This window comes from Thunnus albacares, chromosome 12 (genome assembly GCF_914725855.1).
Source record: "Thunnus albacares chromosome 12, fThuAlb1.1, whole genome shotgun sequence".
In the NCBI taxonomy this organism is placed as follows: Eukaryota; Metazoa; Chordata; class Actinopteri; order Scombriformes; family Scombridae; genus Thunnus; species Thunnus albacares.
Window position 1 is genome coordinate 11,095,534 of NC_058117.1, and position 52,412 is coordinate 11,147,945.

The window sequence follows — 52,412 nt, forward strand, 5'->3', positions numbered from 1 at the left end:
GATCTTCAGTACTCTCTAGGGAAGATCCCTGGTAATTTGATGCCTCTTTTCTTGCCTTTCACACCTAAACACAAGAATAGGTAGTAGCGGAATGAATTAACTGTGCTCATTAGGAGACTGACATTGCTACCTTGTTACAGAAGGAAATAATGGAAGACTTACCTGCCTAATTAACTAAGCTGGGTATCTGTAGCTAACTGGAGTGTATTTGACCTGTTTTTCCACACGGTTTTGATCTATTAGTACATATTTGAAATCATATATGAAATGATAAAAACAATATTTAATTAAATCATGCTGTGCTCATGGGAGGAATAAGGTGCAGAGGAACTGAGCCCTGCGTTTCCACTGCTGCATGTCTTTGGGGTTGTGTAGCAACAACTGCAGGGTGACTGACTCTGCCACTCTTGCGGGATATCGGTCTGCTGCCAAGTCCCCCCTGATTTCAGTGTAATTAACCAGGCTGAGCCTTGTTTGTGCATGTGGACATGAATAGTAGCTTGTTATTTGAACATTAATGGCTGTGTGTGTGTGTATGTGTGTGTTGTGTACAGCCCATAGTTCACCTTGGAACAGCGCCTCAGCAGCTGTGTGTCCTCTGGAGCGATGTTTATGTTTATGTCAATACAACCTCCTGTAATCATGTTTTAGGACGTCCCTGCCTTGCTGTTTTTACAGGAAGAGACGTGTGATGTCTGTATCCGTCAAGACGCGTGCCAACCCACCTTTTAGTGTCATAGTTGGCTTTAAGCTGCTGCCATTTCCCCTTTTTCATGGCTCAGTGCTAGTGTGAAAAGTTTCAGATTAGAGGACATGCATGGCCAGAGTTTGTTGATGTGATGGGGAAAAAAGCATGAGAAATTACTTAAAATTAAAAGTTAATCTTCAACTGCCAAAAAAAGAAGAGAGTTATGGTCATAGCTGAAGATAGTCTTTAATGATTTGACCTTGGTGTCTCTCCTTGCTAGGACAAAAGTTCACCTGCAAAATGAAGGAACAGCAAACAGTATACAGAGAACATACCATGTTAAACCCATTTGCCATCCATTAAAAGTTGATTTATTCCAGTGCTACTACGTACATTATGCATCATGTGGCAGTGTACACAGAACAATGATTGGGTTACATTTCTTCACTTTTTGGGGTTTTTCACTCTGATATTGTTCAGTAGAAGTGCGTTCTGATGCCTGCTCTAGGAGGAAAGCCTACTTTTCAGGATAATAAAAAAGACTCTGGGATGCATTTATCACTTTGACTCATCTACCATCATCAGAATAACATCATGAATGTCCCTCACTTCACTACGAAAGACTGTATTCTTTTTCTAGTGGAGAAAATTGGGTCACCATTAAATATTGGAATTGTGTTTTGGCAGGACTTTGTTGGTGACAGGAGAAGAAGGAGTGAAGAAAACAAACCTTTACAACAGAGTAAAAAAAACCAACAGAACCTGGATCATACCTCCATCAGCAGATATTAAAAAAAGTGTGAAACAACTAAAATGTTTTCTTTTAATTTGCCAGAATTTCATACCCTTCATATCTTTTTTAGATTTTGCTTTTCTACTGCATACCTGCAACATGCTGTGCATTGCACCTTGCTACCTTTACCTCTTCGGTTCACCATTTGTCCCGTTTACTTGGTGACATCTACAATGAGGTCATATTTACAGGACACCCACTCTTGCTGTTCACAACCCCCGTGGGGCCAAAATCAGCCGTCTGTCAGTAAATGAGCTATCGCCCTCATCTTTCTCTTTTTTTTCTTAATCTACTCTCTTTGCTGCTGCCTGATGAAGGATGAAGTCCTTAACACCAGTGCCATCACCTCTCTCTGGGGAAGACACTCCAGCATCTGTGATCCTTCCTGGTGTAACTGAATATTACACACTGAGTGCAACATGGAACATGACCTGGGGGTTCCCCTGCTTCTTTCCTTTCGCTATGTTTTTTCATTCAAACCACTCAAAGGTCTTTGCTGCAGGCCATTTGGGAAGCTTCTTCGTGTGTTGGGGACTGATGTTCTTAATGATGACAGATGACAAACGATAGACTAAACCTCAGATGTAATGAAGAGGTGGAAACCTTAGATACGAGCAGGCAGGTGAGGTCGTAATCAAGCAGAGAGTCTACCATTAGCCGTCCTAACTCATTGGATGACACTGATTGAAACAGAGACTGTAATGACATGATAGATCCTTTCATACTTGATGGGTGGAGTGTAGCACTGTACGAGAAGTGGCGAGAGGTGGGGGCAGTAAAGAGTCATGCTTCATCAACTCAAATTGAAAGAAAAAAAGCTAATATTCATGCTTGATTAAGTTCCACTCGTAGCAAACTGAATATGTTCTTAAATGGAGTGCTCTCTGGCCAGTCCAGAGCCTGTGGGAGAATGTTTTCATTCACCATCTCACAGCATTGGACTTCAACCCGGTTTAGCCCGAAGCATTTCGGAAATAATTAAGATCCAGGAAATAATAATGATCCTATTTGTCTGTTAGCTTAAGGGGCCATAAAGATGATCTTTAGCACTAACATCCTTTTGGGACTCAGATTCTCTACCATTCAAACTACTTTAGGACAGCATGCTAGCCCGCTAACCCGCTGACTTCCTTATCTGCTCTTTATAAGTGCATTGGAAAAATAACTTTAAAGATCCTAAATATTTCTCTTTAAATCAAAAATTTACAAGTCATCACAACTCTAAGATGCATCATACCATGCCTTTGATATTTTAAAATTTCTAATTTTTCATCTATCATTGTGAATGTGTTTCAATGTCATTTAGAAAGACAAAACAGAGGCCTGTAATGTTAAAGTAAAAGTTCCACATTTTGGGAAATATGCTTATTCACTTTCTTGCAGAGAGTTATATGGGTAGATCTAAGTTGTGTATGGCAAATATGAAACTACAGCTAGCAGACAGTAGTTTAGCTCAGCATAAAGACCAGAAATGGCTAGCCTGGCTCTGTCCAAAAGTAACAAAATCCACCTACCAGCAACTCAAAAGCTCATTGATTTACATATTATGTCACATTTATTTATTCTGTACAAAAACCAAAGTGCAAACCAACACATTGTGGTTTTACAGGAGGGGGATTACAACTATTTCCTGGAGAGTTTGCATCACTGTGAGGTTGCCAGGCAACCAGTGGAGACTCCGGGAAGTAGTCGTTTTTACACCTGCACTTTTTTTTCGCTTCACAATGTATAACATGTTAATTTGTGAGTTTTAGAGGTTCTAGCACACAGCCAGGCTAGCTGTTTCCCACTGTATCCAGCCTTTATGCTAAGATAAGCTAACAAGCTGTTGGCGGTAGCTCTATATCCTTCTCATCTAAGTCTGCAAGAAAGTGAATATTTTCTCAAAATGTTGAGCTATTCCTTTACACTTGCCAAGGAACCAATTCACTGTTCTGTAACCATCAAAGTTTCTTCAGCACTTTTATTTGTATCCTTTAAGGATTCTTTTGTAATAGCGATTTTTCTTCACCTCATATTTTAAACAGGGAATGCATTACAGAATCACATTACTGCAACTCTCTAGGTTCCGCAACTCTAAACACCCTAAGTGTCCTAGTAAAAAGAAAAAAAAAAAGAATTTTAGCAAAAAAATAAACAAAAGAAACAGATAAAGAAAGGCAACAAACAAACAAAAGTGAACATAATAAAATCAAAATCATGTAAAATCATCAAGCCATCCAAGGAAGATAGAGTTCCATTGTCATTTTTGCACAGAACCATGCAAGGGGGCAGAGTTGGTTTCTCAGTTCGACCAGTGATGTTTGCCTGTGTGGCCGTATGTACCAGCAGACCTCAAGCCATGCCATTATCTGAAGACCACAGGAAGCTCTAATTAGTGGTGGTGAGAAAGGTAGACTACATATTTCATTGTTGTGTGTATGAGTGTGCAGCATTGAGCTAAAAGTGAACTCATTCTCCGAGACACACTCACAGAATACTCTCAGTCGGTCTCACTTTTGCTTACTTTCTGAACTTTCTTTTCTCACGGTGTTAGTATAAATAGAAAAAAAAGATTTTCAAAACATTTAGAGTTGCTGTGTAATGGAGGCAATGTTATGCATTACATTAAGACATTTTCTTTAAATTTTTGGAGAGGAATGTATCTGAAAAAGGAATGCAATGCTGTATTCAGACTGTTAACATCGTAAAAAAGCTCTGAAATTAGTAATTAAATAACCCTCTACTATTTATACATTCAGGCACTGAAAAATCACATGTCAATATGTAACTAAAAAAGATAGTCGCTCTCATTTTTCCCTTGGTAAGAACAAGGAAGCTGAAACCTTGAAGTTGGCAATTGTGTAAATGTTTCCTACCCAGTAGTAATGCCATATGCATCCCCTTTGCTCTTCTTTTGTGTGACAGTTTCCCCTCCCCCTTAAGTGCATTTCCAAACACTGACTTGGAGTCAGTGCTTTCATAGCCTCTCCTAAAGCTTTCTTCCTAACCAATGGGAAAGAATCCATGACACTAGTCTTTTGAAAGGGAAATCCAATGTTTTGTCTCACTCTCCTCACCGGACAAATAGATAGACGGACGGATGGGTGGACAGATGTCCTCCATGGCCTCAGAGGGCCAGCAGGTGAGCCGAGGCCCTCAGCTCCACAGGCCAACTTCTTCCCTCGTGGTTAAGGACTCTCTGGTGTGATAGCCAGCTCTCACCCCAGCGACCCTGAACTCAGTCATTTTTTTAACTATACAAGGGCTTTTACAAAAAAGCTAACTTGAACAGCCATACAATGGCTAAAACATAAACCATATCTCTACTTTATCTCGGTTTTTCAGTCATTTTTAAATTTTTTTGTCTTTTTCGTTTTTTGGATGCATTTGTGTTTTTTCTTGATTTAAGTCTTTGTTTGCCTTTCTTTGTTCTTTTGGAGTAGCTCTGATCCAGTCCTGTGCTGAGAGGCTCAGTCACAGAGGAATTGGTTTTTGGATTTGATGGGTGGGGAGGAAGGAGAGAGGGAATGGGTGGGAGGGAGAGAGTAAGGGCAAGGATCAGGTCAGGGGTCAAGATTTGGGTTCATTATTAGTCCAGACATGGACTTGCAGGGGTTATAGGGACGGTTTAGGATGGAACAGAATGAGGTGATGAGTTGGTTTGGGAAAGACAGGACTCGGAGGTGATTGCAAAGGGTTTGTCAAGGTTATCCGCTATCAGAGGAGGTGTGTGGCGCTGTGGAGGGTGAGCGCCGCCTGCGGGCGGTGGAAGTCCAGGATCGCTCAGAGCGTTCAGAGCGCTCCGAGGCTAGTGAGGCGGGCCGAAAGCGGTGAACAAAGCCGTCCAGAAAGTCCTGCTGCTGCTGGGTTATGGCTTGGGAGATGAGGCAGGGCAGCGCCTGCAGGCTGCCAGTCACCGAGTCCAGCTTGTCCTCCAATGTGCCGATGCGCTTGTCCAGCTCCTCACTGCGCTCCTGCAGCTCTGACACTAGGTCATACATCACATTCTGGGTCTAATGAAGGAGAGAAAGTAAATGTGTTTGGGGAGGTGAACAAACAAGATGACAGAGGAGGAGGGCAGGACAAAGGGAAAATTAAAGAAATAAAAAAGCTGCTTTATAACTAAATATCCACAAGTAGAGATACAAAGGCACAGGCAAGACAGATGTTTAGACATTAAACATTAAATTATGTTCACTGAACTCATATACAAGGATGAATAAAAAGAGGGCAAAAAGTTTAGAATCAACAAAATCATATGAAGAGATATTGCATCAGTTAGTGGTACATTTTTTATAAGTTTGTCCAAGGTTACATACAAATAACAACAACTGTCATTGTTTACAGTATGTATACTTCCCCAGGGTAAAAATAGCCTGTCATGTAATCATAAATTACATGATAAGACGAAAGCTGTGGTCTAAATCAGTCTTACACAGCCTGACGAGAAGAAAATGATGACAGGAAGCAGTATGAAGGCGAGTTGTATAGTTTCAGCAAGTCAGCATAGATCTTATCTTCCCACTGATTTAACAACCAGTTTCTCCAATCCATGTATAGCCAGAGAAGGTCTTTAATGCTTTATGCATTAGCTTGTTTTTATTGTTAAGGCACTTATTGTTCCGCAGTGGGGCCAGTGTTACTGTATGTGGTAATCTCACTGTGTCTGCATGAAATGCAATTTTATGTATTATGTGACATGCAATTTACTGGCCACCAGTGCAGCTCAGGTCACAGACTACTTTATACCTTTCTGTGTGTCTTTTCCAGATGTTTGTCCATCACAGAAATCAAATGTCTTAAGTATAAAACAGAAATCAAAAAGATTACTTCTCTGTAGGGCTCAAAAAGGAGACATTGAGCAGTTGAAGTACAGTAGGGTGTACACAGACGGATCTGATCATCGAGCAGAGTAAGGGTAAGTAAACACACATTAAAGGAGATGACCTTAGAACCTTTTAAATTACACACTGGAGTGCAAATGCCATCCACATCAAATGAGGCTGCAGTCATGCACCTCCCTTTGAACCCCCTCTCTGCTCTGCTCTGGTGGGTCAGCTGACGTCTATATACAGCAGGACAGAAGCTTCTGATGCATGACTGCATTCCTTCATTGCAGTCATTCATAGCATTTTTCAGCTTAGTGTTTTGGTTCAGTTTCAATGCTGGAAATAACATTGATGATGAGCAGCTAGTCACAAACTTTGTCTGTTTGAACTTTGTCATGTGTCATAACAACTTTATAAGGCGATAATATGTCAATGTTGTGTTTACATTTTATTACACTGTCCCCAAGTGGTAAGAAAAGTCTGTTAATAAAGGTTTAAGTCGTTAGCACTCCTTGTTTAATAATTATGTCTTCGAAGGTCACATATGTTGTTCTGTCATTACATTTATCCTAAAGCTTTCAAGACAATGCTAACATGAGAACACAATGGCTCCAAGGTTAAAGGTTCATATGACTCCTAACTGTAAAAGGCTATTGTCTGGTCCTTATTTTAACTACCTTCCCATAAATATGCCCTGTATCTTTTTTAAGGTTTTTTTTTTTGGAATTTTGCCTTTATTAGATAGGTCACAGTAGAGATGAAGGAAACCGTATGTGTTTAGCCTCAGACAGGAATCCATCAGCCTCCATCTTCTGGGACCTTCCTGATAAATGATTATCCAGTGAACTAAGAACTGTCAATCCAGCTCCAATGGCCTTGAGTTTAGATAAAGCATAAAAGAATACCGCAATAATCTGTGGCAAAAGCCCTGACTGACACTGACACTCACACCACAATCAGCATCAAACCCTCCAAACAATACAGTATATGACTTTTGGACAAAATGCTATTTAGATTTATATCATGTCACCTACTTCTTAATTTAAGTAATTGAACTTTAATTTAAAGGAATATGTCAATACTTAGGAAAACACTCATGCTTTCTTGCCAAGATTTAGATGATAAGTTCGATATCCCTCTCATGTCTTTATGGTAAATATGTAGCTACAGAGCTAGCTTGGCACAAAGACTGGAAACAGGGAGAAACAGCTAGCCTGGCTCTGTCCATAAATGATAAAATCCACCCACCAACAACTCTTAAGCTAACTAATTAATACATTACATCTTGTTGAATTCATACAAAAACCAAAGTCTAAAAATATCACATCGCAATGTTACAACAGGTATGTGCTGGTGGCTGCTGGTGGTGGCTTCATATTTAGCGTACAAACATGAGAGTGGTATCAATTTTCAGATCTAACGTTCAGCTAGAAAGTGAATAATCATAATTCCCAGATTTCCATCCCATTCCTTTAAAGGTGACATATTATGCACATTTCCAGGTCTATATTTTTAATCTGGAGCTTTACTGGTATATCTTTTAATAATTTACAGTTCAAAAAACTCCTTATTTATCTTATACTGGCTCTGTAAGCTGCCCCTCAGTTCAGCATCTGTCTGATGCAGGCTGTTTTGGCTCCTGTCTCTTTAAGGCCCCCCTACCGATGAGCCCACTCCGTTCTGATTGGCCAGCTCTTGGAAGCTGCCCCTCGGGAGACTTCCACTGGCTCCAGAGGTTACGTCAACAAAACATGAAACAAACTATAGTAGTAGGATTTCACTAGTTTTTTCATTCTTTATCCGAAATGTCAGCTATATATATAATATATAAGAGTGGATAACACAAACAACACTTGGAAAAACATTTGCAACCAAGGCTACAGAACAGACAACTGTTAATGGACATGAGCGATGAGCTGATGCCGTTGGCAAGGTAGAAAAAATGTTGCAAACGAAGCGTTCACAGCAGGCTGAAGCCTGGGCTTTTGACTTGCAGGGAGCATGTCTACACACTAACCTTGAGTTTTGGAACTTTGATGATGTGTAACATAGATAGCCAACGTCATAACAGTATATAAACAACAGAAAACCAGAAAAAGCATGATATGTCCCCTTTCAGTAATTGACTGTTCAGTGTAAAAAGATTTTGTATCCTTGAAAATACATCAGAAGGGAGACTTACCTTTGCCAGGTCCACCAAGGTGTTCGCCTGATCATTGAGTTTCCTCTGTTCCATCTTCACACTGCGCAGTCTGGGTGGAGGCACAAGGAGGTGGAAACAGGAAAAGGAGGGAAGGAGGAAGTGGACAAAGTAGAGAGGGGAGGAGGGAATAAAGAAGGAGAGGGGAGGAGGTTGTGTGCAGGAGTGGAGCGTAGAGAGACAGGTTGTTTGGGGTCATGAAGGGGCAGAAAGGGCCAATAGGGAAAAGAGAAGGAGGAGGAACAACACATTTTTTTATCAGGAGTGCTCTCTTGCCGATGACATTGAAAAGAGAGAGGACAGCCTGCATGCATTGTAAATATATACACTTTACATATCTATATGTATACATATATGGAGAAATATATATGTATACATATACAAGCATTCCTGGTCTTGGTCATTGCCATACCAACCAAAACATGCAAAATTACAGAAGCATACTACATTCATTTTGAAAGACTGTGTTTATCATGTTTTGTCATGGTCTTTTTCTTGCTATAACAAGATCTTTTTCTCATAATGCTACAATGCTTTAAGTAGTTATTTTTGCCTTAAATAAGTTCTTTTCACTGCAATGACAAATAGTCTTAATACTGAGAGATGATCTTGTTACAACACAAAAAGAATCGGTTTCCAAACAAGAGAAAAAAATCTCAATATAAGGCCAAAAAAAACGTACTCCTATTATGACAAAACATGAGGTTTTTTCCAGTAAGAATGCAATATGCTTCCATATAAGAAAGCTCCAAAAATCCATGTTTGAAATTAAAACATTCCCAACCCTTACCGCCCCAAAATAAGACATTAAAAACAGAAAAAGATGACATGACCTTTGTCAGTGCTACACGCAGCTCAGTGGTAGGACTTCATATATACACACTGGTCATTCAGTAAGCGTGCAGTGACTGTGAGTGACTTTGTGCACAATGAGATGTGGGTATTTCAGTGGATTTGTATGTGTGATTGTGCGTATGTACATGAGTTGATGTGTGTGTTTTTGCGGATGCCACATATAAAAGATGGAACCAGAAATAAACTGTCCAATGACACTGCTGAACATACGGCAACATAGACATTTCAAATAACTTGCGCAATGATAGACTGGACATGTTTTGTGATGCTTTCAACATTGTGCCTCCTTATCTCTGATCAAATACATTATGGCACTGTAAGAACTGTTAACGCTGATGTGAATAATGTGTCATTGTTGGCGGTGGCATCACACAGCCATCATCTGGATGTGCAAGGGGAAGAATTTCCCTGTTCGGCAAATTATGAGACAGGATGACATTCAAGGGCATTTATTCATGTGCAAATCAGTATATCAGAGCAGAGTGAGACTGCTTGCTTACGGCTCTATCTCTGTGGGAAACCGTTTCAGCTCATATGTGTGTGTTTGCTCGGCTTTGTTATCCCTTATGCCTGTCGAAGAATAGGGGCTAAAAGCTAAAAGCACTACTTATTAGTGTAATGCATCATGGGTACAATTTTATTCTACAAAAACCCCAACCTACGTGTTGTGTCGTGTCTTTTTGTACAATGTATTTGATGGTATGTGCTTTGTCATTTGATCTCATATAAGAAAGGAAAAAACCAAAGCAAAAATCAATATTAAAACAACAGCAAACATTTCAACCTCATTAGAACTACAGTACATTACAGTGTGTGTGTTTATGTCATCACAAAATCATCAGGAGTGTAGGATGAAGTCTGTTGATGCAGGTTAATATAGCCTCCAGAGCAGCTATATTAATCATGGGCAACATTATACAGTACATTGTAGATGATTATGAACCGCTGGCCAGGCCAACAAAGCTCCAAGCTCATTCTGTGCAAGATGCTTTTTCTTTCACACGTTCTCTCCAGACAACCCTCCACTATTGAAACCGGTGGCAAAATGTTGATGCTTATTTTTGTTTCATTCCATTCAAAAGGGGGATGGGAGGGAGAGGGAAGTAAATGGAACACTGAAGTAAAGTAAAAACGAAAAACAATTCAGCATCCAGCATTTTTTTCCCTTTTTTTTTTTTGGTAACAAACGCTTTTTTTCATGCATGTCAAACGCAGACATGGAGAAAGGAGGAGGAGGAAGGAGGAGGATGTTGAGGAAACAGTAGGAGGAGGATACATAGAAGACTCAACTTACTTCTGAGCTCTGCAGTGATAGAGCAAAACAAAGACAGAACACAGTACAGAGTTTTAACCCCACAACATTCACGAAACGAGTGAAACCATTACACTTCTCACTGTAAGCACAGGGTAAAAAGGGGGCTGGAGGGAGAAGGGTAGGGGTAAGGGAGGGGAATAGGAAGGACCATTACACTAGATTGCAGTCTGTGTGCTTGTGTATGTGTATGTATGCGTGTGAAAAGAGAGTTGACATGTGTGTGAGCATAACAATCACAGGAAATGGTACTCTAGGAGAGGACATTGTAGCAATCACTAGAGGTGACTCACAGCTAGGGCTATACATTCTTGCAGTTTAATGGAAATACAACTAATATTTAAATATTTTGTACCACAAATAAGATTAAAGACAATCACATGGATTGAACATCTTAATAACTATATTTCAACAACATTACTTTTTGGGCATGCTCAGTATTTCCCCTTGGTGGTTGGTGGTGAAGAACACTGTCATATTTCCTTTAAACATTTTATTAGCTTACATGTATCAAAGGCAGTGCAGGACTTACTGGTGAATGGCTTGGAGAAACTTGCGCTGGTGTTTCCGCACCTTGGCATGGTCTATCTTCTTGACCAACTTGGTGTGTTTGTAGATGAGCCATGTTTCCCTGAGTACATTGGCAGCTGTGTTCTTCACCTGTGAAACAAGGTTGAATGTGATGTTTCAGGAACTTCTCTAAGAGGTTGCACTGGTACATATTGAAATTCCAGAGTAAGGCATGCATTATTAATATAATTCTCTGAAATAAAAAGAAACAAAGGAGAAAGGTAAAAAAAAAAGTCACAAGTAAACTTTATTTCTATAGAAAAAAAAGGTTCCAAGAGTTATAAGGTGCTTCACAGGTGTATATGAATTATATGAATTATAACAAGAGTTTCAGTGAATAGTCAAACAAAGAGAAATTAAAACATAAACAAAATAAAGCCATTTAAGCCATTAATATGCAATAAGTGATAAAATGTCAGCCAATTCAGGTTTGTATAAGCTTTTTAAAATGTGGCACTGAGTTAATCTGACGCTGATAGAGAGATTGCAAGTTACCATGTTGACTATGTAAGGTAGTAAGATGAGTATCAATGTAGTAAAAATACACCCTGTAAACCAGTGGTTCCCAACCTAAGAGTCAGGACCCCTAAGTAATCACTAGATAAATCTGAGGAGTTGCAAGATGATTAACAGGATAAGAAAGAAGGGGGGGGGGGGGTGTTTTGTTTTTTGTTTTGTTTGTTTGTTTTACCTTTCTCAATTTCAATTCCAATTTCTCTTGACTTGTTTAATGGGAAGTTTTACCTCTGGATAGTTTTAGATAGGTACTAGGGGTGTGGCTGAATCTGAATCCGGTATTTGGAAATGCACAAATAGTGGGTTTTTACGAATAATTACTTTGTACAAATATTTTTAAAATTATTTGTTTTTGGGAAGAAGAAAAAAAGTCAAATACCAGCACACAGGTTGGTTACATCGCTACCTTAGTCTCTCTCCTCTGCTCTGCTGTGTTACATCTATCAACAGGTCTCACCGAGGGGAGTCACCCATCTGCTTCATGATGCACATTTCCTTATTTGGACATCACTCTTGGATATGGGGGTGTTCCCCAGAGATAAAGCTCAGCTACAGACACGCAAAAAGGGATTCTCCATAACCTATTGTTCTCCTTCCCCTTTCCCCAAAGTTAGGTTGTAAAAAATAAGCGGAAAATGAAAAGTGCAAAGCAATAATTACCTTTGAAGTTCTTCCCTACACCTTACACACTGTGCTGTCTCTGTGTTATGGGTGTATAAATAGCTACAGGTCTGTCTATGCAGTGGCGGGGAGCCGAGCTTTTATGTTCTGGGAGACTGGAGTTTGAGACCCAGTGTGGGGACCTCCTTCGCAAGATTTTTATTGATTTATTGATGAACATTTATTTTACACTTTAATATCCTAAAATTAAAACTGTAATAAAAATGTTGAATTTTACGCCTATTTCCACTTTTATTCAAATACAAATAATTTTGTTACCTCAACAAATACAGATACAAATACTGGGCTCTCTGCACATCCCTAACTTCTACTTTTTTAGGCATCTGTGTCAGGTGCTTGGACTGTGGCATACCTCCTTGTAGGTCTAGTTTTAGTGTAATTCTGTAGGCTTCTAAAACTGTTCAAATTTCTAAATCTGAAACTTAAATTTACAATCTGAAAAATGAAAAAAAAAAAAAACCTTTTTGGTCAAAGTGCTCACAACACATACTAATATGCAGCCTGTGATGAGGGGTCATAAATGGACAAAGTTTTGTTTGAAGGGGTTATAAGCCAAAAAAGTTTGGGCACTCTTGCTGTAAACAGCAGCAATATATGATGACAATTACTTGGAAAAACAGCACAAAACAGTGACTCACTCGTTTGCAGAGTTGTGTGTCCATCATGAAGTTGTGGACATGCTTCTCAGCCTTGGTCAGCTCCAGCTTCCTGGCAACCACTGCAACCACCAGCGCAGTGCAACCAGCTCCCTGTTGTTCAAAGACACAGTTAGGCCCAAAACACAGCAAACAAAATTTTTGAAGCTTTCAAGGGGCCATTTATTCACTTTCAAGTTCTATTCGACAGCTAACTGGCTTCTAAAATATCCTGTTACAGACTGTCACAGCCTTTTAATGTTTGTGGATCACAAATTGCTTTAAATATCACATATTAAGTGATCTATTTAAATTACACAAGTAAAAGGTGTACTTCTTTTTTCAGTAAATCAGTCAAAGTCAGAATGTAGCCGGCAGTGAATGTAGTCAAAGCCGAAGTTTTATAACTCTAATGAGAGTTATCCGGTGAGAATGTTATATTACACTGAGTGTGGAGAAGGGAAACCTACCATAATCCCTGTAAGCAGACACACGCCTTTCCCACAGTACGTGTGTGGTACCATGTCCCCGTAGCCAATGGAGAGGAAGGTAATAGAGATGAGCCACATGGCTCCCAGAAAGTTACTGGTGACTTCCTGTTTGTCATGATACCTAAAGTAACGAAGATAAGCAGAGGTGGGAGACACACAATGAGTAAAACTGAACGCAGTTTTTGGAAGGTGAGCATGCTGAGGAATGGCATGTGTGAATGCTGTGTGAATCAAACAGGGGTGGTGGGTGGAGGTGGTGAGGATTGAGGAGGAGGAAGAAATCATGGTGCAAGGTGTTACACCTGTTTTGTGAAAAGCCAGTTTGGCACACAGTCTAAAAATGCACCAAAGTCCATTCTGGGTATAAAAAAAAACAAAAAAAACAATGAAGGTAAAAATATATGTTCAATGGATTTGCAAAAGAGGCTATAATTCATTTGTATTGTGCTTTGCCTTTAGATCATTTCTCTCTGAGACAGTTTGATGGAGAAACATGTTTAAAGAGTAGGAAGCTTAAATTGATATGTATTCAGGAAAGAGCAAATAGGATCGGTTTTAAAAAATTGATGAAATGATTTCAAAGAGATAGCAAAACCACTGAACATGTGTTTCATGTTCAGTGTCTGTCAATATAAAAAATTAACCATTTGGTGATATGAAATGATATTAGAGGGTATTCAAAAAATGGGTCTGAGGCTAAATCACTTACTCTGGTTGCACATTAGCATAGAAATTACAATTTTTGAAAACATGTTTCAAATGACAAAGAGACAGGCCATGTTGCCGTAAGTGACTGGATAAAGAATACCGCAGGTCAGACTTGATTTGACAACCCAACAAATGTAATGTCAGTGCATCCAAAAATGCATATACTGCTGCATTAAATCAAACTAACAATTGGCTTATTGGTCACGGTTTACTGCAAATCTTCCTCCATAGAGTTTATGCTGCCCCCAAAAAAGGTTTGGTAATGCAAATCATCACTTCAAACATGTTGGTTGCTGAAAATAGCTGACAGCCATGCTTGAATTGTCAGTCCAAAGGCCCACAGTGCATATGCAAAGATATTTCTATAAAAAAAAAAAAAACACAGTGTACAAAGCTGGATTGATGATGACATTCCCATACCTTTTGCGGCAAGACAAAAGTCCATCACAGAGGCAAATCTGCCTTATCCACCCACCCTCATTCAACTCGCCTGATTATTCCCAATGAGCTGTCTAGGAGGAGATCAGATAAGATTTAATTTTGGAGTTAAAATCAAATATTCATTAAACACTTTGAGACAACATCTCGCTAACATCCTTCTGACAAGACATTGTAGATGGAGTCTAATTTCTTGGGATTTTGCAAAAGCTTTTCTAAAGGGGATTCTGACTGGGCCAATCATGAATTGCTAATGACTTCAAACTATCCAGCAGTGACCCAGCATGTGGACTCAAAATGGCCAGAACAATCACCTCTAATTAGCGCACACGTACAGTTGGGAACACCTGGGGCCAGACTATGAATTTCTTTAGTTGTTCTTTCCACCAGAGGTCAAAAACCTGAGTTGGGTTTGTAGAAATACCCACACTTCCCTCTCCTCCAAGACAGTCCATTGTTATCAGTCTTATAGATGAACTAATCATGCCTTCTGCAGTTCTTAAAACTCTCACTTTCAAGTGTCTATTCATGCTCAAAGTCAGGGGGAAAAATAACTATGAGCACTTTTTTCCCTTAGAATGACAAAAGAGTGTGCGATCTGTGGGATTCAAGCTTCTTAAATGACATGCAGAGAAGCAGTCTGTACAATACCATGCAGGAATAAAAAAGATGTCTGCATCCTGCATGCTTCAAAGCCAGTATATTGAGAGCAGGGGAGCGATGGGAAAACCTGGGGTCCATTTAGAAATGAAAACCACCTCTGACAAATGCTGCAGTATCACCAGGTGGAAGGGGATTGTACGTCTTCTCGGACTGCTTTCATTTGTAAACAATGGGGTAGGATTGGATGAGTAACAAAGGAAGAAGCTCATTGAATTTGACACCCCTGTCTCTTTTACCTGCATCCCAACACTTCACCAGCTGCCCTTTGATAGCTGCCAGGGGGTTTAACTTGATCAGCTGGCTAAATATTGTAATTACAAGTGACTAGTATGTTAATTTCATTCATCTTGTCATCAAGGCGTGCAGAGAGTGAGTCATGTCTTGAAGGCAGGGCAGAAATGTGCTGTACCTTTTAGCACAGTGAACAATTTATTACAGTGTAATACAGTGGCTGTCTCTCTGTTGTAAATATAACCCATAAATATGCTTGTCAAAAATGCAGAAAGCATCGTTTTTTAAACAATAAAATGGTTTTAGTGATTGTTTTATTATCTGTGTTCCTAGTGCTAGATGTGGCAATATCTTTCAACACATATATTTCAATGATTCGCTACTCAGAAAAAGAGCGGGAGACAGCAATACGGGACCAGAGACAGAGGCTGATGGGGGGCTAATCAATAGCATTTTGGGGCTCTCAATATACTGTGTCAAGTTTTGGAATAGCATGGAGAAGAGCTGGCACCACTTTCAACCTATTCCAGGACAAGAGGTATATAGTGTCTACAACAGACAGTTTTATCCCCCACTTTTAAATTCTCCCTGACAGACACTCTGCAGCGAAAGCATTATCCTACCATCACTTACTCAAATATTTCAGAGATGACATTATTTATCCAATATAGTATAAAATAATACAGTAATTTACATCCAAATGGGCTCTAACTCTTTGCTTCTGCAGTGGGTGAGGGTTAGAGGAGGGATTACGGCATGATTCACACAACATAAAACAAAAACGGTAAAATCTCCATGATTACATCTGTTAATTAAACTGCTCAAGAATTATATTCAGCAACATCAACTTCTGATGCGCAGTTCATTATAATACTTTTCTTATCAACAAAGCATCAACCGATCTAGTCAGCCCTGCCCATCACTGAGATGTAAAACTGACAGCATGTGCACTCATGAACGACTTCCATAGAGTTAAAAAAAAAAGGTTAATTTCCTCTGCCATTGTGTGTAGACGAACTCATGGTACATATGGTGAGTTCTGAGGAAATACAACAGCTATAGCTGACAGCACAACCTCCAAACAAACAGAATAATGATGGATCAAATGTGGAAAAAGCCACACACACACACCACCTGCCAACATACATACACACTCACATACAAATCAGCTGGATTATTTGAAATGTTTGTTAAAAAATGCTTCAATATTTTTTTCCAATTTAAGAAAATGTAGAAACGTCTATCCCACAATACTTAAAAAATACATGACTATACAATTTAATTATTTTCAATGCAAAGTTAGTTCTAGTTTTAGTCTAGTTTTTTTAAGGTCAGCAATTATTTCAAAAGCATGGGTGTCATTTTCTGGAATAACGCACTTACCATATATGAAATCTGTGAAACTGCCATGACACATATATTGCTGCTAAAGAAGAGAGCTGTTTGAGATATCAATAGCACATAAAAATTTCACTACTGTGTTTTGTGTCCATACAATTCACATCAGGAAGAAGAGGATAGAAAATAAATGTGTCTCTTTTAATAGAGATTCGTACATGCAAACCCTGAACTAAAATCTGTATTTCAAACTTCCTCCTGGATATACACATCCTTGCTTTCCTCTGCCGGTCAGCCACTACAGCAAAGCAAATGACCACATTCAAGAGCTGCGAGCGCTTCCCCTCATCTTCCTGCATTTTGGTTTCACATCAACAAAAACAAATTAAAAAGATTTTTCCAACAAGTGCAAGTCTTGTTGATATAAATGAATCTGAGCGCTGACTAAGATTACTTGGGGACAAATATGTTGGGATGCTCCTCGGGGAGTGTGTTAGTTGCAGTAAACACAAGCAGATTAAACTCAAAGTGTTGATGACCTAATTAAAAAACTGCAAACCTAACAGTGTTTTTATTTTTCTTTTCCAGCGCAGCCAATATGTAAAGCAAGCAAGCAAGCAAGCAGCAGACTGTAGCAATTTTATGATATGTGCATGATATGATATGCTTCCAAGATAAAACATAAATAAAAATCATTTATAATCAGTCCAGCTTATATTGTTATGTTTTAATTGCAGAGCAAATGAGATGATTATTTAGCATAATACAAGCATTGTAATATCTACATGTCTAAATTTTATTTAATGTAGTTAAAGTTATTTTTAAAATTGATATAGCATCTTTCAGGAACATGTACTGAGAAAGGAAATTGGAAAGTTTTAGCTTGTTTGGGAAAAAACACATTCATCCTACTGCAAACATCTGTATAAGAGCACACATTTGAATCACCCTACATTTTACATCTGTACTACTTTACTTCACTGGTTTCCCTGTCAACTGTAAAAACTGAACTGAAAGCTTGACTAAACTTACGAAAGGCTTTAACTGAACTGACAGTACAGTCTCATTTAATCTTTTTGTTCCGTTCATTTACAGTCCCCCTCCACTCTAAAATGTGTTTTTCTTCTCATTCCTTCAGTTGGTTTGTTTGAGCTTCACTGTGCAGAATGATGTATGTGCAGAGTTTGACACTAGAAAGCTGTTTTCACATTCATCTTCTTCTCTGTGCTCATTGAAAATGTGAGTTTAAGGGATGGGCATCCGAGCATGATTTGTGACTTCACAACTAGTTTGGAAGCTAATGTGGTCCAGTGTGCAACTTACACAAGTGTGATATTTAAACTTGAAGCCTCCAGTGCACAAACACTGAAAATTGACTTTTCTGTGAAGTAGGAGAAATCTTGTGTCCAGTAGTTAAACTTTTGGAATGAAAAATATTTGCATATTCATCGATTCTGGGTTTTTCAATGAGGGAGGAGGAGATCTTCAAATCTTAAGGATCTGAATGAGGTAATTTGACTCATTCAGATCCATATTAGACACATATTATTATTCCAAGCAGATTATTGATTATTGAATATGTGGAGGACATAAAGTACTGTGGTATGTGCAGTCATCTTCATCTCTTGGCATTGTGGCTGACTTTAACTCTGGTCAATTAATTGTTAAACACACCTGACCAGTTGAGGGGCTCAATGTCACACTGACCCCTCATCTGAAAATCAAACATGGAGGAATGGCGGTCTCACCAGGTGTGTTATGATTGTACAAGTTTACTGAACATAAAACATAAACCACAAGACATTTGTTGTGATTTGTTGTGTTGCAGAAACCAGACAACCATCAGCTCTGTATGTATCACTCCCTGTTACACCTACTGTTTATTTATTATGAGCAAAGCACCAATGGTAATATGACCACACTTTAATAATGAATTATACATTATGTCTTGCTGTCAACCAGCTCAGCTGTGAATCCAAAAGGGAAGACTTGGTTTTCTAGCTTTGTCAAAAAATTATCAAGTGTCTGCTACACTGGTATAACTGCTGAGATTACCTGCAAATCACTCTGCTAAGAATAATAAAGTAAAAGACATCCCATAAGCCCTTGTCACAGTCTTGTAGCACTCTACCCTTGCAAACTTTCATATTGAAGCTGAGCACTTCAGTCAGTGTTGTCACAAAGTCAGGCCCTTTCTGTGACCTGCTGTGCACGTCCTTCTTAATCTGCAATGCCACTAGACAGGAAGCCCTGTTCACGAAGCCCTTAATCTTAATGTTTCAGTGCTGGAGTGTGGTTATGTCTCTGGGGTCATCAGATAGCAAGTACCTTATTACAGATGTTCCACTGAATTAGGCTGGAGACACCAAAAAAGTGAGCTCTGGTATGCCGGTCTCTGTAGGGCCATTCTCACTAAAGACAGCTGTGAATAAACCTGTGTCCATGCTCTGAAAACAATGTTACAATGACCCCCATGTCATTTTGAAAAGGGTTTCTGCTTCCAGAAATAACATCCTTAAGGGAATTCTTCATATACCCAGTAGTGTTAGAGTTTACATTGCTGCAAACTCCAGCCGTCAAAACTTCAGGGGACACAGACAAGCTTTGAAACACCACTGCTCCACCTCTGCTGCCTACTCAGTACACTTAAGCATTTTCCTTCATGTTTCCAGTCATCCCAATGCATCCTTAACTACACAAAATAGTTAATCTGTTTTACTTCTTCCCACAACACCAAGTCTGTAGGTAGCACTTGCTCATTAGAACCTGTGAGACTGCTGACTGCCTCCTTAATCTCTGCCCACATTCACACACAAAATGTTCAAGTTTTAAGTCATTCTTATAAAATGGCAATTTAAGTTCTCCTTTGTTTGCTGCTGTGACACACTTGGACATCTTTAGGAGAGATTCATTTTAAGATTTTGTTAAATCTTTGTTGAAAAAATAACTTTCTTACTCACTTACTTACTTACTCAAAGGAACAAACATTACAGCATATACAGAAAATCACAAATTTTTCATAAATATAAGAAAAAGTTATTTAAAGTTTCAACTAGTGATCTGCACATGTTTAGTTTCATCCTGAGTTTGGCAGCCATTATCTGAAACAGATTACATGGGACAAATTAATACTTAATTTGCAAAATAGCATTTTAGAAAAAAGGTCTAGTCTACTTGTGTGGGCCTGGAAAAGAAAATCACCACACATTAACACAATATTATTTGTGTTAAATTGTGTTAACAGGTGTGCATCAGCTCACCCACACCTGCCTGCACATTCTGTGACATTTAATGGCGTGTGAGTTTACACATTTACACATTTACACAGCAGTATGGATGGATATATAGGCAACAGAAATTAGCATGAACAGAAGTTATTTTGTCTTCAAAAACTGTAAGTCTTTAGATTTTAGTGTGTTTTGTTAAATGCTGTCATTGTGAAAATCTTGGTGCTGTAAAAGGACAAGGGGGTCAACTCTGCAAAGGCATTTGTCATATTTATGGAACAGTGTTAATGGGACCAAAAAAGCTCTCTTGTGGCTTTAATATTAACAAATAATATATTTTACCTGAGTTAAGAGGGTGCATTTGTACAAGCTTGCGGAAATGCAGCACTCACATGCAAGCTATTAAAACCACTGTGTCTCTGCAGCTGTTGGTGGAATTGTGATTATTGCGTGTTTTTTCTCTGCCATGGCTCAAATCTTACATGAAAACAAATCAAGAGACTTAAGCATCAAGTCAATTTCTGCAGTAAGGCAGTATAGCTAACAGATTACTTTTTAAAAACACCACACAATCCTACAAAAACATAAAAAAAAATAAAAATAATCATGGCTGTCATGTGTCAGTATCACATGAGGGAACCTGCTAACTTAAAGTGAGCAAAGAACGATACAAGTTCACATCATGATCCTTAATGCAGATCATATCTTGGAACGATTTTCACTTACAGATTCTCTGTTATGTAAATATGCTTTGTGGGCTCTGTATATGACTTTGCCATAGGCTGCAATCAATACTCTGCCTGGAGAGCGTGCATAGTTTAAAACCATGTTATCAGATCAAGTCATCAAAGCATAGAGAATCCACCTGTCCTTGAGGTTGCAACAATCTGCATAAAATCCATCTGTCATTGTGGAAGAGGCCCTAACTTTAAAGATAATCTTGTGAGTGTTGCTGTATTAGACACTTCCAAATTGCAAGAGACTATATAGACAGTTCACAGTATGAGTGTGGGATTCAGTGTTGGTGTGTGCATTTTTTTCTTGCCACCCATGTTGCTGCATTTTGAATATGAATTCAATAAAAAGAAAACTAAGAGTAACTGCAACACTCTCTGTCCGTTCAGTTGTCGCACTGTTGCACTCGTGTGTGTTTCTCTGGTTAGACATTGGGACAGTCTGTTCTTGGCTGGCGCTGTTTGTATCTAGTGGCTAAGCGATGACACAATCTGGATGTCAGACCTTGGGTGTAGGTGTAGCTGACTAGTAACTCAAGCCTGATAATCCGGCGCTGTGCTCTGAGAGAAAGTCAGCTAAACTTTCTGAAAGCTTGTCTTCTATGTTGCCTACGGGTCCTCGCTGGAGAAGCGAGGTGAGAAACACCAGCCTCACATCGCCTCGAAATAGAGCATTTTGTTTCAGATAACAGAGTAAGAACAGAAGAGGAAGAGAATTAGATAACAGTTAAAGAGAAAAAGGAGCGAGAAACCAGGGAGGCAGGCAAGGCATGCATGCAAGTGTGTAACTGAGTTCTAGCCAGATTAGGCCTGCTTGTTATGGATAAGGGGAGGCAAAGGGACAGGGAATCAGTAGTGGGGAGAGATGAGGAAAAACGGCAAAGCATGCCACGTTAGATGGGTACAGTAGGAGATCTGCAAAGGATCAGTCAGGAGTAAGAGAGAGAGAGAGAGGGAGCCTTGTGGTAGTGAGGGAGAAGCCAAAAGAGCTTAGTTAAGGAGCTTAGTTGAGGTAGGTTAGCTCTGAAGATGGGCTGTATCAAGAAAGAAGGGAAAGGGGGCCAGTGACCAGCGTTAAATCCATCTACTGTAACATTAGTATTCCTCCCAACTCCACCCTTCCCTCCACCCCTCCATCCCTCTCTGTCTCCCCGACTGTATGTCTTTCATTCCCCCCATCTAGGCATTTTCCAGGTAGACTCCGTGCTCGTCCAATCTCACACCGTACTGCCCTTTGATTGGCTCAGGAGCGTGGTCACTGTGACAGTGTAACGGCGCATTTAACAAAAGATACAAAACTCAAACACAGCACTTTGGGAAACAAGCGCCTCTTTTTTTCCCCTTTTTTTTACCTGAAATGATGGGATTAAAAAGTAAACATGAAAACTGGCATGCTGTTTTAATGTTTACCAGAGGAGGGGACGAAAGGGGGTGAGAACGTTCGGTTAATGGATGTAAACAAAAACTGGAGACACTGCATTCAGCACTGAACAAATTCCTTCTTCAAAAGTGTCTCTATTTAAGAAACTACTGTGTCACAATAGATAGCAATGACCTCACTTATCTGCCTATCAGAGGACTGTGTAACAATGTTTATACCATATCATTGTTGTGCTGGATAGTAAAACACACACAAGTCAAATGCAAAATAACTTGACATTAGTCTTCTTCGTGGATACTCAGACTGTCTTTTGGCTACAGGAGACAAACTGTCTTCATTTCTTGAGCAAAATCTTTGGGGTAGAAGCAACAAAAGTCTGAGGAAAACCATTACAACACTGTTCAATTAATTTTGTGACAGGAGACACATAATGGGATGGTAATGTGTGAACACAAAGAACAGAAAGGCTTTTGCTCCTCGACAAATCTTTGGAGTAGGTGCTAAAAAGACGTGTGCAATATGGATCTATAACAATTGCATAAGGAGAGGGAGAAAAAAAATTAGAAGAGACAAATTGCCCTCTGGCAGACTCGTGAAGGTGACTTGAAGGAGCTGCTCCATTTTAGCACAAATTTCCTCCTCCTCCTCCTCCTCCTCCTCCTCCTCCTCCTCCACCTCCTCCTCCAGCCCCTAACAGCCTAACACAGAACAGATAGCGAAGAGACGCTTGCTTCAAAGTGCTGCTCACACCATTGGTCTCTGCTTTGCTCCTAGCCACTAAAAGCCTGTTTTCTTAGCAGAAGGATGGTGCCACCTTCATGCCAACTAGAGGGCCCTTTGCCACACTGAGTTTTGAAAGGGTAATCAGTTAATTGTTTTAAAGGGGCTGCCCCTTCTCCCCACTACCACCCCCCCACCCACCCCCCAAAAAAAACCCACTCAGGGCAGCAGTGGCGCCAGCTCGGTGCAAAATGATAAGTTGTTTGTTTTTTTTCCACGGCTAGAGAACGAGGACTCACATGGTATCCCTATGGAGCAGCATAGTGGGGAAATAGAAAGTACAACAAAACATTATACAAACACACACACATGCACACAAACACACACACACGCACACACCTACATGTGCATGCTTGCACCCGTCCACAGTAACACACATAGACGCCCATCTGGACACACATGTTATTCTTAAACTGAAACCAAAAGACTAACGGCATGCACTGCTAATGGAAAGTGTGTGTCACAGAATGTGAATGTGTGTGTGAGCAAAACAATCTACAGAGACTCTATTAAAGATCCTGTGCTTCTCTTCTAATCATTTATTTTTTTAAGTCCATATTCCCTAATTGACCTCAGCATACTGTAGGATTGGGGATGTGCTGTGTCATGTGTCCACTATTGTAGTTTTTTTCTAGTATGAATTATGCAACATCCCTGTTTTATTTGATGAAACATTAGAGACCACATTATATATGTTTAGTTAATTTAAATTATTTCATTGCTGAATCTAAGTCTGAAAATAGGAAGGAGTGATAGTGAAACAAGTGTTTAGCCATTAAATTTCCAAACTATGAACTAAGTTGCTGAGCTGGATTGAACAAAAAAGACTAGTAGTATTCACACTGAGCACTGAGTTGCTTTGAACATGAGCCAACTTCAAGTTGAGGTGATCTCTGATGTCAGTTACACCTCATTGTTCTGCCTCTGTGTTGATGAGCTGTTGTCAAAGGTCAGCTGATCTTTTCTCTGCTGCTTTCCCCGGTGAGGTTTAAACCCACCATCCAACGGTTGGAGGTGCTAAGGGTCGAAGAGGAGGGTTGGGCGTGTGAGGGGAGGTGGTTAGTGACAGGTGTTAACACGGTGGGGGTAGTTAAGAGGAGAGATAGAGGAAGGGAGGGGTGGTACTTAGTAAAAGCAGGCAAAGTGAGCTGCAGGACTTCACTGAGCATCTGTAGTCAGGGCATGGCTGAAAGACTGATAGCAAAGCCTTCCTCTGAGCTGATGCTTAAGTTTTACAGTGCAGCACGTGTACAGTATCATATTGGGTCTGACAAGAACTGCCGCTATAAATCTTTTACCCTCCACCCACCCTTCTCACGTCCCCCTTCCACTCCAACTATGCAAAAATGACTTTAAAACATCAAAGCTGGCATTAACGTCTCATTTCCCTATGCAAATGCAAAATGAGAAAGGAAAAAAAAAAAGCTTTTCATTTCTCCCTGCCTCTTTCATTTTCAGTGAGAATAGTTGCTGCCCCCTTGAGACGAAGCCTGATGCGCAGTTTTGGGTAGAAAACGGGTTAGGGGATTCTGGGGGCTGCTCTGCATTACCAAAACAAACCATTCAGCAAACAAACAATTAGACACTCATGAATTATGGACAAGCTATCTAAAATAGCAATAAAAACAACGATTGGGGAGTCGTGGAGCGATTGCTGAGCTAATGAAACGTATGTCAGGGTGTTTTTAAACAGGCAGTGGAGTAGTAAGTGGGCTGTCTGTGCATGTGTGTATGCCGTCCTGTACACATGTGTACAGTATTTATATGTAATCTATCCTGATGATTCCAGACATTTCAGTGGACCAGTGCAAATGAGCGACGGAAAACAAGGTAACACTGAGAAGCGTGGGACAAAACAGAGAGAGTGAAGGAAGAAAGGTGTCTAGTAATCCACAACGCGTGATTGTGCATCAGCCATTTTGTTTTTTCAATTTGACCCCAGCAACATCTATTATTCACAACCCTATGTTTACCTCTCACAGACGCGCACAGTCCATGCAGCAATGATCCAGGAGGATATACTGAACACCAGCAGAACAGTTCCTGGACAGATGGTCATGAGGGTCTTCATAACAAAGCGTGTGTTGAAGTTGATCTTGTTGAGGGCGCCGATGCTGCGAGACGAAGCGTCCGTGAATAGCTTGCTGTGAAGTAACATGACCCTGCCAATCAGGTAGAGTCTCAGGAACATGGGGATGGAGAGGATGATGTCCACGTCAGCATCGGCCACCGACGGCGTGTATGTAAAGGCCAGCCGCGCCGTCCAGGTGAAGACGTACTGACCCGGGATGGGATGAATGGCACACACCAGCAGCTCCAGCACGATGAAGAAGATCCGCTCATACGTCATGGCTATCCTCCAATCATCCGCACCATTGTCGACCATAAACAGCTGAAGAAAAACATATACAAGTACTTGTATTAGCATTTTCTCCCATAAGTCACTTTTTTAGTGTGGTGTCTGAAATTTTGGCTTTTTTCCTCGTTGTCCTACTTTTCCTCTTCAGCCCCACACACCTTCAATGTGTCCATCATTACAAAGCCATGCCGAGATAAATCAAGGAGGAATTAATTGAAACAAACCCACAGATTTTATTTGAAATGCTCATCAAGATCTTAAGACATTATGATGAATTAGAATAAAATATTTATAAATACAGGATTTAGAATGTCTTGCAAAGTAAGTAAAGAAAGGAAATAAAAAAAAACTGAGATACAAGGCAGGCATAAAAGACTAGAAAGAAAACATCATATTATATAATATCAGGAATCAATGCACTGTTTTTTTTAGATTATATATGAAAATACCCTAAAAGTGTGTCAGCACATTAAAACAATTACATTTGATTGAATGCATACACAGATATTATTATCAGCATAACTTAATTTTCAAGTACTATGTTGCACAACAAAAATAATATTTCAATATTTGTAAAAAAAAATTACATATATTTTAGCTTTTTCCCCTTTTTTTTAGCCAGGCTTATATCAGAAATCTCTCCTCATTATCATCCTCATCACCACACTGATCCCAAAAGTTGGTGCTATAATATAAATGATATAGTGTTGAGTATTAAAATGTGTTTTATTTTTTCTTTGGTAGACTCACCTGGATTTCCCGGGCATGGTACATTATTATAAGACCAAGCAATATAACAGTGGAAAGGCTGATAAGGCATTTCAGTGCAAATGAGTATGAAGATTCCTATGGTGAGAGAAAAAGACATGAAAAAAACATATTAGAAAATAGTCATATTAAATGATTAAACAACCATTTTTTCATCACATCTAATCTCATATATAGGAATTGACAAATATTACTTGCATTTATTTATTATTTTCTATATTTTGGAATAGATGGAAATGATGACATTATCACTATACAGTACAAGCAATGATTTCTGAGTTCTAAGTTACTGTTTAGCAACAAGGTGAAAGGAGGTAGCTGAGTAAAAGTAGAATTCAAGTAAAAGCTGAACATATAACTCAATATTTCATATCTGCTATAGGTTTAAAAGAAGGGAAAAAAACAAGAAAACAAATGCTTCTAATGCTGGCTTAGTTGAGTAGCATATATATCCCCATATAAACACATGCACATAAGTACAAGCACACAAAAATATACAGCTACACACACGACAGGAAACACACACATGCACACACCACCTATTAGCTTAAAAGTCTAGCTGAGACCAGATAATGGGGTTTCCGCACAGACAGTGCAGTCAGGATGTTGCTAAACAATGCAGCTGCAGGTGTAGGTGCAGCCTGATATTATCTATGGACGCTGTTCCCCACCACCTAAACTACCAATTAATCAAAGACCAGCAGTAACAGGGGGACTTTCCATTTAATGGTAGGTGCAGAAAAGGTAAGGCTAGCATTAGCAGGGGGGGCACCACAGTGAGCGTTGCTGGTGATAAATAGACCAGCTGGATGCTAGAGCTGCAGTGTTGTGTGTGTACATGAGGGCCATAGATCTAGGAAATGAGAACCTGTATTACTTGAGCGCCCCCCCCTTCCTCTATGTTGGTAAAATGCCATTTGATAAATCAATTTAAAAGCCATGGTGTAAAAATGCCGCTCTGCAGCAAGCTAATGATCGTTGGGCTGTTATTATTAATAACGACACTGACAACAAATGACAAAAACAACAAGTGGAAATATCGTTCATAATCGTCAGTGTGATGACTGTGAGTGTGAGCTGCTCAATATTACTCTGTCCTTCGGTGGTCTATATTACAAAATGTATTTTTAGCTATCAACTAGATTGCTTTGCCCCTCAGGTCGGCAACATGTTCTCAAGACATTCTAATGTCTGAAATTGTTTTGAGAAGTCCCTGGTGAAATAACATTGAGTAAACCAATTAATCCACCTGCCACAGGTTCAAGGATTTTTCAGTCCCAGTGCTCCCTGCCTTAACGTGTTTCCTTCCTTCAGGGCTTAGAAAATCTTGACTGAGCCTCAAGTGTCTGCTATGTGATGTGACGTGAGATGGAAAATGGACCATCCACAGCACATGCTACCTGTCTGATGTGGGAGTGGTGCTGTGCCGCTCAGAGAAGGGGGGTCATTTCCATTTCAGCTGAGGTCAGCTTGATGAATGGACTGAACCCCACTCAGTAACAGTCACAGCAAACCTATTGACTTTCTTAAAACCCCATAAATCATGCTATAGATTACCACACCAACTTACTATAGCATACACACACACACACACACCTATGTGTAATCAAAAATGCATTCAAAAATTCAAATAAATCAGACAGAAACAACTGGAAAAAATCTATTCCTTGTTGCTGTTAGAGGAACATACCGGGGGTTTTGAATATTTTAGCCCATTGCCTAAAAATTACATGTACTTGACATGAACACTGATGGTTTTCCAATGCATACCAAAAGCTTTTATATTCCCCAACATTTTAGGTCTCTACCAGAGTCAGCTGACATACGACATTTCTGACATTAAAGATCATGATTTAAAAGCTTTTTGGCAGGTGACTCTTAAACCTCGGTTGTCAAAGCATCCTTGAAAGCACCATCAAGTTTCGAAAAAGGCCTTTTCTCATAGTTGCAGTACTATATAATAATAACTTAACTTTGCCAGAACAGGTCTCTAGTGGGTTCTGTAAGGCTCCACTCGAGCTAAATGCTAACATCAACATGCTAGCATGCTCACAATGATAATGTTAGGTTTAGCAGGTATGTTTACCATGTTCAGTGTTGGTTTACTGTGTCAACATGCATACATTTGCTAAATAGAACTAAGGCAATCCATCCAATTGTAGATATTTTACATAATATAATAAAGACCTAAAAAGTCAACTTAGTGGTGGCAACAGAGAAAAAGTCAGCCATTAGAATAACTCATGTGGGAACCATGAATATCTGCATCAAATACCAGATATAAAACACTAAACTTGACTTGCTGGTGGCACTGGAGGAAGAAATTCAGAGGATCACCAAACTCATCAAAATGTATCCTCTAGGGACCATGAATGTATTACATGGCAATCCATCAAATAGCTGTTGAGATATTTCAGTCTGGACTAAAGTGGAGGACTAAACAAACAACAGGCCAACTGACAGACCAACATTGCCAGAGCCATGCTACTAGCATAGCTAAAAATTAAAATAGCAAAATATTCATCCTAAAGGCCATTATACAATGAAAACCTAGAAGTTATTTTCCCGACAGTAAGATACTGCAATGTTCCTGTCTGAAAAGAGACTGAAACTCTTTCTTCTTTGGTGGTTTACAAGCAAAGAATTAGGTCTACTGTATTTAATTACTAAAAGTAAAATGTTCACCAGCAAATCAGTAACTTGGGTGCTGGGTAGATAGTGAGCAGTGGGTTTTTAAAGCTTTTTTTTCTGAAAATACCTGCATGCTGTGCCTAAAAATGACGCTGATGAGAGTGAACCGTAAAGTTGCAGGCTGCAACACCAAAACAATTAGCTGAAGGATGCTATAGACCTCTGTGAAGCTGTGGGTTTGTCATTATGAGTGACCCCTTTCACATTACCCATAACAGTTACCCATTTGCTCCAATGTTAATACAAAAATATTGATTTAAGCAGTTTTAAATATGTGAACTATAATGAACTCAAACATGCAAATCCATACATGAATTCCTCAGTTCTGCTCAGTTTGTACAAATTAAAAGATGTTTTTGTTTCCAAAGATTAAAGACACCTATTCTGTGACCTATTACCTACTGCAGTGCACTGCAATGTCAGCTCCCAAGTAAACAGCCCAATAAATGCTGTGGTAGAAGTTGCTCTGACAGAAAGATATTCTTCGCAAAATACCCTGACAAAAGCAGACCCAACTGGCTGGTAGAGAAGGACAGTAACAGGTCAAGGGGTGGTGACCTGGTCACCATGACCCTGAAAATAAAATGCACCGCTGGTGTCTTTGCTCAAGAGTCCCATTTGTTCCTATAGCTTGCTGCGTTGTCTCCACTCTGATCTCCTAAAAGTAGAAGATGCAGCTGGACACTTTGAGGTATCTGGATCTTTACTCCCATCTTTTATTCCTATTGACCTTTCTCTTCATCTCTACTTGTCTTGATCTTTCTCTCTTTGTCTAAATCTTTGTATCTCTCTTCTTTCTCTTTCCCCTGTTTCCCCAGTTATCCCTCTCCTGCTGTGAGGAGATGATTTTATAGATGCCAGTTTCAAAGGGAACAACAGACAGCCACAAAGGCACCAGTAGTGGAACCAATTCTTTGTATAAACTCCAATCTGATGCCAATAAGTGGATCAAAAGCAGGCCTACAGTCAAGAAATTGGTGAATAGAAAATTAAAAAAGGTAAACATTTAGTTTTATTGATGTCAATCGATAGACTTTATTTGTATCTGTACAACATTCTCAACACCTTTTTTAAATAGAGATGTCAGTGTCTGTGCTAATAATCACTCCTCATAAATCTGACAGCTGCCAACCCCACACAACTCAAACATTAACAATAGCGATGACAACACAATGCTCCCACTCATGCATCACACATATGCACAACCTACCTTAGTGTAAACCCCCCATGACAGTTCCGTCTCTGTCACCATGACAACAATCCCAAACATCCCGAAGATGAGTGCGTAGTCGCTGAGCCGCTTCCGCTTCTCAAACAGTGCCCTCCGGTGGCCAAGCTTGTAGCCAATGTCCCTGTTCTTCTTCTGCGGCGCCCTGCCTCCGCCATGCCCGCTGCCCTCCCTGACCAAGCTCTCGTTGGAGGCCTTGCTGGGGTCTTCGCCGCCGTTGCCCTTGGACACCACCACCTCCAGGCCAGAGCTGTGCAGCGTCTGCAAGGGCTGCGTCTCCGAGTCGAGCTCCGCAAGGTTGCGGCGCGACGAGGACGCCAGACTGCCCACTAGTGGTCTCACCACTCCGCCATTGTACTTGCAGGTGTTCATGGCTATCTGAGGGAGTCTGCCACTGCTCTCAGAGAGGGAGGGCTTGGATCCAGCATGGCTCAGCTTCTTCTGCTCGGTAGTGGCCTGTGAAATGGAGAGAGAGTCTTAAATACAATACTATCACAACAAAAAGGGTGTATAACTGACAGTAGGTTGAAGAGACACACAGATTTGGACTTTAAATAGAGCGTTGATGTGGGAGTTATACCTTTGTGGCTCTGGAGAAGGCAAAGAGAGGGAAGGATCTTGCAAAACAATTTTGGTTATAAAAGCAGACAGATTTAGTGCTCAGCAGGACATGTGCCCAAACATACAGTATGAACCCAAAATATCACCAGTTTTTTATTGAAAATCCTAAATACTCATGGTCTCCTTTCCTGAACAAGATGCAGTGAGAGCTGGTTGCAGAGAAGAGGTTGTTCACAACAGTAAACACCCCGTTGTATTCTCCTTTATTTGACAGTATCTTGCAAGCTTTCCTTCAAGAAAGTGGCATCAAAATTGGATGGCTCAAAAACAAATGAATAATGAATGGACCTTGATGTATAAATAAAACTATATAACCAATAGTGGACCCTACAAAGTGCAGAAAATTGAATCTTTGCGCTGCACAAATTTAGATATGAATGATTAATGCTCGGCATGACCCTGTTTCCTGTCAGATAAACACTCTTCCCCTGCAGAGATGTTCAAATCAGGCGTGCTGCAGAGACCAAATGTGAGATCCCACTTATCTTAAGAGGAAAACAAGGGAAAACAGTTCTTTTGAACTCAAAGGATACTGTATACTGTACAGCTAGTGTCTAGCTGTTAAGGTAAAGGGTAACTTAGGGACAAGTGTAAGAACACAGGGTGATACATGCATATTTTGGCATATAAATATAATGTCCAGCCAATAAATTGTATGTTCTGTACAGAATTTCTAATCTGAAAGACATAGGAGAAATACACTGAACTCTTTTTTTTAACTATAAATCCCCTGTACAAAAGTTCCAAAGTTTTCTGACCTGATACCACAGACGCCGCTCTGCTTGCATTGAGTGGTCTATCGTTTCTGCTGTTTTTGGCAGATAGGAGCCTATGAGTTTCTGTCCCGGCTATGCAGACAGAAAATGTTCCATCCACACAAAGGCTGTATAGCAGTCACCCCAGAAGCATCTATCTGCCTGTCTATCCCCTGCCCTTCAGAGACTCAGGCAGATTATCATAATGGGTTATGAAAACTTCACATGGAACAGTGCTTTTTCCGAAACAAGTCGGGGGTGTGTGATAGCACCGCTGGCCCTTTTTATTAGCCTTGACAAAGCATGCCTAATGCCTTTAAATGTGCTGGTGGGAATAAAGAAGGGCGGCCCTAATGGAAATTTACGAACTCTAGTCCTGTGATGCTATCGTCTTGCGCATATTGTGGCTCCATGAGAACAGGACTAAAGGTTAAGGATTAGTGCAGCCCATAGTGTTTCTAATCCCCTTTTCTGTATTAAATTGCTTTTTAATCTGTGCCATTAGGACCCCTCTACACTTTTGAAGACTGTGCAGTGAGTGAACTTTAGGTTTGAATGACAGGAAATACTGTAGAAATAGCTGCTGATAGGGCAATACTGTAGTAGTCAAGCTTAAGAAGGAATATCTTAGGAATGGCTTGGAAATGTGACAACTTAATATCAATATCATAAATATCACTGTGCATGATACAGATGTGTAGAGACAATGATAAAAGACCGAGAGAAAATCCAAAGTATCAACAATATTGTTATTGTAGCCAATGCATGTGCTAAGCAGCATAAGATAGTGTAGGGATACTGTTGGCATGAAGTTGATATATAATTATTCTGTAGGTCCTTTTAATAGGCTATTTTAAGAAGTTTTGGCCTTTAACTGTGCATAAATTAAGATCTAAGATCTAAGATCTACAGTTGATCAGCCTGGCAGTCGTTTTAATGTGTTGAATCCCCAGCGTAACTGCTACTGAGAAACTACAAAACATCTTTATTCCTTTCATTTTATGGTTCTGAGAGTCACAACATGTTGGTGTCATTCATTCTCAAAAGAGACTTTCTTGCTTTTGTGTAGGAAGTAAATATCTCTGTAGTCCTGCCCTAGCTTGGAGTATTTTTAGTCATAGTCAAACTTTCAGAGGGTTTCTGAGATGCTTGATATGTAAATATGAATCCTGGACGATTATATCTGATATAAAAAAAATCCAAGAAACTCACCCAAAACAGAAAATGTTGGTTATATTGTTTTGTGCTGCTCTAGAACATCAGTGCATTCTTACTGCTGTCTTGTCACAACTTTGGAGCATTAGAAACTACTTTTGACTGTTATAGTGATGAGTCAAAATGTGGTTGGTCCCCCCTACTACAGTAAGTGAAACACTGCACATGTTTTACTTAGTTGTGAGTGTATAGTTGTGTCCCAGTTAAGGCGCAGCCACATCTGAAGACTGCGTTTAAAGACCAAATACAAAACAGTTGACAAAACTGCTGTCCCATTTCAAAAGTTCCAGCTGTCACTTGCCCAAATTTTGAAGACAAAACTATTGTATCTTTTCCAGCCCTCAGAGACCAAATGAGCATCACTTTTAGTACAAATATGAATGATTTCTTACTCTAATACACTTGATTATACAGAGTCATTGTCAGAGGCATTAGGCATTTCTGTTTGTTTGTGGAATATTCAAGCACTAGCTTTGGACAAGAGAGGATTCTTTCTTTTCACGCTTGTCCCTCAATTTTACAGCTCTCACAACTTACTGTAAACCAAGTTACATTTAGGATACACTTGGTAGAGTCACACGTTTTGATGTAAACATACACAAGACACTGTCACGTCAAATAACATGACTCACAAAAATGAATGTTCTTATTGGTTTAAGGTGTGGATTCACAGGTCGAAACTCTGAACTTTGAACTCTGTGTAAGTGTGACTGTGCAATAAATGAGTGACAGTTCTCTCCTACACCGGACATGAGGTCTCTCTGCTCCACGTCCAACAAACAAATCACTCCTTACATAGGCTGTCACTGATTTTTTCCCTTCCAATTTTCACACTGCAGAAAAAACTTAATGCTTTTTTCCAAACAATCAACCAAAGTTGATCAGTCGTAATGACTGATCTCGTAGGATGTAGTATGGCTGTGGAAATCTACAGGTTCCTAGCTTCATCATGTTAGAATGGGACTATGGCAATAAATATAAAAAACAGAACCCTTTTCTCAAAGATAATTTATCTTAAAAACCTTAAAACATTACTATATTTTGTGAACAGAAACACTGAAAAATGAGACACAAAATGGACCCCTAATTAGGTATCTGATGACTAATTACATGACAGTTGATCAGAGTAATATGGCCGTGTTGTGACAAGTCATGGGAGAAAACAGGAGACTGAGATGTAAATGGAGAACGTCCTAGGAAGTGTTGCTCAGATAACGTAAATGAACAGGATTGATGATGGACACCAAGAGTGCAGGGCTGCTGTTACATCCTCAGCTTTAGTTACCCGTTTCTGGATCATTCATCACTGAACCACGTCAGGAGGACTGACCCAAATATGGGCAACCTCAGTTTGTGATCACATTCTGCATTTCTACACATCAAAGGAAGATTCTGCATTGGTGGGAAGAGGCTAAATGAGAGAGAGAATAAGAGAGACACAAGTTGCAAGATGTATACATGACTTTTCCTCTGTTAAAACCAAAGAGCCCTTCACAGACTTTGCAGCAGGAGTCCTCACATCACATTCCAAAACCTCAAAGCACTCAATCAATTCCACTTAACCAGCCATTCGAGCCTCCATCACTTTTCGCATTTCCCCTGCAACCCAACTAAACAGTACGGCGGAAGGGCACGGCGGGCCAGCGGTGCCCTTGTCGTCCCCTGATGCACCCGCAGAGGAGACAGAGAGAGGCTGCCTGTCCGGCCGACCAATGGCTCAATTTCATTCTGAATGGCACGCAGCATCCAGGCTCTATGAAATGGAGCCTCATAATCAAATTGAAAAGCCTCAGTGCAGAACAGTTTAAATGAAGGCAACTCTCTGCTCCTCTCTCTCTCTCTCTCTCTCTCTCTCTCTCTCTCTCTCTCTCTCTCTCTCTCTCTCTCTCTCTCTCTCTCTCTCTCTCTCTCCTGCCAGCTCAAATCTAATAGAAAATCCTCATTCTTTAGTGTTGTATGGGGCTACTGTGCTGCAGTTTGAATGCTTATATACCCTAAAAATGGAACTGTGTGTTTGTGAGTTTGAGCATGTGGGTGCCAGTCTGTTTAAATATGTGTGTGTGTGTGTGTGTATGTGTGTGGGTGGGTGGGTGGATGTGCACATATGTGTGCTAGTTGAACAAGCTGAGCCTCCGCCAGGCGTTGGATTAGGTCGGATATTGACGCAGACAGTGTGCAGCAACTAAACAAGCACGAGAAAAAATTGTTTGAGAAGATACACGTGTGTGTGTGTGTGTGTGTGTCTGCTAATGTCGGACAGATGCTGACAAGGTTGACATGAAAGGAGGCTCACAAAAGAAGAAGAAGGGAGGATGAACTGAACAAAATAAGGCAGATATCTAGAAATGGAGGAAACATGAAGGATAGAGAGGGTGAAAGAGAAAGAGATAAATGAAAGAGAGGGACGACAGCTCTCTGTGGGTGTCTTTGCCAGGCCCTGGAGTGATTGAGTGCTGCAGGCTACACTCTCCAGTTTGTCCCTGCACACTAGACGCTGTCACATTTCTCTGACAGGCCAGCAGGCATCAGGGCTCCTCCGTCCATCCCTGACCAGCATGTGGATCATTACTCAGCGCTGGTAAAGACAGAGGAAAACCAGAGTCTGCAGCCACACATTCATAAAGGAAAATCCTCCATCACAGCTCCCTGAGTGCTGTGGTGAGGGAAACAAACAATATATATTTCATGTAGGATCTCACCAGAACAACAAACAGTTAAAAAAAAATGAATAGCATGTTTAAGATATTAACATAATACCTGTACATGTCTCAAGAACAAAGCCATTAATTAAATTTGTCATCTTTATCAATGTCGAGGTGAAAAATACTATTTCCTTGAAGCAGTAGCAAGGGTAAGCCTCTGTGTGCCGAGCCTTATCGCCCTATACTTCATGCCTTCGTATCTCTGTAGGGATGTCTGCTGTTAAATAATGGCTGCTCCTGCCCTTCTGTAGAATAAGTTGCAGACTATTATAACTGTTTCACCAAAACATGACAGTCTAAGGGATTGAGCAGGCAGCTTATGTTCAAAGAGGTTTCACAGAATATTCTCACTCTTGCTGACTTCACATATCTGGTACGGACAGTAAGTCTGTGGACAAATGCTTGATGTGCACTAAAGTAAGCAGCTCATATGTGTGTGGGACACAAATGTAAGGATGTGTGTTGAAGCACATGAAATGCATAGGTCTTGTTTTTCTCCACGTTAATTAATGTGTTTTAGAACCACAATACAGAAACTGTATATTGATGTAATATTGACACTGTGACATTAGACTTGATATTGTCCATGATTTGGGCTATCATAACTACCATTCAAACATAGAAAAAGATGATTGCGACAGTAAACCATCTGACAAGTAGGTGAGGAAACATTTTAGATTTGACACAATAGATGGAAAAATCAAGGAGGCTGTATTATTTTTAAAATAAGTACTGGCACCAAGATGATATTTTCTATCCACACGAAATTTTTATATTTAACATAACAACAAAATTTTTTCTGCCAGCACAAGACATACATTCACGTCAACATATTTCATTTGTTCCTCCTACGATATCTGTATATGGCAACTGAAGTGTGAGTGGCAAATAGGCAAATCAAAGCACTTGGTCAAGCTTAAGAAAAGATTGCAGTGTTGGTTAAATCTTGAAAATGTCGATGCTAAATGGGATTGAATTAATTTTTCATTATTTAACCAAAACCACTATCTTGTCAATCATGATGTCACGCCCCCTTTTTATATCATCAAACAACTAATTAAAAACAAATGTATCTGAAAAATGAGCACTTGAACAAACATCAGCATGATAAGAACTGCCAAAAATGATGGAAACCATCTTTGGGAAAAATGTATTTGACGTAATGTATTTTACTTTGATATTTCAGTTTGGCTCATGTCCCATCCACTAACACGAAGGGGGCGGGATTTATGACCTATACTGCAGCCAGCCACCAGGGGGCGATCAAAATGCTCACCCTCATTCAGTGAGGACAATTAGTTGCATTTAGTAGGGGTCTGCTATAGTTTCTTTAACTATCGGTGGCCTTGATGGGGGGGAGAGACCCAATACAGCAGCTCAGCTTATTTCATGTAACAAGAGAATAAAAGGCAACAATAAAATCTACACACGATAAATTGTGACAACACTTTAAAAAGTTCAGCACTGCAGCCGCCTGAGGGATGCTATAACCTCTACTGAGGCAAAGAACTAGACTTAAAATATGGGACAACGGCATTAACTCACAACAGAAAAAAAACACAAGATTCTTTACTGTTCAATTCAGTGTTGGCATCATTTAAAGATCATATTCACTCCAACTATGAATCGTCTGAAATATGATGTGGCCATAGTTAGTTTGTTTTTTAGTGAATTTACACAGTGATAAAAATATGCAGTAAAAAAACAGAAAAACAAGCCAAACAGAAGAAAGAGAAACTATTTACTACTGAACTGAACTGAAAAGGCTCTAAAAACATCGCATTTGAAAGCAAGTAAATAATGCAGGAAGGATGCGGGATTGTGGCGACATAAAACAGCTACTAGATGTGCAGTATCAAAGGAAAAGAGATTTACAGTAATTCTGAGTCAAAAAAGTTTCAAACGATAGTCGGCCTGTAGCAAAGCTCAGCCTCCCTTACTCTAACTCATTCTCTCACTCTCTTGTTCTTCAATTAGAGATTAAAGAAAAAAAGTAGCCAAAAACAAGTCAAAACCTCGGTGGAGAAAAAGGACATGGGTACATACCTGTGGGAACGTGTTATTGTTAGGACTAATAACATACTGTGTTCAACAGAGACACAATGCTATTATAATTAGGACCCAACAAGGTTATTTCATGTGTATTTGTGTGAGTGTGTGTCTTAAAAACTAGGTCCTGTGGAGATTGGGGTTTGAACTGATTGGGAGGAGTGGGGAGGGGGATTTACTTTCCCTGTGGGACACCCGCTGCCTCATTAGGAACAATTTCAATTTCCAGCAAATTAAGGAGGAGGGTTGCTAGAAACTTGATTTGTAGATTGGGGCCATAAAGGATGGACTATGCTTGGTGAAAATGATTAGCAAATTGAACCTTGAAGTTGCTGGACCAGATCAACCCCTGAATACTATGGTTGCCCACAAAATTCACACATATAAACCAACACTCCAAAGTACACAAAATGTTCCTGTACAAATAAAATTGCAACACTTTGAAGTGCTACATAAAATGGTAAAGTGTAGTGTCCTGTTATAAGTAATCAGAAAGAAATGTTCTGAAAAACACAGTTCAACTTTGACAAACATGGACCTGCCTTAAAGGACCGTAATCATTCTTCCTATTCATAGTGGCCATTAGAAGATCTTCTCCAAATGTGCTTACAATGTAAGTGATGGAGGACAAAATCCACAGTCCTTGTTTTGAGCAAAAATGTATTCAAAAGTTTATCTGAAGATAATATGAGGCTTCAGCCATCTGAGTTAGTCAAATCAATATCTTTGAAAGGTACAGACATTTTTGTGCCAAATTCCCTCTTTTTGTTACTATCCGTCCACTGCACCTGTCCGTTGAGACACAAAGAGGGAATTCTTTAGTAAAAAGAACAAAATGAACAGGAGGAATGATTACACCAAACAAAACCTGTTTCAGTGTTCATTTGGGCACCTGACTATTGTTTTCAGACATACTTGAAAAAATGTGAACCTATCCCTTTAATCTCTTAACATGATGATTGGATTATTGGTGTGCTTGCTAATGAAGCAACAGTATTATTAGAATATAATCCTGCAGTTATTAAATGGGAGAATTGAAGACATCAACAGCACTCAGTATTGCAGAACACTCTGCAAACTTGTAAATGTCATGATGGTTACCCTGAAGAAAGACATATGACTTGGAAAATGGCCAAAGCTCAGTAAGTTTGTTTGCACTCATTAGTGGTAAAAACCACTTATAAATGACACAACAGCAGATGAGGCCAAGTGGCATGTATATCCAAGACAGTATCTTTGACATAACTCATTTGCATGTGCATGAGAGGTCTGGATATTTAGGGGGGGGAAAGTAAATAGCTTTTTTTAATCTATAGTAATCTAAGTAGGCTAATAAAATGATTAGGATTAGTTAAATGGATGAAAATATCTTTTGAAATGGACCAGTTCTTCTAACAGGGGAGGAATTTTACTTTGATTGGGATATTCTGACTATTATTAGTTCAATAATAACGTTTTTTCATTATGTGTTACGAGAAATACAGCAAGGAGAATTTTCATCTGTGGGTAATAATAGTTTCCACTGAAATCTTTGCTTTACTGCTGTCTTGCTATTTTATATAGTTTTTCCTTTAATTTCAATAAAGTTTTGTCCAGTGAGAAAATGTGAAATGCCCATAACCTCTAAAGAACAAAAGGATGGTGTGATAACTTTTTTGGCGCAGAGTGAAAGACAGACAAAAAAAAAATCAGACAAGGTCTTTGAAAATATTACACTGCACATTACTTGTCACTGGAATTTAAAGAGAGCCTATTCCAGGTTGGCTGGGTGAGTATTATCTTACATCCGATGTGCTGTGTTGATGTCGATGTTGGAAAGCCTCCATAAAACCTGCTCCTGGAGGTTTGACATTGAACATGGAAATAGGACTAAAAGAACATTTCGACGTGGCACTAATGAGCTCTCTAAAGCATCCTCTTTATTTTAACTAATCAACGGTATTGCCCCATTCGCCTCCATAGACTCCAATTGTGGCTGATTGCTTGATTGATGCCAGATTTGTGCTGATAACCCCCTCGTGAAGAGGCAGACCCAGTCCTTGACACATTCCCACACAGACTGAGACATACAAGAGGAGGGTAAGGCTGTTAAAAAATATTCATTCTCAGTCACACAAACATGTTACTGTCATACATTACATGCATTTAGTGACATTTTTGTTCAAAGCAACTTTTTTGCATATGCATACAATTTTTTTTGTGTGTGTGTATATATATATATATATATATATACGGTACATGGTGAGCAATTTGGGGAGGACTCTCTCTAACAACTGAGCACACTTATACTATTATACCCTCTATAGTTGTTTATATAATCTCTTCTAAAGAATTATGTTTATATTCAACAATTTGCATTTACTTTTGGGGGACGTATAATGCTACACAGATTACATTTTATCAAGAAATTGTTCACTGCCACCTTGTTTGAAGATGTGTTCATACTGAACATACACTACGTGCAAAATCTTTATATTGAATATATATGCTAAATGTTCACAATAAATGTTTTTTGTCTCCTGACACCTAAAGCATTTTGTGTTATGGCAAATCAACATCTTTGCATTTTCACCTTTATTGGAGAGTTTGACAGTCAACATACAGACGGGAAGCACTGAAAGAGAGACTTGCAACAAAGGTCCTCCGTCGTAGTCGAATCAAGATTTTGCAGTTACATGCTATGTGTCATTACCACTACACCACGTAAACTTCCTTTCTAAGACGTGTACAATATCAGAATGTCACACTCCTTCCTACACTGGAACAAAATGTTGACAGCAAACATAAATCTCAATTACAAATGAATTGCAAATGAAAGTAATTTGAAAAAGAAAGGGTTAACGGTGAGAGAGAACAATGTTTCTATAAGAGAGAGATAAGGTGAGAACAACACTGAAAACATGTCTAAGAAAAAAAGAATACTAGAATAGTAGTGCGAGTAAATTGGTAAACTGGTGTGTATGTGTGGGATACTAATAGCTTACAGTATGAGACAGCAGGAGTGTCTGTGTGTGAGGAAATGATGCGATGCTGTAACTGTGTGTGTTAGTACTTTTATTCTGTGGGTGAGAAATTATGATGCAGAAGACTGTACTGACAAGGACAAAAACCTATGAGTGATGAAAGTGTGTGAAAAACGATGTCAAATAATAGTGTGTGAGAAAGTGACTGTAACCACTTCAGCGTTAAATGTCATGTGTACACCCTCCATTGTCTTAGTTTCTCACACACTTTCACATGTACAATTATCCTCTCATATTATGGGAGAGCATAACATATAAATAGAGTTGAATGTTAGTGATAATATTGTAGTTAGTCATTTATGATTGTACATATACGGTTATAGAAGTGTTTAGGAGAGTATACTGTAACATCATGTAACATCAAGATGAAAGCAAGTATGATTTATGACCTAAATGGCCTCTCATACCAATGTACTTTTTCCCGCCTATGAAAATGACCAATAATGCATGTGGTCAAAGAAACAAGACACACACACTCACACTCACAAACACACAAAACCACCAAAATCTTGACATACAGCTTTGTCTATGTGGACCCAGAAGACTAAACCGTCTTCATTAGGTGACTGTTCCCCTGGCGGCTATTTGACATCCCAACAGGACCACAATATCCATATGTTCCTCACAGACATTATTACCCTTAAGTGCACCATAAAACACACTACATTCCCACAATCTTTACCTCCTATCAAACTGCCTTCACTATTCTGAGACCCAACAACAATATCAATGTATAAATGCCACCGCCTGACAACTTCTATTTTCATTGTGAGGTGATTGTAAGTCATTTGAAAACGAGCCCTCGGTAAATTCAGGCTGAGGCAGTTTCTTTCTTTCCCCGAGGCGAAAAACATCAATAGCGGAGAGAGAAGCCAGGACAACCTATAGCACAGGACAGATCGATAGCACAACAAACTCAGTAAAGATTGACTGGAGAGTTGCCTGGAAACGTCCTGCTTGAGATTTATGACGGGAGGAGGACACGAGCCAATGGGAGAAGCTAGAGGACAAGAGAGGGAGAGAAACAGAGAGTGATGGGGGAATCAGGGGAAATTTCTCTCTCTCTTTTTTTTTGCATTTCAGGGTCAAGTGAATCCTCACCAATGTCTTACAGAGAATAAATCAATCTGAAATACCAATGAATGGACACAAATGGGTTTTTCCTTGTGTGCAATTTAACGTGGAGAATAAACACCAATAAAAACAGCCGTGTTAATCTGAAAACCATTCAGTTTTATTCCTCTGTATTCAAGTTATCTTCCATTTTGGTTTCTGAGATGAGACCTTCCTGCTGAGAAAAGGGGAAAAAGCGATATCTACTGAAGCAGACAGTATATATTTGACATTCCAATGGGAAAATTACTGAAACAGTGACAAGATGAAATGAGAAGATATCAGGTTTCATTGCTTCTCCACTCTAACAGAGAGCCCTTACCATGTGTCATCCAGTTCCAGCATGCTCTGACTGGTGCAGCGGTCTTCCATAGAGTCGAGCTAATTGAATATCCTTATCTGTCTCTGAACCCCCTTTTTCTCTGGTGAAGTGAAACAGAGGCCAGCTGGAAAAGCGGCACATTTGTATTCACCAACAGACCGCTTCCAGACCAAATGTAATACACACACTGTACTTAACTGCACTGCCAGTAATCTTTTAGGTACCAATAACCAGACCCCACACTGAACTGTACTACAGTCAACTGTGGTCCTCCACTGAGAAGCTGTCTTTCATGCTAGTCTATTATGTCTCACATGATAAAAGTTCAGTGAATTGTGGTAACAGCCTCAAGCTACAGTTTCCCTGTGTGATTTTTTTCTTCGTCTTCTTTTTTGGTTATGAAATTAAGTGCTGCAGTTCTCTAATGCCCCCTGGGGCCTTTAGTGTAAATTGATTCTATTTAAAAAAGCTTTTTTTTTCAGTCTGACAGAGAAAAAGAGGTGGCTGGGGAGCAGAAATGAGTGCTGGGAAAATGGACTCTCAAAGAAAGAGAAGGGAGAGAATGGGAGGCAGCTTTGTTCATGAAAGGGTTAAAGAGAAAATGGCAGCGACAAAAGGGGAAGTGCGCAGACCGCTGGCCCATTATGGGGTTAACAGTCGGAAGGGAAGCCGATAATGGAGGCTGGAGCAGCTGTATAGGAACTACAACATGCAGAGAGCCAAACACCATAGAAACCACGAACATAAACCACAGAAAAATAGAGGGAGATGGAGTGAGGGAGGAAAAGAGACGCTTCTTTGTTGTGTGAACACTCATTCACCAAATAAGATATTTGAGAAAAAATAGCATTCACATATGAACAACATTGTTAAAAACCAAAGTTTTTTTTATCCATGGACACCGCACATGTACTGTACACTCTTACTAAACATGACTGCAGATGCATAATTAAGCATAGAGGCCAGATGCTGTGAAACAGGAAATCATTCTCGGGGAAGACTACAACGCAGTGATACAAGATTCCTGAAGAAGAGGGTCTTCCACATGACTGGAGGCTGCAATAGAGTTAATGTGACCTTTACCATCTTAAGACAAGATTGTGGCATCCACATGATAATGATATACTAACGCTATCCTCCCACTCATTCACTCACTCTCTTCTCCTCTTTCCCTCATGTATAAACACAGGTACACACAAACATGTGCACAATTCACAAAACACATACATGAAAAATATTTCTCCGCAAAAGAGGCAGCTTTCATCACCTCTAGTCAACGTCAGCAGAACCTCAACTGATAACACAGTTGCTGTGTTATCCTTGATAGCTGTTGTATTTCTACAGCTAGGTGATTTGAGGTAACTAAAGAGGAAGGGAGGGAGGACTGACAAAGCTGAAGGAAAGCAGCTTCATTCAACTCGTCTTCTGTTTCAATTTGTAAAGCTTGCTTGTTGGAAAAGAGCCACTATGGCTGGCGATAGAGAATCACACACACACACATATGCACACAGTACTTTGCATATGTTAGACACACAAATTGTACACACATACACACAAGCCTCCTGATTAGAGTCTGGCATAATTTTCTTATTCCCATAGAAACATTTTTGTTTGTATAAAGGTAACAAATAGACCCCACATTTTCTATAAACAGCTAAAGGCAGAGTGATCTGACTAGATGTGGATCAGCTAAGCCTTTTTGTTCTTCGCTGAATATTTAACAGTGGCCAGAGGAGGCTGTGATTGAGTTTTACAGGGGAACGGTTGTGTATCATGTGCTGTAAATTAAGTAGCGCGGCAGCTCAGGGGATCAGCAGTCAAACTCTGACCTGAGGGCAAAAAGACCTGATGAGAAGGCGTGCAGGCAGAGCAGAGAGTTCATTGTGAATATACGGCAGAAAACACACATGTATGTATTCACATGCACAACTGGTGCCATTCAAAGCAAACATTCTTTGTGTGGAATTTCACAATGGCAGGGGAAGCTTTCCAAAACTTGCATTTTCAAGGGCAGGCGGCAAGCAACGCGTTAGTCAATTGTGTGAGCAACGTATGATGAAATCACATATCTCACATCTCGTTACTGCACTCTGCACTACTACCAAACACTGTGTTTAACAAACATTTGAAAACAGCCAGCAGGCAATATTGAAATGACTCACTGAGCTTGCACATCGACAGTATGAGAAGATATGTAGAAAGACACATGCACACACACACATACACACACAAACACACACCGGCACTTTCACACGCAGTCACCCACACACATATGAAGCCATCATTGCACATCTGAATCTCTCCAGGTCCCAGCATTGTAATGAATGACAAATATCTGCTTACAGCTGCATTACTCATACTCTCATACTCTTTTGTGTTGTGATCATGCCCTAACGCGGGAACAGCCTCAGATCAATAACCTAATTAGCCATAAAGCATATGCATTGTGGTGATACATTATATGCCTGGCATCCCTTGGCTAGCATCTCACAGGAATTACCATATAAATGAACTGCGGCCATTTATTAAGCAAAGAGCTGTGGTAGGAACTTGGCATGCTATGGAGTAAAAAAAGGAAACTGTAAGGTGCAACACACATTAAAAAAGGAAAACATCTTGAGAGGTCGAACAGTCAAGTTACAAATTGCACTGACTGCTGGCAGAGTGAAAACATCTGCCATGCTGAGACTCTACCCGTGTAGCACACAGTAAGTAAACAGCGAGGCTCGTGGTGACTGAGGAAACCCCCAACACGCTTTTCTTTCCACTCTTTGTATTCAACTGGACTGCAAGTAATTCAATACACCTCTCCTTGTGCCGGCTCACTCAAATGAAACGCAAAGCGAATGAACTATATCAAGTGGAGCACTATTTGAACACCACTTACAGTAATATCAGTGTTTGTGTGGGCTACCCTACAGCGTGTGTATGTGTGACGTGTACGCGTGTGTGCGAACCGGTGCCGTATGTCTGCATTGCATGTGTGAAAGGCAAGTGTGAAATGAATCGTAAATCCAAAAGATAATCTTGTTCTGCACATGATTCCTTGACCAAACTCAATACCCCAGAGAGTGACGGCTACACAATACCAAGCTGATCTCTCCATAGCAACACACATGGTAACACACAAATCTATTTCAGAGCAGGAGCACAGCGTAGCACTTAAACACAGCGGACAAAAAAAAAATAAATAAAAAAATAGGGAAAACAGCAATCAATTATTTAAAGAGCTTCATGTTCATACTTACTGTCTGTGTGTTGCCAGCTGCAGCCGAATCTAAGAGGCTCCCACAGCTCACACCTAGGTCTCTTCATACAATAGTGTTATCAGAGATCTACAGCAGAGGCACTCCTTCATCATATATAGAGGATGTGAGCTAGGATCAGCCCCATGTCTGACATTTAATTGTTCAGCAGTGTGTTTACTTTAAAGGTGTTGGCTGCCCTTGTAAGACGCAGAAGGCAGTGGAAACATGGAACAAACGGGGGCCCTGTAACAACAGCCGAGATGACCGATAGAGAAAGTTTAAATCAACATAATGTCTCTCTTGGCATAGCCTGCTAGTAAATCATAATGCTGTAAGCAGATCTGTCGACATCAATTGTTCCGAGCTCCGGCGTTGAATGTTACCTCAGCATTATCTCAGGGCCAACACAAACATGCAACTGATAAGACAAACTACCTTTTTAAAGAAAGCCGGCAACCCAATTACCTCAGCATTTTCCTTAATTTAGACAGGAGGAAAGTGGAAAACACCAGTCTTTGCGAGGATTCACTTAAAATAAATGATGAGAAAAACCGAAGACTGGAAAGAGAAGAAACGAAATACTAAACAATATGATTTAAATGGATGAAAACAGCAGACTGGGAATATTTCAAACACTTTTTTTAAAGGAATAAGAAGTCTTTAGATTGCTTTTTTTCCCTTGTAGGAAATGCTTCCACTTTTGTTAATCTTCATGTTTCTGGGGAACACAATCACACACTCTCTACTTTTCAAAGCTTAACCAGTTCTAAACACAACCACACTAAATCCTCCAGACAGTGTCAAAGAGACACTAAGTTGGTTGCAAGTGCCACTCTGATATATACTGTGTTGACCTTTTCTAGATCATATGGGGTGATTATAAGCGTGTTGGACTTCAGTTTGGCAGGAGCTGCACAAAAGGCTTTACTGTAATAGCTTTGCTCCTCTTTCAAGCCATCCATTCTGCAATGACACATACAACCTTATGTTCTCCTGAAAGGTGGGCTGGCACTTGCCTGACACACACACACACACACACACACACACACACACACACACACACACACACACACGTCGCTACGGCGGAGCAGCTTACAGGCCCGCTACACCCAACAAACATGGGTGATGTGACAGGAGAAGACACCAGGCTATGAATATTTTCCTCTCTTCTTTTTTTTTTAAAACCCTTCATCTGATTTCTACTTTGGCGTTTTCTTCAAGGGCAAAACTATGAAAGGCTATATTTGCATCGTGTAATACTAGTAAATAGTGAATAAGCAGCACAAAGACTTGTTGTATTTCAAACCATAAGACAGCATCACATAAACTGAATAACAATCAGACATTTTCTGTTGCTTCACTGTGCCTGCTAACGACGAATCCTCATTTATTAAGGAAAATTGCATGACATTCTCTGCTTCTAGATTCTAAAGTGAGAGAATTTGCTACTTTTCTCAATTTTATGTCATTGAAAATTGAATATTTGGGGGTTTCAAAGTGTTAGTTTAACAAAACAAACAATGTGAAAATATCACCTTGGGCTCTGGGAGATGATGGTGGTGATTTTACACTGTTTCCACATTTTGACAGTTTAACATAATCATCAAAAAACATTCCCCTGTTAATAATTGTACAAACAACCACAAGATTGATCAATAACGAAAATAGTTGTTACTTGCAGCTGTAAATCATTGATCCATATAGTCACCCAGAATGCACCAGGAGGGATTCTGCAGGCTTGGGTTCCTATAAATCATCAAAGCAACAAAATGTTAACAGGCTAAAATGTAAACAGATAAAAGTGGAATTCCTATTATTGCTGTATTTCTTGTTTTCTTGTCATTTAAACTTGGCATTTTGGCATTTTGTGGTCTGTCATACTACAGAAAAAGATGCCAAACTGTAAAGTGAAAATCACAGGTTTTTGCTAAACCTTATGTCTGTGTATCCTCAAAAAATAGCCTTGTTAAACGCAAACAAATCCACCAGTGTTTATGTAGCCACTACAGTGTCCCTGCAGGGGATATCACCATAGCAGTAAGTGGCGCGCATTAGAGTACTTACACAGGCTAGCACAATAGGAGCAGCAATGCACCTTTCAAAGCACAATGTTATTGAGGCAGGACACAATTTCGTACTCCCTCCCATCAGTTCAGTGGGCTAGCTATTAAGTTTCAGGGTGTGTTGTGTGGCTACTGTAATCGTATACACTTTATCAGGCTTGTTCTGTCACAAGTGTTTTGTTTAAGGGATTTCAAACGGGGAGCAGGGGTAGAGGCTGTCTCATTAAGGGCGAGTCAATAAGATGTAACCACGATCCCACAAATATCTGTGAAAAGATAAGCACGTCTAGCTGTATCAAAATACTTTGGATCTGAGCAAATGGAAAAGGTTTGATACTCAGGCAGTCTGTCATGGGAACAGTGGGAAGTTTGTTTTTTTTTTTTTCAGATTTCCAAAATGGGATTATGCAATAGTTGTGTAATACATAAATGTGTACAGTTAATCTGGAGTCTACAGTGTGGATTAAATGCTGGGCAGCTGTGATAATTAAGTCATATTACCATTCTGAATATATTTAGTTATGGAAAAGTCAATAAATTGTCTGTTTCAATGACTCCTTCATATTGCTGCCTCATTTTGCTACAGTATCTGGGAATATAGTCTTTCATGACTGATACACTGCTGCATTTTCCAGCTTTTAATTTCACTTTAGCCATCAGATCAGTTTAGAAAAGACAAAACAATCCTGTGGTGTCATATTCAGAATGACCTGAAAAGGCATAAAACAAATCCCAGCTGCTTTAAACAACAATGAATGTTCTTTGACTCTTTTTGACTTTTACACAGTATCACATCCTGTGCCCCTTCATTCAAAAATATGTTTTTCTTCTCGTTACTTCAGTTGGATATTTGAGCTTCACTGTGCGGAATGATGTATGTGCAGAGTTTAACATTAGAAGGCTGTTTTAAAATTAATCTGCTGAGAGTGCAAAGTTTCTTTGTGCCCAATTTAAATCTGATTTTAATGGGTGGGCCTAAAAGCAGGATTGGTGATATGTAGTTTGGAAGCTAATCGTGGTCCAGTATGCAACAGTATGCACAAGTATGAAACTTGAAGACTGCAGTGCACAAACACTGCGAGTGGACTTTTTAGTGAAGTAGAAGACATCTTGTATCCAGCAGTTAAACTTTTGAAATGAAAAATACTTGCATATTCATTCTGAATATTTCAATAAGGGAGATGGATTACATTTCATTTTAAGGATTGTAATTAAACATTTGTGTTTAAAAAAAATATATTAGACACAAACAATTATTTACAGCAGAGCATTTTAAATATCTTGAAAAATGCCTGGAGGGGATCTTTAACAGACCACATTTTATAGTGGTACATGGACAGATATCAAGCATTTTTCAGTCTTGGTTACTTGTTGATGATTCACAACATCCAAACATATTTACAGTGATTTTTGATGCACATTGTGCGACACCACTGACTTCTAAGATGTAATATAGGCAACAGATTGGAAGAAAATGGAGCCCTGAAGTCTAATAGTAAGATTATATAACATTACCTTTAGGTATTTGAAGAAAAAGTGGCAAACTCTATATTCTGAAAAAATACATCTGAACAATTGTAATGTTATGTAACCAGAGGAATTAGCTACACTACTCTAAATTTACCACATTCATGTCTTTGCTTTAATGTACAGTTGTCCCTCTGGTTTTTACCAGAAATAAGAAGGTGGCAACTTCAAGAAAAAAAAAAAAGTTTACTTTCACTTCAGTCATTTGGACATTTTGGTGTTTTGCTGATGCTCCAAAACTGAGCCAAGTTCAGAACAGTCATGTCAAGGTGGTTCGATGTACCACCTTTTGCTGCTGGTGCCAGCTCAGCCCCTGAAAACAGCTGCAGCATTTTAAAAAGGAGCCTTGTGCGCCTATTTAGATGCTGCCTCCTATTCTTCTCTCTCCTATCCTGTGATATAAAAGCTTCACCTCGCCAGCACCTGGAGTAAATACTGAGGAGAAAAACAATAACAGTAATGGCAACTGAGCTGATTATTTTTTGAAAATAAAAATCATCATTTTGGTTCAACTATGTCTTTTAAAACATTGTAGCTTAATTTAGCTTTTCTGGTTTAACCTTACAATGTCAGTTTGGTTTCCAGGTTTACTCAAATCCCTTCGATTTCCAAACTTCACCAAAACAATTTGTTCTACAACTCTGAGCAGCCAAAGAACATTGAAGTCAGACTTCCATTGACAAAATATTCTGTCCCCAACAAAACACATGACAAACTTGTACTTTTACATATTTATACAGCTATTCAAATATTTCTCATGCTGCAGCTAACACCCTCCTAAAATCATTAGTTCTCCATAAGATATGGATCTCGACGGGACTGCCAGTTAATCTATATCTCTTAATAATCTGAAATAGGCCTAGATGTTTCATCTGTTGAACCGACCTTGTATTATCCCTCAGAATAACTTTATTCCCTTGTTCCTTCTCTCTTTCTCTATTTTAACACATATGTACATGCTGACATACACACATACACCCCATACATCCCACTCACCACTTATTTCACTTATTTTATGAACCTTGCCTGACATTATGTCCTCAAGATGTTTTCATCTTTGTTGTTATTCAGAATCTTTCAATCGATCAACGGGTTTGTCCTCTTGATTGTCATTTATTTGAGATGAGAAAATCCCTTTGGAGGTTTTTATTTCCACAAAATGTCTTTACTTTTATTTTTATTATACAAATAATGTATTATATGGTGTTGGATGTTGTTTTAAGTGCTCTCCAAGCTGCACATAGAGTACATAGCCTACTGTAAAGTGAGTTTGGAAGTATGTTGAGCTCCCTGCCAAGAAGCGGTCACACTGACAGGTACAGGCCTAATGATACGAAGCCAACCATTGTGTCAGAGCCTTGTCTGGAAGCCAAAATATTAAAATTCCGCCGTTCAGATACCTCTCTGATCTGATGAACCAACATACGCTTTGTTTCTAACTCACCCGCCAGCCAGCGTCATTTGAATATGTTCAGCTGTTCTACCCAAAACAACACTGCAACATGGAACAGGTGTGTGTGCGCGCGCGCCTGTGTGTGTTTGTGTGTTCGCGGGAGAATTCGTGTGCGTGCACGCGCGTGCTTGTGTGACCAAATGAAACTAATCGTTTTAGATAAGAAATGTCATGCATTTGGTTACATGTATCATAGTTGCATCGGTGCTTTTTGGAGAAGCTGCTCGACATAAAATGACGATTCAAATAGCTGCCTTTATACACACACACATATACACACACACAAATACCAAGCGCGCGCACACCACACACATAGCCGCCTGTGCTCTATCAAAATCATATGACAGGCGTGGTCATTGAGTGAAAACGTTAAGACCAGTTTGTTTGTGTCATTAAAGGATGATTAGCCGTGATATCGCATGAGACAAGATGAAAAATCTACCTTATGCAGGTCGATGCGTATCCTCTCCTCTCCTTTATGCGGGCTCTCTGGCCACAGGTGATAGCTCGAGCCGTAGTTGGGGCTGTCTTTGCTGCTGTTGCTGCCAGTCGCAGACGAGTTCTCCGCGTATGCCTGTTGTGTTACCGGGGGGGTTACGCGGGAGTCGCGGCTGTGTGGCTGCGCCTGATCTCCTTGCGCGGTGATCCTCCCAGACTTATTGCGGTCTTGTTCACAGTGCTGCGGACGCTGGGGACAGAGCCCCAGTGCGCCTTGCTGCCGCTGCTGCTGCTGCTGCTCTTGCTGTTGCAGCAGTGGAGCCTGGTGAGTCCTACATAGCTCTCCTGAGCCGCTGGCGCAGTAGTTGATAGGCAAGCTGCTCCCCACCAGTAGCTGTTGCTGCGCTCGTAATTGTGGGATCTGTTGCTGCTGCTGCTGCTGCTGCAGGTCCTGAGTCTGAGACTCGAATGCTCTCCTGTTAGCCTCGGTTGACTCACATACATTTAAAGAGCACCCTTTCTGCGAGTTTGCACGGATTCCTTCAGGGGAGGGGTCCCTCTGTTGGAGTCTTAAATGACTGTGCTGTTGATGTTGTTGCTGCTGCTGCTGCTGCTGCTGTTGCTGCAACAACTGCCTGTGGTCTCGGTGCCCTCCTGCTCCTCCTCCTCCCCTGCAGCGTTCCACGATGCTTGCCTGTTGGTAATTATTGGCACTCCTTCGGAGACGATCCCCCCTTTTAGATTCCCGGGAAAACAGCAGAGAGGAGGAGGACGACGTTGGTGGCGGTGGTATAGGCGGCGGAAAAGGTGGGGAGGGCTGCGGTGGGAGAGGATCGAAAGGATGGTGCTGATTTTGAGAAAGGCTCGCCTCCTGCTCGGAAAAACTGCAGTGGCAGCTTGGAAAAACAGGCTGCTTCTCCGACTGCGGCGGCGGCTGCTGCTGCTGCTGAGAGCCGGCCGGGGCCCAGGGATCCTGCTGCAGGTGCGCCGGCTGCCCGGTGCTGGGTTCACTGCCTCGGTGTGAAGGTCGCTGGGCGGTGTCGTAGCACGCCAGAGGTAGTGGGTCGCCGCTGTGAACAGGTCTCCGGGAGGGCTGGCTCAGACAGGGGAGCTCCTGGAGGCTCTGGCGGTGAGCGGCGGTGGTCGAAGTGCGGTCTCGGTGGTGAGAAGAGGGCGGGGGCGGCAGGCTGAAAACAGGAGCGACTGGGTCTCGGCTCTGCTTGCTGCTTCCTTGCTTTTCGTCGGGGATTTGGTGCTGATGGACAGCTCCCGCGTACCGATGCCGCATCCCCTTGATCGCCTCGTCTCGCTGTGGTTGCTCCTTTGCCGTGCAGAGCTCCGACACCCGTTCATTGCGATCAGTCCCAGCAGAATAGGACCGACTTGTATCATTGGTAGGTTTGACCAGGACCTGCCTTAAAACGTCACTGTACAGCCAAAACACCGCCTTCGACTGAATATCGGTCCATTGCCTGCTATGCGCACAGGTTGCAGCGGATCGATCACTTAAGGGTGTTAGGATATTACAAGAATGGGACTATCAAGATGTAGAAAGGTGTTTTAATCTTGCTCACATGGTCGATCATCTTAATCCACTGTGGATCCAGTGGATCGACTTTGTCAATGTTGCCATAACCACCCTGCATAATCAGAAATCACTTTTACTGCTACGTCACCCAAACAGATCCACGGGCCTGTCAAACATTATGCTTTGCCCAGATATATCTGAACGCCACTACTGTTTATGACAAACTCTAAATCATCACCTCCCCTCTTAGTTTGACG

At 40.2% G+C, this 52,412-nt stretch overlaps 1 protein-coding gene across 2 annotated transcripts; it reads right to left on the bottom strand.

Moving 5' to 3' along the window:
• Window positions 1–4,288: 4,288 nt before the first annotated feature.
• kcnn1a (potassium intermediate/small conductance calcium-activated channel, subfamily N, member 1a) lies at window positions 4,289–51,945 on the bottom strand. 2 transcript variants are annotated; one of them, XM_044368887.1, is made up of 10 exons: window positions 50,632–51,945; window positions 30,081–30,554; window positions 26,162–26,257; window positions 25,026–25,444; window positions 13,532–13,673; window positions 13,065–13,175; window positions 11,192–11,319; window positions 10,642–10,650; window positions 8,475–8,544; window positions 4,289–5,476 (listed from the first exon to the last, which is right to left on the bottom strand). In XM_044368887.1, exons 1-10 carry the CDS (start codon window positions 51,913–51,915, stop codon window positions 5,171–5,173), a joined length of 3,039 nt encoding a protein of 1,012 aa, XP_044224822.1. In that variant the 5' UTR covers window positions 51,916–51,945; the 3' UTR covers window positions 4,289–5,170. The 2 variants fall into 2 exon arrangements, with proteins under 2 accessions (XP_044224822.1, XP_044224823.1); XM_044368888.1 differs by lacking the exon at window positions 10,642–10,650.
• Between the last annotated feature and the right edge of the window lie 467 nt (window positions 51,946–52,412).

Bases quoted from the DNA above. Each gene is read 5' to 3' on its own strand.
- kcnn1a (XM_044368887.1), bottom strand. From the start codon at position 51,915: ATGCGGCATCGGTACGCGGGAGCTGTCCATCAGCACCAAATCCCCGAC. The intron at 30,555-50,631 runs GTAGATTTTTCA...TCCATTTCACAG, and splicing joins TACGCATCGACCTGCATAAG to GCCACTACCGAGCAGAAGAA. The intron at 5,477-8,474 runs GTAAGTCTCCCT...CTCCTTCATTAG, and splicing joins CCTTGGTGGACCTGGCAAAG to ACCCAGAATGTGATGTATGA.